Here is a 60,951-nt window from a genome sequence, read left to right on the forward strand (position 1 = left end):
GAGCCAAGTTAAATCATTACCTTGTATATGAATGCCAACAAATTATTATCGAATATATCTTTTGTATTAGGATAGAGCCTGCATTAATTATGTCTGAATGTTCATACTTTTAAAAAGTTTATGAAAGTTCATATTTGTAAAGGTTCTTTGTTGTCTTAATGTAGGGCCACCCCTTTTGTTAATATCTATGAATATTGGTTACTTTTTACTGAATATTGAATTTTAGAGGTGAATCTTAGCATGCCCGATTTGAGCCTTAAAATATTTTTGTTAGACTTTCCAATTTTAGAGTTACAGTGTTAATTAATAGGAATTAATGAAATACATCAATCATAATAACACTGGATTTCAATTTACTAAATGGCTGGTTGTACTGGTTGCATATGTCAGGAATTAAGGTTTTTATATTGCTTCATGTCGAACTTTTAGGTGGTAAAGCTTAAGTTTTAAAGTCTTTTCCATCAGGCACAAAAACTACATGCTTTTGCTGTGGTTTGACACGTGAAACAGAATGCAGTTACACACTTACATTTCCATTTGTTATTTCTGCATATTTTGATGCTGTTTTATGTGGATGGTTTTATTATTTTAGACGAAAAGGGAGATTTTAAGGAGGAGATTGGTATGCTTAATGAATTGAACGAACCTCTTGATGAAAATAAAGTAAATGAGAAGGATGTGTTACTTGTTCAAGAGTTCAACTACAATTTGCAAGGGCAGCTGGAATTTGATGGCCTTGATAAAGATGCAATTAGAATTTTGGAACAAGCACTGGAAGAACAGCTTGCCGCTCGTTCAACTCTGTATCTTGAACTTGAGAAAGAGAGAAGTGCTGCTGCTACTGCAGCAGATGAGGCCATGGCTATGATACTTCGTCTACAAGAGGAGAAGGCATCAATTGAAATGGAAGCTTGGCAATACCAGAGGATGATAGAAGAAAAATATGCTTATGATGCCGAAGAAATGAACATTCTCAAAGAGATCTTGGTAAGGAGAGAGAGGGAAAGGCATTTCTTAGAGAAAGAAGTTGAAGCTTTCAGGCAAATGTTTTTCGCAAATGAGCAGTTGGAGGCTGATATGGAGGATACAGCTTCCACACTGGAGTGCAAGGCTTCTTCCTCATTATATTTTAATGAGGATCCAGCAATGATGCTACTGAGAATTAGTAAATCCTTTGGAGAGAAGAAAAAGATTAAAGGTACAAATGATGTTCCTGAGAATGATGTTACATCTACTGAGTCACAAAATTATACTCTCCCTTTAGGGAAAGAATTACCAATTCCAGAATTGGTTGAAGATACTGACTCTTCAAAACTAGGATACATCCATGGACATCCCAGTTTTAACAAACGTTATCAGCAACCTTCAAGAAACAGTGATGAAATTTTTCAAGATTTACAAGAGAAGGGGATAATGTCCATGGACAAGAATCCAATTGATCTACAAAGAGAGGTGCAAGCTGATGACAACAGTTCATCCCAAGGTTTGACATCAAAGACAATAGAGACTTGTGGCGCAGCTAATATTGGTTCTCCATGTAGTGCTAGTAATGTGGAGAAGCATAAAAAACTTTCACAAAGCTTAGTCAAAACTGAAAGAGACCTTTGTGTTAACCATGTGCCTGTCATTGGCAATGAGCTTGTTATGTTTAATGAAACTAGGGGAAACAAAAGTGAAGACCTGTCAAATAATGTCACGGTGGATATTCCTATATCATGTGATAGTACAACTATAAATAGCTCAGAAACTGCAACTGACATTAAGAGAAGCAAATCAGACATATCTAGTAGTAGATTGCTGCATATGGGTTCCCAGCAGAGCAAAGATGTGCTTTCCAATTTGCGGAGAAATTCTATGTCTGCTTTAGATTATGAAAGGTTGAAAATTGACAATGAAGTTGGGTGGCTTACAGAAAGACTAAGGGTTGTGCAAGAGGGAAGAGAGAAGCTCAACTTCTCAATAGGACGTAGGGACAGGGAAAAAGTTCAGTTGCAGCTTCTGGAGGATATAACAAGTCAACTTCAAGAGATTCGACAGTTAACTGAACCTGGAAAGGCATTACGTGATGCCTCTTTGCCCCCATTGTCAGCTAAGGTCTGTGTTAAAGTTTCCATTTGCTAGATTCAATTGACTATATATTTGTGTAGTCTCATTTTTGTTTTCTTGACCATCAATTTCTTCTGCCAATAGTCTAGTTGTTTAGTATTTTCTTTAGCATACAGTTGTTATGCATTAAACTGAAGAAAAAACCCCTATAGTTGAGTGGTATCCTTGCTGATCCCCTGTGTAAGAGTTTTAAGAGTTGGAAGCTTTCTCCATGTTTACATTCTACCATTTTAATATTGAGGTCTACAATAGGCAATGTTGTCCCTACTAGACTTTCTTATCATATTGGGATGTCTGTACGGTATGCATAGGGGGAATCTGATAGAGATTTGTTGTGAAGGAGAAAACAATGTGAAGAAAGTAGAAACCTGCCTACTGATTCTTTAGTACGTGTGAAGCATTTTATATAATCTAGTCACAAGTTTCTACTTTTTCTTTTTGCTATATTACAAATACTCTGCTGAAGCTTGTAGTCTGTAACTCATCTCTGAACTATTGTTGCTGATTGCCAAAGCCTAATTTGTTCAGGTTATTTTAAAGAAAAAGGCCAAAAGACGCACACAAAGTGTTTCTTTAGGTGAGCAAAGGAGCGCGTGAACAAAATACAACAGGGACTGTAGGAGTTTCAGGGGAGCTACATATACTGCTTTGTACGTATACATGGAGGAATCTTTGGTTAATTAAGTCGTCACTTTTAGTTCTTTGGGTCTGGATACTTGTTTGGCCACACCAGTTCTCTTCAAACATATCACGTGATGCCTAAGTTCTGCTGAGAGCTAAACTGTGGCGTTTTGATCTCTTCTTTGGGTAGCCTCTTGATGAAAGCCTTTGAAAGCATGCAATTTTGTTTTTGCCATGGAGATTTCAAGTTTCCGGCAGCTGGAGTGTGTGCTGGAGGATGACATATGTAGGTATACTACTTTGCTTAGCAATGATAGGAATACGACTTCAACCACGTATTAGACATTTTACTCGACCAAGTTTTTGAACTATGATTGCAATAAAGATGGATTGTGTCATGATCACTTGTTTGTACTTGATAATTGTATTATTGCAATTATGTTAGTTGTTCCGGAGAATGAATAATTAAGTGTTAAATAACAGTGTTTAGTAATAGTTCTTTTGATGTACTAAATTTTGATTCTTATTATTTTATGAGTATTACCATTTAGCAGTACTTTGACCTCTGCATATTTGTACCCTTTTAGTTTGCCTTGGTCTTTCTGGGGTTGGTCAATTCTTGTTCAGATTGTTTAAGTTGGATTGGTGAAGGTATTTGGCTTGGGTCATAAGTCATAATTATTTGATGAATATGAAGTATAAAAATAACACAAGTCCCACGAACAAGATAAAGAGGAAATTTAACTAGGAATCGAAAGAGATGACAAAAAAAATATTGAAGAAATTTCAATAACTAGCCAAAAAGGAAATTTGGAGTAAAGCCTCGCGCGTTTGAGGAATTAGAATTAGTAAAATACACTCGTTGGTTATGAAAATTAGACCCTAGCCTCCATTTGTCCGATTCTGTTAATGAAGCAAAAATCACACACAAACCCCAATAGACTAGCCACCTACCGCTTCTAACGGCCACGTGGCATTGCTGGAGCCTTCCACGACCACTAGAGGCCTTGGAGGCCATCACTTGAGGCCACAAGAGGCCTTGCGACGGCCGCTAAAGGCTTGAAAGCCTTCAAGGTGATGCTGATACAGGCCAAACAAGGCCTCTCGGCAGCCGCCAAGGTTGGTCTGGCCTCGACGTCGGTGAGGCCAAATGGCATTTCTTGACAAGTGAGCGAGGACGAAGAGGGTGGGAGGGAGATAAATGGAGGAAGTAGAGGGTAAGAGGAAAAATAAAGGGGGGGTGGAATAATAAGGTTGCGATTCTCCTAAGAGCGATGGATACTTTTAAAAGTTAAAATTACAGGTTTACCAAGTAAATGTTAACAGAATAAGGGTTAGGGTCCTATTTTTAAAACTTGTAGGCGGTAACTGTAATATATGAAACACAGGGGGGTTTAGTAAAACATACCTATGTAACTTTAACTTGAAGGGGGCATTTAGTTCAGGAATATTAGATTACTGGGAATGTTGGATTACTGGAAAGATAGATTACCTTGAAAGATTACTGGGAATCTTTAAGAAAATGTGTTTGGTTAGTTGGTGGGTATGTTATATTAATATGGTTGGTTATGGGGAATAAATTGATGGGTATGTTATTTAAATTACTAAATTATCCCCTTTACAAATATTAATATAATATTATTTTTATTATTAATTTTTGAATAATTTTTTTAACCCCTAATATTTCAGATTTAGTTAAAACACCCCTGCTTATATAAAACTTTAATTTATTACGAAATCACCCTCACCTCCTGCCGCCACCGTAGACCACCTCCAGAAGTCTCCAAAAGTCCCCATCAGCAACTCACCGTGACTAAGAGGCTTTGATATGGCCATTTTCGGCCATTTTGATGGCCGAAAACGGCCATATCAGGCCAGATCTGGTCGGAAATGGCCAAATCGATTCTGGCCATTTTCGGCCAGATCTGGGCGAGATCTGGCCGTTAACGGCCATAACTATTTCAGCCGGAATAGATCTGGCCGTTAACGGCTAGATCTGGCCTGATATGGCCGTTTTCGGCCATCAATATGGCCAAAAACGGCTATATCGATGACTCCCGGAGCCTCCCACTCAAACTCGTTCTTTTTTAGGGACTCCAGCGAGTTTTCCAAGGCGGTCCGTGGTGGTTGGCCGCTGTACGCGGTGGTGGCTGGGTGGCAGTGGTAGTGGTGGCTGAGTGGCAGTGGTGGTGGTGGCTGAGTGGCAATGGTCTGTAAATTGTTTTAAATACAAGGACATTATTGTCTAAAATTTTAGTTAAACAGGGGTAAAATTGAAATAGGATATTAATGTAAATTTATTTTAAAATGAGGGCATTATTGTCCAAAATTTTCATTAATAATGGATAAAATTGTAACAAAAAAGGACAACCCTGGTAATCTCAAAATACCTAAGAAAATGAAGGTAATCAGATTACCTCCAATATTACCAATAGTAACTACTATTGGTATTTGAAGATTACCGGAATCTTATATTACTTAACAACCAAACGTGATAATCAAGTAATATCAGATGACATTACCCCAATAATCTGACATTACCGCCAACCAAACGCCCCAAAGGGTTAAGCAAGTAATAACGATTGGTTCACAATTTTGTGTTTTTGGGAAAAGTTTTTTGAAAAAAGTTAAAAAAAAAGTTGAATTGGGCGGGTATTACGATGTAGGATTTACAAATTATAAAATACCCCCTATGTTTGTTTTTTTACAAAACACCCCTTATAATAAAATATTAAAAGTTAACAAAAACACCCCNTTGGGGGTGGAATAATAAAGTTGATATTCTCCTAAGAGCAATGGATACTTTTAAAAGTTAAAATTACAAGTTTACCAAGTAAATGTTAACAGAATAAGGGTTAGGGTCCTTTTTTTAAAACTTGTAGGCGCTAACTGTAATATCTGAAACACAGGGGGGTTTATTGAAAACATACCTATGTAACTTTAACTTGAAGGGTTAAGAAGGTAATAACGATAGGATTACATGCAAATCTCTAACTAAAGCATGCACGCATTTGGTAGAATCGTTAATGAATTTTTTGTTTTCAATCCAATGTCATTTCGGTGACTTACGGCTACTGTTCGACAGTGATGATCGATCGCTGATAATTATTGGATTAATGAGAGAATTTTTGTTAATTTATAAATTTTGATTGAGAAAAGTGAAATATTTTTGTTAATTTTAAAACTTTTATTAAGAAAAATAATTTTTTATGTTTTGAGTTGAATAAAATAAAGTTAGGTTTTGATAATATTTAAACAAATACAATTATTTTTTATTTTTTATTTATTTTATAGAATACGAGGATGGGATAGTGTTTGAATAATGTTTCAAACACAGCTAATTTATTTCTAATTTTATCAGGAACTCTTAATGGACTCTTCCTCTACATCGGACTCCATGTTCTTCTTTGTCACCATCTCCACCACTGCCATAGCCTGCCGTTTTCGGTCACCACCTCCAGCTTCACCTCAGCCTTCGTTTTCAGATTAACCCAGCCTTAGCCTCCCCATATTCGGATTAACTTTTTCTTTTCCTTGCTTAACAACATAAATCCAATCAAAAAGTGAAAACTTTTAATGATAAATGTACCAGTTTTTTAATTTATCCCGTTAACTCCTCCATCTCCACCCTTTCGCGGTCATCACCTTTACAAATCATACAACAAATCTTGCCTTTTCTGCTGTGAAACAAATGTGAAGCAATTTCCTGTCATTCTTTTGGTTGATTTAGAAATGGATATGTTGTTTTTTTCCGGTCAACCCATCTCAACGATTTCCAACCTATTTTTCATTTCCTTAGCTTTTCATCGGCATTGAAGATGTCTTCGGTTTACACCAGAAAAACAATTGAAAAATATATGCTTTTATTAAGTATGGGCTAAACACCATAAAAAATGATATACTTGATGTTTACAAACAAGAGAAGGACAAGCTTCATAGATATTTACATAAACTCCCCATCTCGTTTTAATTTAATGTAACAAGTGAGAGTGATTCAGACATATAGTTCCTGACAAGCTGGTCTATCGATGATAGTTGGGAATTGAAAAAGATGATTAGTTTTCTGGGAAGGTACGACTACGAAGATATTGTCCATGTAATTGTCAAGTCTTGGCTTGTGGGTTGGAACATAGACATGGCAAGAGTTGAATCTTTTAATGCATCTGAACATGTGGAATTTATTGAGAATATTAATGAACGAATGGGGTATTTTCGGTCGGTTTCTCTTTTACTAAACAAATTTGATTATAATATATGTCTAACTGCTTTGGAAAGAAGAATTTCGCGAAATGATATTTGAAGCTTCGGGACTATCTCAGGATGTCATGATGTGAATCCAACTCCTAACCAGCCCATTAGTTCCCATCCGGCCCAAGAAGAGTCCATGGAAGGAGTCTTTTATGGTCCTAAAGTTCATTCGGCCCAGACTAATTAGAGAAGAAGAAAGAAGGTAAGCCCAAACATGATTCGGCCCAAAAGGATTTAGTGCTGCAAGGCATTTCCAACCTATCAATCAATTCCGCCCAAAGAGAATTAAGGTTGCATCAATATACATTGTAAGTAAATCGATGGGGTAAATGAAGTGGAAAATGAAAAATTTTCTCTTCGATTACTCTCATTAATCCAAGATCAGGCTCTGATATATATATATTTTACATGCTTAAATTAAAAAGAACAAATATAACATTAATCTATACAAGGATTAGAGATCTTACGCACGTTTAGAGACTCCTTCAAATGTATCCGAATCTGCTTCATTACCGATCCAAGAATATGATCGAATGAATGGTAATCCACACGATGACAATCCGAAAAACCAAAGAGAGATTTGATAGATCCTCTTTGGTTTCAAGAATCAAAACAAAATCAAAGAAAAAATCTTTGATTCAAAATGGAAGGCAAACATGAGAGGAGTAGAGAAAAGGAGCTGCCTCTTTTTTTTCTTTTTCTTTGGTTGAATAAATTATTAAATCATTCTCTAACATATAGTGCATGTGTCAAAATCCTATTCCAATGAGGAATAGGCATGACTCCAAATTTGTATCCAAACACACCCCTTGTGGTATTTTTTATTTTAAATTAATTATTATTATACTTAAAGTCAATTAATATATTTATGAAATATATTAACATTTAATTAACAATAATTCATTTAAATATATGAGTACATATATTTAAATATAATCTCATTTATTTAATTTTAACATTAAATTAAATATAGGCAACAACCTTAACAAATTTAATTGTACTGTGAGATTACCAAAATACCCTTTCGTCCTAAAAAATGATAATGCCCCTTGCACAAACTGATTCTTAAATTATATTCTATGTGTGCGATCCGTAGGCTCTTCATCATACCGGCAGTGAGTAGTATAGCGATTAACATCAATTAATCATTTCACTAAATACAGACCAAGATTGGCTCCTAGCAAGACATCATGGCCATCCGATATATTAGGATTTAGCGAAACAGCTACCTGTCAATGATATAGTTACCATGCAATCAAATTCTTTCATCATCTATTATCTCATCGAGACTGAGGTACAAAAATAGTGTCAACCTCAGTTACTCTCGACGTGTTTGTATTTAGTTACTAGACCAATGACCGGAATAATAAATTGGATTGGGCAACGACTCAATCCCATTGTGGCCACAGATTTATTGTCATTGCCATTTACTGAATTGTGCAGTGAGATAACTTTTCTCATACCCAGGAGTGATGAATCATCTATCAATCCACCATAATCTTGATACACTCCTTGATGCAGCCAATCACTACTGTATTGATAGCTCTGAATAGAACTACGTTAGGCTAGTGTCAAACTACATCAATCGGTGCACAAGACGCTCCAGTGATCTCAAGTCTAAGGATCACATGCACCACAATTCGTTAGAGGATTTATTCAATAGACACTAGGGTTACCATCTATATGGAATCCTCTAATGCTACAACAAGCACCCATGTGTTGCACTAGGTTGTCGGCAAACAACCTTGACAAATGAGATCAGTTACTGCCTTTCGACATGGTCATTCAACACTATGATAGTCTTACCGTATTATATGTGTCATTGGTCAGAATAATACTAGGGCTATAAACATTACTAGAATGGTCACCATATGTGCTCATAGGGTTCTCACTATCAAGATTTAAAATATTTGATACCCTCGTCAGGGTTCTACCATTCTAAGGACATATATCAATACATACAGATATGATTTACACGATATAGAATAAAATGTCTTTTATTGATCAATGAACATTATTACAAAGAGTCAATTTTATAATAATTAATTGGCTCTAGGACACCTACTCTAATAATATACGTCATGTCATCAAATGTAAATAAGTTTTCAACATGAGGTAGAAAAAGCTTTGTTCATGAGCAAAACATTAACTTTCAAAGTGTTCCTTCATCAAAGTGGTCCAAATCCAAAGGCGATATGCTTGAGTGGGAACTAGGATGTAAAGAAGCATTTTGTGAATTGGAGCATATAGATCCTAATTTCAAGTCTATAAATTTTATAAAAGAGGATTGGGATGAGGTAACTTTATTGTACAACAGTTGGAAAGTGTTACAAGATTTGAGAGAAGATGTTGGGAACTTGTTAGGATCTAGACAAACCACAAATGTGTATTTCCCAATGGTTTGTCACATATTTTTTAAATTGGTTTAGTTGGGAAAAAGTGAAAATCATTACCATTACCACATTGGATCATGTTTTTGAAAAGATTTTGATCAATATTAGGACAATTCTAACTTAATTTTAGTAATTAATGTAGTTTTGGATCCACGATTCAAAATGGATATTGTAAAACATCTTTAAAAAGAGATTTATGATAATCAAGTAGACACGCACTTTAAGAAAATCATTGATGATGTTACAAATATTTACAATAAATATGTAGAGGGCACTAACAATTCTAAATCATCGTCCTCTTCAAACCATGGTGTTAGTAATTCTTCTCAACATGTCAATGATATTGCTATACCAAATTAGAACTCGACCACTATTTGAGAGATTCTAATTGTCCTCCACCAGGTGAAGCGTTTGATGTATTGGAATGGTGGCATGTCAAATCTCCAACTTATCCAACACTAGCTAAGATTGTACGTGATTTCTTACCAATATCTATCCCTAATTCTCAGTTTGATTTAGATAATTCATTGTTCCATGAAATTAATGATATTAATCGTTGTAGTAGTCTTGATGATGACCTCAAACAAGCTTTGGGATGTACAAAAGTTTGGTTGAAGAACCTCGTGATTAAATAATCAAGTGTTGAAATTAGACCTGACAAACAGGCAGGCTAGGTGGTTGCGGGTAGCAGGTAAAATGGGCACGGGTAGACGGGTATATTTTTGAAATGGGCAAAAATATGCATCACCTGTATCCGCCCCTATGGGTACGGGTGGACCCGCGGATCACCCGTAAAAACCAAACAAAGTTACAAAACCCAAAAAGATAAAAGATAGAACTCTCTTGGTAACTGTGCATATTCAAATTTTTACAACTTCACTCTCTGCTCTTGGGCCCTCATTTCTAATCTTGTCTTCTTCCTCTCATTTCTTCTTATAATAAAATTCTGAATCAAATAAAGCTCATTATCGCACTCATTCTTACCCATTCTTAGTACGACTCCACCCAATGCCACTCGCTTTTTTTTTTTTTTTTTTTTTTTTTTTTTNATATATATATATATATATATATATATATATATATATATATATATATATATATATATATATATATATATATATATATATATATATATATATATATATATATATATATATATATATATATATATATATATATATATATATATATATATATATATATATATATATATATATATATATATATATATATATATATATATATATATATATATATATATATATATATATATATATATATATATATATATATATATATATATATATATATATATATATATATATATATATATATATATATATATATATATATATATATATATATATTTTTTTTTTTTATGAACTATGAATATCAAGAGTTTATATTCTTGAGAATGAATGATAAAATGAGACCCTAAATCCCTAATTCCTATTGCATTATTCGTATTTCAATTTTTTTAAATTTTGTGCAGGCAAACGTGGGTACCTGCTGATATCACCCAACCCACCTGCAAATTTTACAGGCGGGTGGGGCACAGGTAATTTTAGAACGGGTAAATATTATAGACACCCATACCCGCTCGTTTTACCCGAGTACCCATGTACCCGTAGGTACAAATTTGTCCTAATATGATAATCTCTTAAATTCTGCAGGTACAAATTTGTCCTAATATGATAATCTCTTAAATTTGGGTCAAGTAAACCATTCATTTTATCACATGCATTTCGGTTTTCACTGAACAATCAGTAGTAAATTGACTATAACTTGCTCAATAAAAATCCAATTAATTGAGGGATTAAATCTTTAGAAACTAGACAGACAGTGCTTTAATTTGATATATTATACGCTTAATTTGGATAACTGTAGCCTTACTAACGAACCATTCCTTTTATCATCACACACATTTCAGTTTCCACTGAACAGTCAGTAGTAAATTAATCATAACTTGCTCAATAAAACTCCAATTGATGAGAGGTTTGAATCTTTAGAAACTAGAGAAATATATATTTAATTTGGTATATTATACACTTAATTTGGATAAATTTAGCCCGACTTCCAAACCATTCCTTTTATCATCACACACATTTCGGTTTCCCTTGTTTCTCGATCTCCACTGAACAATCAATAGTAAACTGGTCATAACTTACTCAATAAAAATTCAATTGATGAGCGGTTTGAATATTTGGAAACTAGAAATATAGAGCTTTAATTTGATATATTATACAATTAATTTGGATAATTATAGATCTGCGGCCAAACCATTCATTTTATCATCACACACGTAAAGCCAATTCAATTTCAGTGATGACAAAGGAAAACAAATATTGATATGCATTATTAATTGTATTTGTTCTATCTCTTTTTGTTGATGTTTTTTTATATTACATACATATATCGAAAATAGGTTGTTGCTAAATATAACAAATTTTCTTTGTATCACAAATATCATCTGATGTTTGTTGCCGAACCATGTAGCTTTAGTAAACCATTTATAATATGCCGAACCATTATTATTATCCTTAAAGGAAAACAAATATTGATATGTAGTTTTAATTGTAATTGTTCTATCTCTTTTTGTTGATATCTTTTTATGTTACATACATATATCATGAAAAGAGGTTGTTGCTGAATATAACTAATTTCATTTATTTAACAAATATCAATTGATGTTTGATGCTCAACCATGTAGTTTTAGTAAACCATTCATTTTATCATCACACACATTTAGGTTTCCATTGAAAAATCAATAGTAAATTGACCATAACTTGCTCAATAAAACTCTAATTGATGAGAAGTTTGAATCTTTAGAAACTAGACAGATAGGTCTTTAATTTGATATATGATACGCTTAATTTGGATAATTGTAGCCCCATTGTCGAACAATTTCTTTTATCATCACACACATTTCGGTTTCTACTGAACAATCAATAGTAAATTGATCATAACTTTCTCAATAAAAATCTAATTGATGAAATGTTTGAATCTTTAAAAACTAGACAGATAGAGCTTTAATTTTATATTTTATATGCTTAATTTTGATAACTGTAGCCCCACTACCAAACCGTTCATTTTATCATCACACACATTTCGGTTTCCACTGAATAGTCAGTAGTAAATTGACTATAACTTGCTCAATAAAAATTAAATTGATAAAAGGTTTGAATCTTTAGAAACAAGAAAGACAGGGCTTTAATTTGATATATGATACACTTAATTTGGATAACTTTAGCCCTACTATCAAACCATTCTTTTTATTATCACACACATTTCGGTTTCTCCTGTTTCTCGATTTCCACTGAACAATCAATAGTAGATTAGCCATAACTTGCTCAATAAAAATCTAATTGATGAGTGGTTTGAATATTTGGAAACTAGAAAGACATGGCTTTAATTTGATATATTATACGATGAATTAGGATAACTATAGACCTGCTACCGAACCATTCATTTTATCATCACACACATAAAACAAATTCAATTTTAATGATGACAAAGGAAAACAAATATTGATATGTAATTTTAATTGTATTTGTTCTATATCTTTTTGTTGATTTTTGGATTGATTTTGTTGTTTGATTTGTGGGTTTTACAATTATCGTCTTTCTTTTGGATGCTATCATCAAATGTTTTTTTTGCTCTAGGTGGTGGTCAATTCTAATTACAGCAAATAGATTTGTATCACATAACTTTTATCTTCATGGCTTCTTCAGTCCTTCAATTAAGTTGCTTTTAGATTATACTATTGGAGTTGTTGTTGCTTTCTATGTGAGTTCTCTCCTCAACATTCTTAATTTTTTTTAATTTATAAAATAATAATAATAAAAATAATTCATTTTCTCTTTTCAACAATCAAAATCAGTTTTTTCCCTTGACTCTATAAGTCTCTTGCTTAAAAGTTCACATTTTTCAACAATGTTTCTGATTGATTTATAGACTTATCAATAATACCTAGTGGGTTATCTTGCAAATTTTTTTGCTTTTCTTGACAAAGTTTTAAACTTTGGTTGCGGATTTCAAATGGTGACATATTTGAGAAGAACCATGATGATATAGACTTTGAGTTCAATTTATGGATATTTTATTTATTGATTTTTTAATTATCAATTTAATATAAAATGAACTTCAATATAGAAAATATATATTTAAAACACAAAAATGTAAAAAAAAAATATAATAAACAAACCCGTGCAACGCAACGTGAAAATGAATATAAGTTATAGAAATTATGGAAGGTCAGTATAAATTTTAAGTTTAAATAGTTGATCTTGATAATATTCAGGTGATCTTAAATATTATACACGATTCACTACAAAATACTGATATCGAATATCAAACATATGTCTACAAAAATAATATCAATTGTGCAAGCTGATGACCTTGAAAATATAATTAGACCATATAATATTCAAGTGATCTTCTCAAGTTGGATGAATGATTTAATGACATCTACCTATAATTAATATTAATAATTATACAAGTACAATTATTAATTTTATCTTAACAGAAGTCTGTATATATATAAAATTTATATTTACTTTAAAATTTGTATAATTTAATAATTATTATGTCTTAATCTAATTAGTTTATTTTGTTCGAATAAATTTGTTTATAATTTATTTAAAAAACATTAAATAAACATACTCACGCAACACTCCCATGTCTAGTTAGTAAATAAATCTAAATTTTAACTAATAAAGACAAATCAATTCCACTCAAACTTTCAATTTTTAGAGCAATAATGATACACCTACAACTTTTTTATACGAATTTTCTCTCACAAATTTATGTGGTAAAAGATGATTGGGTGAAAGTTCATTTTAAATCTAAAATCACCCAATCATCTTTTATCACATAAGTTTGCGAGAGAAAGTTTGTATAAAAAAGTTTTGAATATAATATTACTCTTTTTAGAATGTATTTGAGATTGATGAAACTTTAAGTTTAATCACTTTTTCCCCAACTTTAGAAATAATCAGCTTTGAAAATAATTTATAATATGTTTGGTAAATGTTACTTTTATAATTAGATTTTGAAATTGTTGTTCTATGCATTATGACTAAAAAAGATATTTTATTTCTTAAACTATTTTTATAACTCAAAATTTGTATTTTGAAAAAGATTTAAAAATGTGTTGAAATAATTTATATTAAATAAAATTTTAATTAATTAATAATTAAAAAAATATTGATATAGCTAGCGGTGGTCAATCGTCGATCAACATCAGTCAAAACATCATTGACTGCGGTCAACGATGGCACATTGCAGTGCAGCCACAATCGATTCCATTATTAGGACTGGCAATTCCTAATCTACAAGTATCTGGTGATTTTAGAAGTAAGAGGTAGTGAAATTGTTGGAAGCATAAGGCAAAAGAGGCTAAAAAAAATATACTTAAAATAATTTGAAGATTTGAAATAGATTAAAAATTATAATTGATATGTAAAATTGGGTTTAGAATTTATGTAAGATTTGAATATGTAGGGTTAAAAAAGAAATATTGTCCTTTAAGGTGCGTTTTGTTCAAAGAATGTTAGATTATTGGAATCCTATATTACCTTGAAGATTACTGGGAATCTTTAAAAAAATGTGTTTAGTTAGTTGGAATAAATTGATAGGTATGTTATATTAATATGTTTGGTTAGGAGGAATAAATTTTTGGATATGTTATTTAAATTACTAAATTGTCATCTTTTTAAATATTAATATAATATTATTTTTATTATTAGTTTTTTAAATAATTTTTAACCCCCAATATTTCAAATTTAGCTAAAACACCCCTACTTATATAAAACTTTAATTTATAACAAACTCGCCCCGACCATCCTGTCGTTGCCTGTCGCCACCGCAAACCACCACCGGAAGTCGCCGTGAGCAGCGCACTGTGACCGGGAGGCCCTAATATGGTCGTTTCTGGCCATATTGATGGCCGAAAAGGCCATATCGGGAGCAGATCTGGCCGTTAACGACCAGATCTCGCCTAGATCTCACCCAGATCTGGCTGTTAACGACCAGACCCATCAATTTAGCCGGAAATGGCCAGAATAGATATGGCCATTTCTAGCCACATCTGCTCCCGATATGGCCTTTTCGGCCATCGATATGGCTAGAAACGGCCATATCGGGCCCTCCCGATCACAGTGGGCTGCTCACGATGACTCCAGGTGACTTCCGGCTACTTCCCGCAACGGTTGACGATGGTTTGGCTAGCGGCAACAGGTGGGTGGGGGTGGTGGCTTGGGTAAGCTGAAATTTATTTTGATTTCAAGGGTAATTATGTCCAAAAAGTTAATTAATTGGGGTGAAATGGTATAAGCAAGATTCATGTAAATAAATTTAAATATAAGGACATTATTGTCCTACAATTTTATTAATAAAGGATATAATTGTAACAAAAAAAAGATTGCCCAAGTAATCTTACAATACCTAAGAAAATAGAGGTAATCAGATTACCTCCAATATTACCAACAGTAGCCACTATTGGTATTTGAAAATTACTGGAATTTTATATTACTTGACAAACCAAATATGATAATAAAGTAATATAAGATGACTTAACCCTAGTAATCCCACATAACCCCCAACCAAATGCCTCCTTATAGTAATCTTATTAAAGTTAAAGTTGTCAAAACAAAAATAGTTAAAATAATAGGAGTTGATGAATAAAAAGATAGGGTCTAAAAAGGTAAAACCACATAGGAGTCCTGCAAATGCAAACCCATCTTGTAAAGAAAGACCTAACAATGGATAAGGGCCAAAATAATGTAAATTTTAAGCCTCCATCTTCTATCTTATATGAGGATATAATAGTGTTAATAAAAATTATCACCAATGATTTTTATTCTTATTAAAAAAAAAAAAAAAATTCTAGGAAGGATTGATTAACATGTTTATTATTTTGTTTAACATTTGAAATCTTTTAAATGTCTTATGACTCTATAAAAATACTAAAAAAACTAACATAAACATTTTATGTGATTTAAGTTTAACTTATTTCCTGGTTATAAAACTTAGAAAAGAAAATAAAGTGAATGGGTAGCTGTTGTTGTGGATTATAATAAGAGTTACATACGGTTGTGTCTCTTAGGCAGTTGTCTTTGATGGAAAGACAACTGCATTTATAAAGGAGATTTTACAGGTCCCCATTTGATGCAATTAATTTATTTTTATTCCCAAAACCGTCGCTCTAAAAGATTGTAGTCAGTGGAAGACTCTGTATTCTGAAGTGACAGAAGCAAGAAGACTAAACAACAATTGCTATGGCTGGAGATTTGTAAATTACTTCCGCAATATTCCATGAGTATTTAACATGTTTATAATTGATTATATTATGAACTTTTATGGATGTTGGAATAGAAATGTTTTACATTTGGTATCAGAGCCTTTATTTGAATCTCTGCCTAGCATGAAATTATTGGTAGCAAATTTGGAGAATATTGCATAAAATTGGGATTTTTCCAATTAAAACCCGTACTGTAAATCAAACATAACTTTTCTTATAAATAGAATCTGTTTTCAATTTTGGTGTCATTGGAATCCTTGTTGAAAAAGCTTTCCAACGATATATTATTTGTCAAAAACGGAGTTATGGTTGCAAAGTTATGCTAGTTTGAAGTTTCGGTTAAAAATTACCGTTTGGGTGTTTTCGGTAGCCATTTACGGCACCAATTTGGGTCGAAAATATCATTTAAGATGTCACCGACATAGGTCATATGTCCACATTCAAGTTTCCCCTCTAAAACGCTAGAAAAATGGCCGAAATTGGGCTGTTAAAATCTGCAAAAAAAAAAGGGGTCAAAAGTTGCAGAAAATGGGTCAAGAAAAACCGGCCCAATTGGGTAAACGGGTCAAATCGACCTGGCCAAGGATAAAACGGGTCAAACCGACCTGGTCATACCAATCCAGAAACCCGATAGGTCAACCCGACCTGGTCAACGACTCAAATTGGGTCAACAAACTGGTCAACGGGTCAAATCGGATCAAATGAGTCAAACTAGGTCAACAAACAGAGTAAAAAGGTCAACCCGACCTGGTCAAACGGGTCAAACTAACCCGAGTTGACTTATGGCGCGTGTGATCACGTGAAGGTGCACGTGCTGGCGTCAGGCGCATGGGGACGTGTGTTTAGGCGCGTGTATGCTTGTGCAGGTGCGTGGTAGAGCCATGAAGGCGTGTGCATGGATGTGTTGCCTTCTGGAGACACGTGAAGGCACATGGGGATACATGGCTGCGCGTGGTTTAGTCACAGTGGCGCGTGGGAGTCGGTGACGGCCCGTATGATGGTTTTTATGTCATGTATTACTTTGTTATGCACAAATAATGCGTTATTCTTGTATTAATTTGTATTATGTTGTATTATATGCAATAATTCATGTTATAATTATTTGATGTTTTATGATCGTATATATTTGATTAATTTAGAGTAGCCACAACATCTAAGTTATGATAATATATGCATTAAGTAATATTAATTATGATCATATTAAAGTTAATAACATCGTTTGTAGTTAATCATATTAATATAATCATTTTACCCACAGGGAATGTTATATTTTCATGATTAATTAGGGATGGAATAGAAATTATTCTTATTTCTTGATTAGCCCATCGGTATTATGAAATATTAATAATTTCTAATTTCATCATTAAAGGATAATGAATCATAATATGTAATGTCTTTACTCATAGGGAGATTTTATGTTGATTCATTTGTGATTTATTATTTGTTTTACATTGGTAAACTTATAATTGTTATTGATGGTTTGTGCCTCATAATTTATTAAGTAAGTATGTATGTTGATATACTTATAGTTGATCAAACTTTGATGATGATTGAGGATAACGTTCCTTATTTAAATGGTGATAACTACAAATCCTGGAGGGAGGCTGTCCTTCTTCATTTAGGGTGCATTGATCTTGACTATGCTCTTCGTAAGGAAGAGCCACCTATACCTACGGATACTAGTTCTCAGGCTGAGATTGCTTTGTATGAACGGTGGGAGCGATCCAACCGTTTAAGCATGATGTTTATCAAATCTCACATTACGAGTAGTATTCGTGGGTCGATACCAGAGTGTGAAAATGTCAAGGATCTGATGGATGCAATTCATGCTCAGTTTGAAACATCAGACAAGGCATTAGGTAACACCCTAGTGAGTAGATTGACATCTATGAAGCTTACAGGTATTAAAGGAGTTCGTGAGCATACTATGAAAATGAGAAACATCGCTGCTCAGTTGAGATCCGTAAAGATGGTGATTAATGGTGATTTCCTGGTGCATTATGTCCTGAACTCTCTCTCATTTCATTATACTCCTTTCAGGATATCTTATAACACACAAAAGGATAAATGGTCAATCAATGAGCTTTTAACCATGTGTGTTCAAGAGGAGGAGAGACTGCTTCAGGAAGTGAATGAAACTGCACACCTGGTGACAGGAAATGTCAAGTACACTTCAAACAAGAATAAGAAGTGGAACGGAAAAGGTAAGCTGCACGAGGTTACGAGCAAAGGAAATAAGGACAACATCAAGTGTTTCTTCTGTAAAAAGAAGGGACACGTGAAGAAGGATTGTCCTAAAGGAAAGGCCTGGCTTGACAATAAAGGTAACCTCACTTCTCTTGTGTGTTATGAATCTAATATGATCTGTGTTTCACATAATGATTGGTGGATTGATCCTGGTTCTACAATCCATGTTTTTAATACCATACAAGGTTTTCTAGATTAAAGGAAACTGTTAGGAAGTGAATGCAGCATCTATTCGGGAAACATGATGCCTTCACGTGTTGAAGCTGTTGGAACATTTAGACTTATTTTAAGCACTAATTAAATTTTGGATTTGGAATGAACCTTTTATATTCCTAGTTTTTCTAGGAATTTAATTTCAGTTTCTAAACTTGTACCTTGTGGATACTCTTTTAACTTTTATGGTAGTTCTTTTAATTTAATTAAGAACTCATCTATTGTTGGAAATGGTACTATGGTTGATTGTTTGTTTAAAATTCATTTAAGTGATGCTGTTTCCTTATAGTCTTATGACTTCACATGCTAGTACTGGTATTAAACGTACTGTTATGAATGAAAACTCTTCATTTTTGTGGCATAGGAGATTAAAACACATCTCCATTGATAGGATTAAAAGGTTGGTAAATGTTGGAGTTGTTGAAACTCTTGACTTTACTAACTTTGATACTTGTATAGACTGCATTAAGGGAAAGCAAATTAACAAATCCAAGAAGGGTGCCAGGAAGAGTTCTGAACTTTTAGAGATCATATACCAGATATTTGTTGCCTTGACATGAGCTCTAGTGGTCAGAAATATTTTATCACCTTTATTGATGATCACTCACGATATATGTATCTCTATTTGCTTTATCACATGGATGAAGCGTTGGATGCTTTCAAAATATATAAAATAAAAGTAGAGAAACAATGTGGAAAACAAATTAAGATCGTGAGATCTGATAGAGGTGGTGAATATTATGGTAGACACACTAGCACATGACAAGCACTTAGTCCATTTGCTAAATTTCTTCAAGAGCAAGGTATTGTGGCTCAATACACCTTGCCTGGCACACCATCTCAAAATGGTGTAGCAGAACAGAGAAATAGAACATTAATGGATATGATACGGAGTATGCTGAGTAACTCCAAACTTCCTCATTCTTTGTGGATTGAAGCTCTCAAAACTATAGCATATTTATTAAACCAAGTTCCAACTAAAGTGGTTCCCAAAACGCCATTCGAGTTATGGAAAGGTTGGAAACCAAGTTTAAGTCATTTACGACTCTAGGGTTGCCCAATTAAAGTTAGAGTTTATAATCCACAATTAGATCCTAGGACTATTAGTGCATATTTTATTGGATATGCGGAAAAATCCAAGGAATATAAGTTTTATTGTTCGATCCATTCCAGTAGAATTGTTGAATCAAGAAATGTCAAATTTCTTGAAAATGACGTGGTCAGTGGGAGTGATCAAATCAGAGACTTAGTCCCTGGGAAAATTGATGTTTCAGATAATGCTCCTACATCAAGTACAAGATTGGTTATTCATCCAAACAGGGTGACCAATGAGGAACCACTGAATCCAAGTCCACGTTCTGATGAGATTGTTTAGAATATCATTTTGAACAACCTCCGCTACAGGAGGAACAACCAGTTGTGCAACAGTCTCAACAAGAGACTGTTGATACAACATTAAGGATTTCTACTAGAACAAAGAAATCAGCAATTCCTACTGATTATGAAGTGTATATGCAAGAGTCTAACTGTGACATAAGTGTTGAGGATGACCTAGACACGTTTTTATAAGCTATAGACAATAGTAAATATGAGTTGTGGTATAATACCATGATTGACGAGATGGATTCTATGGCGGATAATAAAGTTTGAGACCTTGTTGAGTTGCCTACTGGAAAGAAACCTATTGGTTGTAAATGGGTATTTAAAACCAAAAGGGATTCATTAGGCAACATTGAGAGATACAAAGCTAGACTTATTGCCAAGGGGTTCATGCAAATGGAAGGGATAGATTATAAAGAAACGTTTTCTCCAGTTTCTAAAAAGGATTCCTTTCACATCGTAATGGCATTAGTTGCCCATTTCGATTTAGATTTACATCAAATGGATGTGAAAACAGCTTTCCTCAATGGAGATTTGGAGGGAGAGGTTTATATGAAACAACCTGATGGGTTCATTTCAAGTGATGGTAAGCATTTGTTTTGCAAGCTTAAGAAGTCCATTTATGGACTTAAACAAGCTTCTCGACAGTGGTATTTAAGATTTCATACTGTTATCTCTTCATTTGGTTTTGTAGAGAATGTCATGGATCAGTGTATATACCACAAGGTCAATAGGAGTAAAATCATCTTTCTTGTGTTATATGTAGATGATATTCTACTTGCAACCAATGATTTGGGTTTGCTGCATGAGGTGAAACAATCTCTCTCAACATTTTAGTATGAAGGATATGGGTGAGGCGTCTTATGTCATTGGCATTAAGATTTATAGGGATAGGTCTCAACATGTTTTGGGACTATCTCAGAAAGCCTATATTAATAAAATTCTTGAGAGATTTAGGATGAGAGATTGTTCACCTAGTGTTGCACCCATTGTTAAGGGTGACAGGTTCAATTTGAACCAATGTCCTACACTTGAGATTGAAAAAGAACAAATGAAAACTATTCCTTATGCTTCAGCTATTGGAAGCCTAATGTATGCTCAAGTCTGTACTAGACTTGACATTGTTTTTGCAGTTGGCATGTTAGGAAGATATCAAAGTAATCCAGGTTTGGATCATTGGAGAGCTGCAAAGAAGGTCATGAGGTATCTTCAAGGAACTAAAGGTTTCCTGCCTACTTATAGACGGTCTGACATTTTAGAAGTCATCGGATATTCAGACTCAGACTTCGCTCGCTATGTTGATTCTCGAAAATCAACATCCAAATATGTTTTTATGCTCGCCGAAGGTGCTATATCTTGGAGAAGTGTCAAACAATCTTTAGTTGCCACTTCTACCATGGAAGCTGAGTTTGTTTCCTGTTTTGAGGCAACTACACAGGGTATTTGGTTGAGAAGTTTCATTTCTAGGCTTGGAGTTGTTGAGTCTATCTCTAGGCCAATGAGGTTGTATTGAGACAATTCAGCTGTTGTATTTTTTGTTAAGAATAATAAGAGTGAAAGTCAAAGTAAACACATCGACTTTAAGTACTTAGCAATAAGGGAGCACATTAAAGCCAAAGAAGTGCTCATTGAACACATACATACCGAGCAGATGATTGTTGATCCTCTAACAAAAGGCATACCACCAAAGACGTTCAAGGATCATGTAGTTCAAATGGGACTACGTCCCGCTTTGTCACTATGAGAGGTAATACTTTCATTCTCTGAAACTTTGTAATTTAGTTTGTTCTCTCTTTTAAGTTGTATACATTTTGGTTAGAGACAAACAAGCATTCTTGAGGACCTGGACCAAACATTTGAGGTTTGTTCATAAAGTAATATTCCACATTTAAGCATTTATTTAGAAAGAGAAAAATTGCATACTAGTGCATGGAAGGTAATACTTGTTTAAAAGGGACTTACCGCTATGATTCATGTAATTTTTATTTTTCTGATTAAACATACAGAATATACAACTCCTATGTTATGGATTATATAATAAAAGTTTGGACCAAATAGGAGAATGTTAGACTTTTAATTACATTATGGTCCTACACTTTTAATATAAAGTGAATGGGTAACTGCTGATGTGGATTATAATAAGATGTCCCCATTTGACGCAATTAATTTATTTTTATTCCCAAAACCATCGCTCTGAAAGATTGCAGTCAGTGGAAGACTTTGTATTCTGAAGTGACAGAAGCAAGAAGACTAAACAACCATTGCTATGGCTGGAGGTTTGTAAATTACTTCTGTAATATTCCATGAGTATTTAACATGTTTATAATTTATTATATTATGAACTTTTATGAATGTTGGAATAGAAATGTTTTATAGTTTTATTACACCTAAAGTATAAAATAATTTTGATTAGACTATAGAAACAACCGTTCTCTTATGGAAAATAAATATAAAAGAATGATTGTTCGTTATAGAAGAAGAGCGGTTTCTCACCGAAGGAATTAGCATGTTGTAATGAATGACCCAACAGCAGATAAAGAGCTCAAAATAAAGTAAAATGGAAGCTCAAAGTGAACTTAACCCAGCCCAAGAACCAAGAGGTAACTAAAAAGTCCAAGCTATAGGCTTGGTAACCTAGGACCTCCGTGATGACAATTTGCCACAAACAGTAAATTGAAAATTCCAGCCACTTATACTTCTTTTTGACTTTCTTCACTATCATCTGCAAAAAAATTAAGCTCATTTGCAGGATCCATGTCAATATAATTGCAGCCTGCAGGCATAATCAAGAAAGTATTTTAACTAGCTTTAATTTAATTTTCCGGTGAACTTTTTGATTGCACTTTTAGAAAAAAAATATTTTTGCTTTGATGATGTCTTGGCCTGGTGGAACCCTTCAATCGGCCGAAGGAGCATCAACGATTTATTTCCAAACAAGTAATGGTGATGAAGTTGAAACAATTACACATCATGATCAGGTGGGTCTCTCTCTCTCTCTACTTTTAATTTGAATTTCTGAATTTAATCAGAGGAATATTTACTTCTTTGCTCCATAGAGATTAAGTAGTGTAGTAAATGCAAAAGTTCTCTATGTTTTGTACTAATCTCTGAAACAAAAGTCTGTTTTCTCTGATTATTAACGAATCCTAAGTCAATCTTTGTGTTGGGATTTCTTTTGAGATTAATGAGACTCAGAATGGGTACATGAAGTATTCAAATTCACAAAGATTGAACTTGTTTCATATAGCTCTGGAAGTGAAGTATTTCTGGATTTCCTGTATTTTTCGCTTTATTTCAAGTTTGCTGTACACCAAAACTATATATGAGATCAATTCTCTGTAAATTTAAGTGCTTCGCGTCCCGCTTTTGAATCTCAATAATCTGATCACAGTGAATACTGGTACATATTTTGACTTCTAAATTTGATAAGCCACAACACGTTTTGTCTCCAAAAATACAGAACAGAGAGACGGTAGTTTGTTCATAGAGCATATATTTATTTTCTCAACTCTGCTTTTGTCATTGAGAATTCAATACAAGCGAATGGGTCATGTCACCGTTGAAATTACCTTTATGGGGAGCTCTATACTAGCAAAGTCAAGCACAGTTAGAATTAATAACTTGTTTTTGTGATCTTGACAGGAAATCATCCAAATTAGAGAACAAAATGTTGGTTCTGAACCTACTTCAAATCATGACAATGAGATAGTGAATTTGAAGAACTTGTCACGTACTAAACGAAGAAAGTTGAATTCAAAGGTTTGGAAGGAGTTCATAAAACATAAAGAAGATGGGAAAGAATGGGTTATATGCAAACATTGTGAGAGGAAGTTTCATGGTTCAAGCCAAATAGGAACCACACATCTGAAAAATCATTTAGAAAGATGCCATCGAGGTAACAAAAATCCAGGTGAAGGTGCAGTTGTTGAAACAAATGATTTAATTGCTCCAGTTGTTATCAAAGAAAAAACTGTGACTGATCGAGAGGCACGAATGATCATTAAGTATGGATTTTCATCACTAAAGTCCATAAAGGCCAACATACTCCATGTTTACAAAGAAGAGAAGGAAAAACTTCATGGATATCTCAATCAACTGTCCTGTCATTTCCATTTGAAATTTGAGTTGTGTGATATGGAGTCCATTTTGATCGTGCTCTACTTTATTGATGATAATTGGGTATTGAAACAAAAGATTATTGATTTCGCATACGAAAGGTGTGAAAGGGAGTCCTCAGATGTTCTTAAAGGTCTACTTGTGGATCTAAATGTTGACAAGAATATATGCTCTACGGTCACAGGTATTTGTGAAAACAATTTGGATCTCTATTTCATTAACTTATGGATCGGTGAACGAGCTGTACTTCCTTTCAATGGGCATTTGTTACCCATTGATTGGCTAGTAAATAAGCTTAAACGGAACGTTCAGAATGGACCAAATTGGATGGCAGGCTTGCTTAGTGAAATAAAGAAGTTGTTTAACTACGTCCGTGAGACATTATCAAATGAAAATAATTTCCGAGTTGCGGTAAATAAAGCCAAGTCCATGGGCAAGAGAGTGACTTCTCAAGGCCTTCCTAAGAAGTCGATTTTCGATGAATTAGAGTTGCTTGAGAGTGCATTGGGGTTTAAAGAAGCATTTTGTGAGCTTGAACAGATAGATCCTGATTTCAAGTTAATAAATTTAACAGATGAGCTATGGTATAAGGCAAACGTGGCATATGAGTGTGCAAATGAGTTAAAAGATGTTGCTGATAACTTTTGGAGGAGCAAATATACTACTGCAAATGTATATTTCCCCAAGGTTTGTGACATATATATGAAGTTGCTTCAATGGGAAGGAAGTGACAATTATTATGTTTGCGAAATTGCATCATCCATCAGAGAGAAATATTTTGACAAATATTGGAGTAAATGTAACTTGGTTCTAGTAATTGCAGTGATTCTTGATCCACGATTCAAGACGGACATTGTAGTTGGTTGGTACATGGAACTCTATGGCAGGGATGCCAATACTCGTCTCAAGAAAATTATGATTGAAGTCACTAATGTTTACAATGAATACGCCAAAGTTCCAAGGATGCTAGACACCCTGGGGAGGCCTTCTCCATCTTCAAATTCAGAACTAGATCTCTACTTAAATGAGGCTAAAATTCCTGCAGTTGAAGAGTTTGATATATTAGCTTGGTGGCGCACCAACTCTCCAAAATATCCAGCACTTGCAAGAATGGCACGAGATTTCTTGGCTATTCCTATATCTACTCCTTGTTTTACTTCAAATACTTGCCATTTGGGTTCTGAGCTTTCTAATATTTCTAATTGTGATGGCCTGGATGTTGACTTGAAAAAGGCTTTGGTATGTACAAAAAGCTGGCTGTAAAGCCCTCAGAAAGTTCTCTTTAATTTTCTTGTTGATTTTTTGTCTTTCCATTTATCTCAAAAATCGCTCTTCGGCCTTATCCAAGGCAAACTTAAAGTGCTTTTAGCCTGCAAGAACTCCAGGTTGTTGACTTTTTTATAGAATAGACTCCACCCAAGCATTGCAGCTTCCTGCTAAATGCAATCTGTCCAACTCTTTCGACCATTGAATTGAAAAAAATCAAATCAAAGTTTGCAACAACTTCATATTCTTAGTTCTTAGCACCATAATAAACAGATAGTATTATCCTTTAAAATTAACAAGTTTATCTTTTGCTGAAATTTTGGCATGTGAAGGTTTTTGTTGTGTAACGGAAACATAAACTCTAACATTATCTATTAAAATATAATAATAACAATTAGCTATTAAAATATAATAATAACAATGACTAAAATAGAAATAAATGGTCAAAATAAATAATACTAGGAATTTACGAGGTTCAAGATTGTAGAAAACTTTATTATCTCTAAAGAATATTACAAACTTTTGGGTAATATTATAAATACCCAAACTATATAGGCATATAAACAATTACCCAAAACAAAGAGAATTACAACAAAACTTCTCTACTAAAGGGTCTTTAATGAAAGAATCCTATATAAGAAGGGTGTAATGGAAATACTGTTTGAGATGCATATAACCATGGCTTGGGTCCTAATATAGGCCCCAAAAGTTGCTCCACTTTTATTCCTAACCAATGTATGACTTACTAATCTTGGCTTATTTTTATAGGTCCCTAACCCTTTCTCCATTTTCATTCGTACCCGATGTGAGATTTTGATAATGAGCCATCTTTCTAACAGATCTCTACCTCGATGAATTAGAAAACCTTCAAATACGCCAAATGGCGTAGTCAAGCTCGCAAGATGTTGATCAAGTTCAATCACTTATTGAACTTGATCATGGTTGCTACTTTTGTTAACATATCTGCGAGATTCTCAGCAGTCCCAATCTTGTGTAGGCAAATTCTTCCTTCACTAAAGATTTCCTACACAAAGTAGTAACGAACATCTATATGCTTGGTGCGAACATGGAATACTGGATTCTTTGTTAAGTGAATAGCACTCTGACTATCAGAATAGATAGTGATCTTCTTCTGACTAATCTTCAATTCTTCCAATAGTCCTTGTAACCAAATAGCTTCCTTTACAACCTTTCTAGCTGCCATATATTTTGCCTCTATAGTAGACAAAACAATTATAAACTATAAAGAAGATTTCCAACTTACTGGAGTTTTAGCAAGAGTAAATATATATCCATTAATGCTGAAGGAGTCGACAACTCCAACATTCTCCCACTTGGCAAATACTTCATACAATGAAGGCCTATCTTATCAACACACCATGTAAACTTTGCTAAGCTTACAAACTTGGTAAGAAAATCTGCAGCATTAACAAATGTATCAACCTTCTCTAATAACACCAATTTTTCCTCCAACTTTTGCCTGATGAAATGGTATTGTATATCAATGTGTTTTGACCGCGAATGAAAAGCGGGATTCTTGGCTAAGTAAATAGCCCCTTGACAAGTTATTTGCAAGTGTATGAAATCGCGCAAGTAGTAAAGCTCGAGTAAACGAGTGTTGAATCCCAAGAGAACTACTTACCAAGTACCGAACTAATATATTTTATTACTATTTGATAAAACAGAATTTTAAGAATAATTTAATGAAAAATAAAACGAACTAAAAACTAAACAAAAACAGAATTTTATTAATACTCTAGTGAAAAGATCAATAAGACTAAACCCAGGGCACATATTTCACACCAATTTAATCCTATGCACTGACAATTATTGCTAACCTAATTAAGCTTATTCTAAAGGCCAAACTCCCTAATATTTTACTAACTTTCTCTCAAACAATTAGCGAATTAACCCTTAAGCAACAACCCAAAATATCTCTAAAGTGGATTTAGAAGCTAAGAGATCAATAAGTTCTATGGAATTTACCAGAGCCTCACAGATCGCAGTAACCTATCTTTAGCGTTAGCTCAATCTATGGTTTTATTACCTTAGACTAATCAGGTTTCATCTCTCGATCTCAACCTAACCCATAAAATCATTCAACTCTCGGGCCCTTAAGAATTGAAAGCATTACATACAATAATAAAACTTAGAATTAATTCTCAATTAAAATTAATAACAATAAAATTAACACATATTCATAACCTAGAAAAGAAATTTAGTTCATAATTGCAGTAATAAAAACAACCATTGTATTAACAAACATGATTTCAAGAAAGAAAAATAGAAAAACTTTTCTAATTAGTGAATGAAAACTGCAAGAATTATGATCTCCAAAATAGTAGTCGCTTTCTCTACTTCTCTAATCCCCTTAAAAACTAATTAAAGACCTTTATTTATAGTGCTAGGGTTTGGAGGTCAATGAGAAAAGAATTAAATGCCTTAAACAATTCAAATTCGCACTAGGAAAATAAAATAACCCAAACAGGCCCACAATTCATCGTTTTAACGATAGAAATGGTTGCTGTGATGATCGTTCTTTCTGTCCCACGAGTCTAGAATCTTTAGAATTTGGTGAAGTCATCAATAAGAACTTTGTAGCTCTCTGAATAATACTTCCAATGCCACAAGAATCATCAAATTTAGATTTCTACAGCTCAACTTATGATTAAAACATCGAAGCATACTCATCTTGAAGAGTTTCCAGGTTTTAAGTCTCATCTTCAACGCGTCACAGCTTTCTCGTTTCAACTCTTATTCTTGCACCGTTTGTTCCTACTCATCACAAATTCCATCGACATCATTCTTATTCATTCAAATATCATTTTTAACCTAAAAATGCTCAAAATACATCCCGTGATCCCATAAAAGGTATTTATGAAATAATTAACTCAAATTTCATAATAAAAACACATTTTTCCACAAATAGTCCAATTGAATCACTAACAAAACATGTATTTTCAAGCTCTTATCACCCCTTGATTATCACACCCTATCTTCACAGCATCAAGCTTGAAACCAAGCTCTAAACTCAATCTTCGAAGCCACATAACTTCCTTGGCAGCATGTGTCAATGCCATGTATTCTGCCTCAGTTGATGACAAAGCCACAGTAATTTGTCTTTTACTCATCCAACAAACAACACCACCAAATAAAGAGAATACATACCCACTTGTAGCACGCCTATTATAGAGATCATCTCCCTAATCAACATCCACAAAACCTATCACATCTAGCTCATCCCTAGTCACCATGCCCCCATAAGATAATGCTAAATTTGAGGGCCCACATAGATATCTAAGAACCCTCTTTACAGTACTCCAATGCTCCTTGCCAAGATTAGACATAAAGCGAATTAAAAATCCCACTGCTCGTGCAATATCAGGTCGCGTGCACTCTATGACATACATCAAACTACCCATAACACTAGCATATGGCACATGTGTCATTTCTTCAACATCGTTGCAACATTTACATATAAGATTAAAGTAACAAAGACATTTTCTAACCTTTTTACATACACACAGTGATCCACATTACTGCAACTAAAACCATGCTGAAGAACATAAGAGTCAAACTTTTGGTACCACATATGTTGACCTCTCATATGTTTTGATGTGCCAAAACTATCCAAAAAGTTGATTGAACACTAACCATAACATGGTAAGGTATGACTCAAGTCATAAGCAAACCAAAACAGGTCTAACAAGTGGTTCAATCATGCATACGAAAATTTCTGCTTAGGTACGACTGTGCGTGATCAAGGCATGATTGTTTCTTAAGAGAAAGTTGCTGTGAAATATAACATGACATCGTTCCCTTGGTTGTTAGTCACGTTGCCAATTTTTTGAAGTGGCACTCACATGACCAGACTGCACTCGCACGACTATCCTACATGACTATGCACCTAGGTTCAAAAGTCAAGATAATTCAAATCCAGAATACTTCGCGCTATTGACTTCATCTCAAAGGTCAAAGTCAAAACTCAAAGTTCAACATGGGAATGACTGTTACTTGTGGTGGAATGACTATTCGTATCTGAAGAAGTTTTGCACGACATTATTCCAAGAGATCGTTTGCTCCTTTGGAAATTTAAGAAGATTTGGAAGAACATCTAGATGTGATCATTCCGCATGGTGGAATGATTGTTCAGTAGTCTTGCACGATCATATGGTGTGGTGGAATGACCATTCCAGTTGACCTAGATCTGAAAAATATGATCGTTGTATCAAGAACTACCGTTCGCGATTATGGAACGACCGTTCCTCTAGGTTATATAGGCTTTATCAGAACTGCATTAAATGCTGCAACAGTTAATTCTTTTTTAGTTATAAAAGTTCGATGCTCCTAGGTTATTTCACAGAGAAGAGATAAGAAAAACATCCTAAGAGCATCTCCAAAGGACTCTTTATATGACCCAAACTTTTTATTATAAAGAGTTTATCCATAAAAACAAGAGTCCAATAGACTCTTTATCTTTAAAATATAAATTAAAGAGTGAGTTCGACTCTCCACATTTAGAGAGTCAAATTTCACTCTCTATCCTAATTTTAATTAATAAACTACAAGCTCCTATGCATTTTATTTATTAATTCTCTCTCCCATTAAGTCTCTTTCTTAAAAATAAAGAGCATCTTTATTAAATTTAAAGAGTCCATTGGATTTGAATAAAAATTGTGTTCTTTATATTTAAAAATTGATGAAGATGCTCTTTATTTATATGAAAGATACTCTTCAAAATAAAGAACACCATTGGAGATGCTCTAATATAATCCCTAGAGCTCAAAATCAAAATCAATACTCTCACTTGTACTCATCTTGTAAACCTTTGAGAGATCATTTGTTCTTATTGTGTGTATAAGCCTACCTAAAAGAGGCACCCAGTCACCAACAAATTTAAATCATTTCCTTGATGGCGAAATCCTGTAAAACTAGGTGCAATATTGTAAATCTATGTGTGTGAGGCGAAAATTCTTGTGAAAACTATTGTATGGGCAAAATCTGATTCTAGTGGAACTTCAAGGAGGTTGCCTTGAAGAAGTGGATGCAGGAGGCTTGTGGAAATAGCTCCGAACCACTATAAATTGTTGAGCATTTCTCTCTCTCGACTTTTTGTTATACATTGCTTATTTGTTGAGTTGAACATCATTAACTTCACATGTTCATGCATTTATAGCTCATATTTATTGTCTACATGTTTAGTGCATTTATTGCTATTTCTTGAACTCACTTAGGGTTCATAACTTCATCATCATTTGGAGCATAGTTATTAAACTTGTTAAGATACATTTATTATTTGCCTTATCTTTTATTGACAAGTTTTATTCCATGAACATTTTTATTGATTCCTATTCACCCCCCTCTATGAATATTTAGCCATATTTTGGGTTCAACAACATCCTTGGTTACTGTTTAAGCCCATACAAAGAATTCCTCAACCTACACACTAAATCTTCCTTCCCTTTGCATACAAACCCCTCAGGTTGTCTTATGTAAATTTCCTCCTCTAAGTCTCCATGTAAGAATGTAGTCTTTACATCCAGTTGCTTAATTTCAAGATTGTGCACAACAACTATAGATAGAACATACCTTATTGATGTTAACTTGGCCATAGATGATAAAATCTCACCATAACAAACACCTTTAATCTACGAGAAACCCTTTGCAATGAGCCTCGCCTTATACTGTGCAATTGTTCCATCTGCCTACAGCTTTCTTTTGAACAATCACTTGCAACTAATCGCCTTTCCATCCTTAGGCAATTTACATAGGACCCATGTACAATTCTTGTCCAGTGACTGCATTTCCTCATTTATCACAAGCTCCCACAAATTTGCATCTTCCATGGCTCTTGCTTCATTTACATTCTTAGGTTCATCACCGGTCACATCCAAAGCATGCAATCCACTCAATACATTTAGAGAGTAACAAACCGATGCCCTTCTAACCCTTGTAGATCTCCTTAAAGTTGGTGGCACCACAACTTCATCATCAGAATCATCCTTTGAACCATCTAGAGAACCCTCATCAACCACACTATCAAATTGATCTTCATGATCATATTATGTACGCTTTAAGTTATCAATCTCTACAACAACATTAGTAATTACCTCCTCCTCTTGATCTATTGTAGTCACATCAAACTGAACTCTCTTTGACTATTCAAGATCCTCAAGAGCTCCCACATGTTGTTTTACCTCTCTAAAGGTTACATCTTTGCTGTAGATACTACTTCTATTCATGAGATTCCACAACTTGTACCCTTTGATGCCATCTTTGAACCCCACAAACTTGCATTTCTCAGATTTACTATCAAGCCTGCTTCTCTTTTCCTTTGGCATATGCACATATGCATCACAACCAAAAACCCGAATAAAAGACAGATTAGGCTTCTTACCATACAGAGCTTCATACGACGTCATGTCTTTAACAGAAAAAGTAGGAGACTGGTTCTTCAAATAAAAAGCCATTGTAGTAGCTTCAGCCCAAAATTCAGACCCCAAATCCATTGTATTCAACATACACCTAGCCTTCTCTAACAGTCTTAGATTGAGACGTTCAACCACTCTATTCTGTTGAGGCATGTAAGGTGTAGTTTTTTGCCTTGCAATTCCATGTGTCACATAAAACAGCTCAAATTTACTAGAACAAAACTCAGTATTGTTATTAGTTTGCAATGCCTTAATCTTCCTGTCAAAATCCAACAGTGTCTAGATAAATCATCAATGAAAGATAGGTAATACCTGGATTTACCAACAGATTCCACTAGAGTAGGCCCGAAGACGTCATTGTGAATTAACCCCGTAATTTTTGTTGCTCTCGTGCCTGTCGACTGAAAACTGGCTCGATTCTGCTTGCCTTGTAAACACTCCTCACAGAACCTGAAACTCATTGAACAGTTAGGAATACCTTCAACCATTTTCTGAGTCACCAAAGTAGACAAAGTTGTTGTAAGAATTCATACTTAGAAAGGGTAAAATTGGTGTAAAACATGGTATAAGGTCGTATGACTTGTTATTGAAACTAAAAGGGTGAAATTCAAGATGAAGAAGAGAGAGCCGGCCATGAGAGCTCAAGAGAGAGATTTTCAATCAAAAAGAAAATTAGATAAAATTTGAGAATATCACTTATTTATATACAAGGACCATTTTGCAATAATTTGAAATTGCTCTCAAATCCTTGAATTAATATGAATCCTATATTAACACTTAATACAAATTCAATATTGTTTTCAAGTCTTTGAACTAATTTCAATTTAATATTAACTCTTAATATTAAATTGTTGTTGATCCTAAGTCCTTAAAACAATTTCAATTTAATATTAACTCCTTAATATTAAATCCTTGATTTAAAAAAATTTATAATCAAGGCCTATAAAATAATTCCATTTAATATTTGACTCATTACTAAGTCCAATTCAATAATATATTTTAGTCTATAATTGAATCTAATCCAGTAATGACCAAATTACTTTATTACCTTTGGTAAGTGCTAGCTTCCCATGAGTAATCATTTCTCACCAATACATAAATTCGGATACACAAGTTTACATCTGAATATCATTAACCTTTAACGATATGTAATAATCTCTCTTCTCATACTTGGTTTTTAGGTGTAACCACTTAGCTTCACTGTAACCTAACTTTGGGCCCAATATCGTAATCCGATATGTTTCGTCATAACTCTTTATGATCAAAACTCCCACCGATCATGGTAGACATCTAGCAATGCTCCATAACCCCTAAACCACAATCCAATGAACCTTTGTTTCCCGATCGTACGTTTTATGTAGTAAAATCCCTTTATTGTCTAATCCCCGATTAAGTATAGTTTCATAATATGTCAAAACCCTTAACTTAATCTTTATCCTAATTGTTAATCAATACAATGAAACGTGTCATCATGAAACTCATTTTCATATGACTATTTTGTACTCTGGCCATAAATTTCCTTTTTCCAATGTTTATTGACATTCGTCTGGGAACTCGGGACCAAACCATTTCGAGTCAACGGATCTTATCTTGACCATCACTTGTCCTCGCACATGAATAACATATGACCAAACCGGCTTCTTACACAAAACATGACTAGTCTTGTGTATATACACCATATGGATCATATGCATCCTATATCGAGTCCAACTGTGATGTCTCAGGTCTAAGGATTAGTGGTACACTAGTACGATCCTACGATGTATCATTGACCACATTCTAAATGTCCTTGTGATTCATCGTAATCGGTCATATTCAATAAACAGTCCACTAACTGTTTGTTCATACTAATGCCCTAGTGACATAACTCTTATAATCACCCACACTAATACCATCACATGATATTCAATAGAGGCATTCATCATGCCTATTATGCAATGTTATTGCCCAATTAACATTACTTACATAGGGAATTCTTCGATTATTTGGTCTTCTAAAGATCCGTATAATCCGGACATTTCACATGCATTATAAATAGTATAAATGAAGTAGTAAATAATATGTGAAATCATAACTCTTTCTTCTATTCTTAAAAGAGTATTGTAACGCCCACTTTGAGGTACATCTTTGATTTATGTTTATTTTGCCCTTAATGTGGTAAATTGGTGCTTGGCTAAGTTTGTATGTTGATATGGTTGTGTGAATGCCCTGAATTTGATGAAGTCTTGGCGAATTTTGGAAATGCAGACTTCGCCACGGCGAAGAAAAAGCGTCGCCGCAGTGACGTATGCTCTGGAATTTTTCGCCGGGGAGACGAGCTGCATAATTTTTCACTTGTAAGAGTGTATGTAGATGAGGGTTGTACCAAAAAGAATTTCCTACATGCACGCCACCTTAATTGAGTGGCATACGAAGAAGAAAGAATTTGTACGGTTCGCAAGAGTGCATGTAGATGAGGATTGTACTCACTCACATGACCAGGGTTTCGAATCCATACATCAACCAAGTCCGATCGGCAAAGAATAAGAAAGAATAAGAATAAGAATAAGAAACAATGAGAAGGCTTGAGCAAGCAAAGAAAAGAAAAAGAAGAAAAGAAAAGAAGAGTTTGAGCAAGCAAGAAAAGAAAGAAAAGAAAAGAAACAGAAATAGAAATAGAAAGAAGAAAGAAAATGCATGTCTATGCATTATTGCATATGCATTTCATTCATGCATATTATCATGAATTCCATCATGGTTAGAAAGAATAGAGAGAATAGAAAGAAAGAACAGTGAGAATTAGAAACAGAGAAAGAAAAGAGAAAGAACTAAGAAAGAAAGAAGAAGAGAATTAAGTAAGGAAAGAACCAAAGAAGGAGTTGCGGGGATAGAAGAGTTAACGGATTTACTTACTGGGCATTTTTGTGCTCACCCCGTTGTTTTTTCCATGTTTTGCAAGAATTAGGTGAGCAGCGGTCGGAAGGACGTTGACAAGCGGAGAGGAATGGCATTACTGTCCACCGTTGTAAAAGCTTGTATATATGTTATTTTGGCTATGTATAGAATAATATATGTTTAGTATAGAAAATGTTTGGGCCCATTTATTTTTCATTTGCTACAGATATACGGTTGGTTCCTAGGGCATGCACTAACAGTTGTCTCCCCAATGTGCCTTATTCGCTAATGCCATAGCATTGTAGAATCAATTTCTTTTTTAGCCTCCTTTTCCGAAACATAACCACCCAAAAAAGAGTCTTTAACAACTAATGCCAGCAGCCTGTATAGTGTACCATGTCGAACTCCTTGTGCAATAACCATGGATTTTTGAGTTATCTTGCAAGATGTTCTGTCACAACTAAATACTATTCTTGCATCAGCCATTGTTCCAACAGAGAACAAATTTCTACTCATCGAGGGATGTGCATCACTTTAAAGAGCGTCCTCACTGAACCATCATGCAACCTCAGCCTAATTTTCCCACGGCCAATAATCTTCACAGCAGTATCATCTCCTAACAAAACGTTTCCTCTATTGTATGTCTCATACTTGCAAAACCATTCCTTCTGAGGCGTCATATGGAATGACGCACCGGTATCAACATACCAGACTATCTGGTCTGTTCTAGCCATACACACTACAGCCACATACATGTCACCATCTTATTCTCGTTTATACGAGGTTTCAACTTCCTTCCCCTTTATCGGTTTGTTTGTACAATCTTTCTAAAAATGCCCAAATTCTTGACATCTCTAGCATTTAATCTTATATATATATATATACTTGTCTAAATTTGTACATTTTCATATTATCAATATATATTATATATAATAATAGAGAACATGTTTAGAATCTAATAATTGCTATAAATATATAACAATTAAAAATATATTTTAACTTTTGGCTTATAGATCTTAACTTATGACTTATATAATTTATGTCAGGAAATAATATGTTTTAATTTGCCATCCGAATATTCAAATATACCTTGATAATTGATTCTAATTCCATAATTACAAGATTATCTCCTTATTTTAATTTATAATGAAATTTTTTTATTAATAGATTTCAAGATCTATAATTAACTTATTTCTAAATCTTCATAATTAATTTACTTTTTTTAGACTCTCCTCATTTAAAAACTAAAAAACCTTAAAATTCATTTTTTATTCTTATCTCTTGGTCTATTGAGTAATATATTTTTTGAATTAAAATAAGAAAAAATAATTTTACTAATCATCCACAAAATTATATATACGGGGACGTGGCCATCTCTGTCCCTGAGTTTGGGAAATGCCATTGGGCTCGGGCTCGTCTTGTTACCCGATTGATTCACGGAATCTCGGCCTCGTTCAAGGCAGGTCCCTAACGGGGCAGGGAAAATGTATATCCCTATAAATTGCCCTTCTTTTTAAATATTAATGTAATATTAGTTTTATTAATATTTTTTGAATCATTTTTTTAACCCCCTACATTTGAGATTTTGCTAAAACACCCTAGCCATAATAAAAGTTTAATTTCTCACAAAATCACCCTCACCCACCCCAAGCCACTGTCGACCACCACCGTCGACCACCGCCAGCAATCGACAAAATGGCACACAACCTGATATGGCCGACTATGCACCGATCTAGTTGTTTCTGGCTAGATCAATGGCCATAAATGGCCAAATGACCGTGGATTTGGCCATATCAATGGCCGTTAATTGCCAGATTTGTGGCTGTTAACAACCATGGATCTGGCCATTAACGGCTAGATCTATGGCCAGATCAACACACGACCGACCAGATCCGGTCAATTGTGCACCATTCTAGCAACGTCAGCCGACAATGGTGGCTAGTGGCCAATGGTAGTCTTGAGTGGCCTGCAATTTGTTTTAAATGCAAGGGCATTACTATCCAAAAACTTAATTAATTAAGGGTAAAATTTTAATGGCAGTTTCATGTAAATCAATTTCAAAATAAGGGAACTATTGTCCAAAAATTTTAATAGTTAAGGGTAAAATTGTAACAAAATTAAGATTACCAAGTAATATTAAAATACCTAAGAAAAGTTAGGTATTCAGATTACTACCTATATAACCAGCAGTAATTACTATTTGTTTTAGAAGATTACTGGAATCTTATATTACTTGACAACCAAACATGATAATCTAAGAAATATAAGATGGTAAAGGTGTTCAAAAGAACCGGTTGGAACCAGAACCGGCGAGTACCCTGGGTTTGGTTCCGGTTCCTACCCAGAACCAATCGTCAATGGGTAGGTTCCGGTTCCAAATTTTTGGAACCGTTACAGTGCGGTTCCGGTTCCGATTCCTATAGTTAGGAACCGAAACCAGGAACCAGGAACCGAGACTTATATAAAATAAAATTAAAGATTAGGGGGGCTAATAAAAGCTTTTGTAGAAAAAATAATGTGAAAACATTTATATTTATATTTCATAACATTTAAAGTAAGTTGGTTTGACTTTTGAGAATCTACCTTTACAAAGTAATGGAGTTTGTAATTTTGAATTTATAATTTGTAATTTTATTTTTGTTAACAAGTGCCAGGTGGGGGGGTATTTGTAAGTTTTTAAGGGTTTTTTTTTACCATTTTAAAAACTTTTGGGGGGTCATGTAATTTTACAGGGTACCCAGAACCAGAACTGGAACCGTTGTTACAGGTTCTGGTTCTGGGTACCTAGGAACTAGAACCATCGGTTTCGGTTCTAGTTCCAAATTTCAACGAACCGTCGCTTCCGATTCTGGTTCGGGTTCCTTCAAAAAGTATAGGGTACTCAGAACCGAACACCTCTATAAGATGGCATTACCTCAATAATAAGGGATAATCCTCAATCAGATCCGGCTAGATCTACGCACGATCGACCAGATCCGGTCGGTTGTGCACCATTCCGACAACATTAGTCGGCAGTGGTGGCCGGTGGCCAATGGTCGGCGGTAATCTTGGATGGCCTATAATTTGTTTTAAATATAAGGGTGTTACTATCCAAAAACTTAATTAATTAGGGGTAAAATTTTAATGGTATGTTCATGTAAATAAATTTCAAAATAAGGGAATTATTGTCCAAAAATTTTAATAGGTAAGGGTAAAATTGTAACAAAATTAAGATTACCAAGTAATATTAAAATACCTAAGAAAAGTTAGGTATTCAGATTACCACCTATATAACCAATAGTAATTACTATTGGTTTTGGAAGATTATCAAAATCTTATATTACTTGACAAGTTGACAACCAAATGTGGTAATCTAAATAATATAAGATGACATTACCTCAATAATGAGGATAACCCCCAACCAAACGCCTTCTTAAAGTTAAATGAAATTACCCAATGCCCCAAATCCAAACCCAAGCCTAATCCTAACCCTAACCCACATCCCCAACCCCACCTTCCTTCATTCTTTCACACAGTGGGGGCATTGGTAGCTTTGAAAGGCAGTGTCGACCTAATGCTTGAAGTTGCCTTGGCCTTGCACTTGAGGTCGATGTCTCCTCAATTGAGGTCAACGCCTCTTCGATTGATTCGTTGCTACCTCGATTAAGGTTGCCTTAGACTAGTGCTTCAGACCACCATAGACTAGCATTGGAGTCTCACTTAGCCTTGATTGAGGTCGTCTTGGCCTTTACAGGTGGCGACATCGTTATATTTGTGTATAGTAATTGATTAGATGTAGGTGATAGGGTTGTGTTTGTCCGATAAGTGGGTAAGCTGTCCAGGAAAATGGGGGTAGAAGTGAAAGAAAGTGAAAGTTAATGGTTTAAGTAGAGTTGGTGGGGGTAAAAGTTGAAGAAAGTTTAAGTTTAAGGGTTCGACTTGAATTAAGATAAGTTTTATTTCAATTGAAGAGCTAAATGACAATTTTCCCGTTTAAAAACTAAAAGAAGACATTTGGGGTCCGAGTGATGTATATTTGAATAGTTGTGGGGGAAGGTTGATTAAAATGGCTATAGTCGCCATTTAGGTGATAGTTTACAGGAAAGCTTGGGAGGTTAGTAATTTTTTTCCCCTTTTGAAAATTTTATACATAAAGTTTATATTATCGTTAAATGAAACAAAGCCAAGTGTTTGATAACCCATTTGACAACATTTTTGGAGATATTCTTCGTGTGTGTTGGTACTGATATGGTTATCATTTATTTGAAACATTTTATATATTCTCTATTCCCTGTATAAACTTCCATAATAGACAAACCTTCACTCCAATATAATTTTAAAAAATATTATCACCAACCTCTTGTCTTTGTTAGCATAACATTAGCTTTATTAATTATTTATTAATGTTATCCCATCATTTTTCATTTCTAAATATATCTTATCACTGATTTTCCAAAATCAAAATCAAATAAGATATAAACCAAATCTTAAACCACAAAATCTACATGATATTGATTAAAATTATAAAGAAGATATCCCTAATATTCAATAAAACAATGGCAATGCTAAGATTTAGATCCAAGTAATTGCATAATAATGAAGACTATATTGCACTTACAACCAAATCTCACAACCCTCCGACATGGTAGTTCATTATTAGTCAACTCACAATGAGTTCTACCCAACATTGGATCCTGCCTATCCAATAATGGTAAACTCGCAATGGGTCCCGCTTGCTCAACAATGAGTCCCACCTGATTGCGAACGAACCAATTGCGAGCTGTTACGTCCAAATTTGTTAAAACCACAGTCAAACACATGAAATAAAGTAAGAATGAAAAAGTAAAAAAAATGACACTTTATTTACCCTGATTCGTTCCAATTAAGGAACTATTTCCAGTAATCAAATAGAGATTTTTTTTTATTGAATTTCATAACTCTGCAGCAATTACAAATCAATAATGACGGCAACTCACTCTTCTCTATTTTCTTGTAACCCTAGGTTTCTCACTAGTATATTATATAATAGAAAAACCCTACCCCATTTGGGCCTAGTGGCGGATCCAAGATTTTTGTTAAAAGGGGCCCTCCACGGCTCTGTCACTGTTTGCCAAACAACTAGTGAAAACTTTAAAAAATCATTATCAATAACCCGAGAGAAAAGAATGCAATAACATAATACTTTCCTACTTGAATAAATCTATGAAAAGCAAAATTTTGAGTAAATGTGTTGAATAAACCTTGAGCTAAACTTTCTTTTAATTTTTAGTTTTATTTTTGGCTTTCAAAGATTATAATATAAATTTCCATGACTTTAATCAGATTTACCTTAAGCTAAAGTTAACCAAAACTTAAATCAAGTCAACGTTATGTTGACTTTTAATATGAATTAATAAAAAAATGAGGAATTTTCTTGGTATAAACATAGAAAGCAACTCAAATTTCTTTAATAATTTTGAGCAGCTAAACAATGACGTTTGAAATATAGAAAAGTGTTGGGTGAAAGGTGATGAATAATATTCAATAGAATATAGTTAATGTTTTAATTTGGAAAAGCAGGTTCATTCTTAGACACAAAACACAAAATAAACTCACAAGATCTATGTCTTTTTCCCTCAAATTAGAATAAAAGACCTTCAAAAAAAAAAAAAAAAAAGCACGATTCAACCCTAAAATAAACTAAATTGAAATGAATAATACATATACCTAAAACTGATAAAACAGAAAACAAAGTTAATTGTGCCACCTAGAGTAGTGAAAGCTTCAACAATTTCAGTCTTCAAAAGTTTTAAGAGCAAATAGCATGAAAAAGAGAATGAGAGAATAAAGAATTTTGGGGATAAAATCATAAAAGTAGGTAGAGTTGTAGAGAAAGTTTTAAACTTTTAATATGATGTGAGCTTGAAATATATATATTAATAACAAATTTTTTGAGGATCTAGATATACCAATAATAGTTCTCATTTAAAATTTGAGGGTGAGCCTGAGTATAAATATTAATAACAATCTTTTGTGGGTCTATATATATTAATATTTTTTTTTTTTAAATATGAGGATAGGCCTAGCCTCAAAGGGGTTAGATCCGCCCCTATTTGGGCCTATTCAAATTTAACCTGAACCAAACCTAAATATTATTAAAATAATAATAAGTTTAATTACTAATTAGGCTTACCATGAAGTTGTGAGATAAAATTTATACGATTAGCTAGTGAGTTAATCTTTATTGTTATAATGAAGGGTTGGTGGTGATGATAAACGGGTAATGAAGTAATAAGAAGAAAAGGTATTAAATATACTAAAAAAAAAGGGAGTAAAGATAAAATGGTTGTGATAAATGCAATGCCTCTTGATTTAATTAATTACCAATAAATTTTTTTGCCAATACCAATAAGCTTAGCTGTTGTTACGGCACCCATATCTCTTTGTTTCTTATCCCTCTTTATTTTTGCTTTTAATTTTCAGATTTTGCCGTTTCAACCGGGAGGTCAATAGGACACGTTACATTATATTATGCTATTTTATCATTTCCCCACTTTCCATAATTATACTAAATATTTTATTTCTCATTTCTAGGCCACTCCTTGTCCTTCAAACCCATAACTACCCTTCAGTATTTTTATATTTAGAATAGTTTATGAGGGTAAAATTGTCTTTTCACTATGTGAGTATGTATCTTAGGGTTATATTTATCATCATCATCTTAAAATTAAAAATATATATTAAATAAAAATAAAAATAAAAGATATTATTGTTGTCATATTTGTTTTATTATAATAAAGGTTACTAATATTCATAGCTAATAAGCTTCATAGATTAGATTAATGTGATTTCATTTTCTCAATCCTCTTTCTCACAGTTTGGTAAGTTGCTTTTTTTTTGCTTATTTTAAANAACATAGAAAGCAACTCAAATTTCTTTAATAATTTTGAGCAGCTAAACAATGACGTTTGAAATATAGAAAAGTGTTGGGTGAAAGGTGATGAATAATATTCAATAGAATATAGTTAATGTTTTAATTTGGAAAAGCAGGTTCATTCTTAGACACAAAACACAAAATAAACTCACAAGATCTATGTCTTTTTCCCTCAAATTAGAATAAAAGACCTTCAAAAAAAAAAAAAAAAAAGCACGATTCAACCCTAAAATAAACTAAATTGAAATGAATAATACATATACCTAAAACTGATAAAACAGAAAACAAAGTTAATTGTGCCACCTAGAGTAGTGAAAGCTTCAACAATTTCAGTCTTCAAAAGTTTTAAGAGCAAATAGCATGAAAAAGAGAATGAGAGAATAAAGAATTTTGGGGATAAAATCATAAAAGTAGGTAGAGTTGTAGAGAAAGTTTTAAACTTTTAATATGATGTGAGCTTGAAATATATATATTAATAACAAATTTTTTGAGGATCTAGATATACCAATAATAGTTCTCATTTAAAATTTGAGGGTGAGCCTGAGTATAAATATTAATAACAATCTTTTGTGGGTCTATATATATTAATATTTTTTTTTTTTAAATATGAGGATAGGCCTAGCCTCAAAGGGGTTAGATCCGCCCCTATTTGGGCCTATTCAAATTTAACCTGAACCAAACCTAAATATTATTAAAATAATAATAAGTTTAATTACTAATTAGGCTTACCATGAAGTTGTGAGATAAAATTTATACGATTAGCTAGTGAGTTAATCTTTATTGTTATAATGAAGGGTTGGTGGTGATGATAAACGGGTAATGAAGTAATAAGAAGAAAAGGTATTAAATATACTAAAAAAAAAGGGAGTAAAGATAAAATGGTTGTGATAAATGCAATGCCTCTTGATTTAATTAATTACCAATAAATTTTTTTGCCAATACCAATAAGCTTAGCTGTTGTTACGGCACCCATATCTCTTTGTTTCTTATCCCTCTTTATTTTTGCTTTTAATTTTCAGATTTTGCCGTTTCAACCGGGAGGTCAATAGGACACGTTACATTATATTATGCTATTTTATCATTTCCCCACTTTCCATAATTATACTAAATATTTTATTTCTCATTTCTAGGCCACTCCTTGTCCTTCAAACCCATAACTACCCTTCAGTATTTTTATATTTAGAATAGTTTATGAGGGTATAATTGTCTTTTCACTATGTGAGTATGTATCTTAGGGTTATGTTTATCATCATCATCTTAAAATTAAAAATATATATTAAATAAAAATAAAAATAAAAGATATTATTGTTGTCATATTTGTTTTATTATAATAAAGGTTACTAATATTCATAACTCATAAGCTTCATAGATTAGATTAATGTGATTTCATTTTCTCAATCCTCTTTCTCACAGTTTGGTAAGTTACTTTTTTTGCTTATTTTAAACTCTTTCATCTGCCATTTCTGCATCTGGGTTTCTTTTTAATAATAGAAATAATAATACAAATATAATAAGAACATATAATATAGGAAAAAAAAAATGAAATGTAAAATAACTATAATCTATTCTATTGTGGGTAATTTTTATTTTTATAATATTCATTTCTATGTTTCTTCCTTGTCCACCATGGAAGAGGTGGTGGTATGGGAGAGGACAGTTGTTGATTTGAAAATACAAGGTTAATAGGGGTTGTTGTTTAAGCAAAGGTGAGTTTTGGTTGCATTTGAAAGTAAAAATCTTTTTTAATTTTTTTATTTGATTGATGGACAGTACAAGTTACCCCACAAAACCCCACATTGGTTACTTGTTCAAAATCTTTAAATCTAATGCTGAAACAGTGTCAGATAAAGGAGAAAAAAGGTTTTTGGACTTTGTTAATGGAATAGATTAATGGCTATTTATGTACATTGGATTAGTACACAATAGATAGATACCAGCATATCTCTACCATGTCAGCCTGAAGTTATAGGCCTTATAGGCCTGTAACAGTCTGCTACTTTGATACAGAGAGAAGAGAGAGTGTATGTGTGAGTATTCTGTATCTGGGTCTTTATTGCCAGAGCCTAAAAGGGTGATATCTTTATAGGCATTGAGTTTTTAAAGCCTGAGCTTTGATGGGTTTCTTCTGTTTTAATCCTTGGTACTCTGTGAAGGATGTCATGGCTATGATAGCTGTGCTATGCTATTACCTTTTGCTTCTTTTCTTGGGTTTGAATTTCTCCCTTGTTACTGGGAGTTATTACATCAAGGTGCTTTTTTTTATGGTTTTTCTTTCTGTGGTTCTCTCTTTCTCTTTTCAACTTGTGTATTTGGCATTGTTCTTGATGGTTTTCCTCCGATGATTTGCTTTTTTCACGCAGTTAGTTATTTAGTTTCAACCTGTAAATTCTTTTATTTCCTTTGTTCTTCCTTCGTTAAATCTCATTTATGTTGTCGTTTATTGTAGTGCAGTGGGGGAAAGAATGTTAAATGCTAAAGTTGGTGGTGGTTGAATAGAAGAAGTGTAGGTGGTGAAAGTATTTGGCCATGGCGTCAACTTCTTGTGCCAAACAGAGTCCACTGCCTATGAAGGAACCACGCTCTACTTATCATTCATATCCAACTCCTCGATATGAGGATATTGTGGCTAGCCCGAAGCTCTTCATGTCTACTCTTGAGAAGCTTCATGCTACTATGGGAACCAAATTTATGTATGCTTTCTATCTTCGGAGCCTTTTGTCCCCAGCTTGCTACTTTTGGTTAACACTCCTAATAATAATTTTGAAGTTCTGGTTGCTGAGGTTAAAAAATGGATTTTGTTAGTTTTATCTCGGTTTGATTCAAAACCAATAATCTATATTCAGCCTTCTATATATATGAACATATATTGTTGGGCATTTTTGTACATGTTGCTGATGAATGGATGGTATATTCTTTATAGAAGGGTGATTATTGTCAATTCAATGTGGATTACAGTAAGTTTTGTGCAGTATCTATGCTCCTCATCTGTTTCCATCTTTTCCTTTTTTGTGTTTTGTTTTATTTGCTCTCCATGGCAACTGTTACTAGTTTCCCCTTTCAAATTATTTTAGTAATGCAAGCATCTTTGCTTGCTATTCTCTTGACAAGTTTTCTCTATTTATTTATGAGTCAATGGCTTGTTGGGGTTAAATTATCAGGAACTTTGTCCAACTTATTTGGGGCCAGATAAGGGATAAACGAGGATGTTTCATTATTGATAAGATCTTGTAGCAAGATCTCCTTTGTTTTGTCTTTGAATGTGGAAAATTATATATTTGAGGCTTATTAAAAGAGTGATGTTAATTGTTCTGCATTGCTTGTTGGGTTACATGTTTATGTTGAGCTCGGTAAAGCAGTTCCTTCTTTTATCTTTCTTCTTTTACTTTAAAGACCCTTTTGCAGCCGTGTACTCACTTCTTCACTATTGCCAATTTTACAGTAGCAGATACCATTTTAATTATTATTAAATTGAAACATTTAAGTTTGTAATACCATTGGTTGAAAATTGTGACTCATCTTCCCTTGTCTTTCGGTTGAAGACAAATATTACCCCCAAGCTGTTCAAAGAGGTTTAATTTCCTTATCTTTCAAGACTTTAAATATATCTGCTTAAGGACTTATATCAAAACATATCATCTTGTCTATTTGTCTTCACTAAATGCCACCTATTTTCGATTAAATCCTGCTTACACATGCAGCTAAAAACTAAACTGAATTTAGATGTTTGACTGTGCTTTAAAAGCTACTTGACTTGAAATATGTTTATTATTTTAATTTTCTCTGTCTCATTTATGCCAAACTGGAGGTAATTTACCATGTATGATTATGTCCTGTTTTCTTTGATAAATTATTGAAGAAACCTGGTTCAGTAGAGTTATACCAACGAAACATTTATATTTATGTACATGTATTTGCTGATAATAATTTGAAATAGGTGATATTACTGTAATAATTGTGGCGAGGTCGACTTCTATATCTGTGTAATTAGGTTCTGGTGTATCAAATCTAGGATTTAATTGTTTTATTAAAGCAGGCCATATGTTACCTTTTCTATTATAACATGTATTTAAGTTTTTTCCTGAACCTGGATTTAATTTTGGGAAATTACTGCCCTCTATTGATAATTTGTTGTCAATCTATACTCTGATTGTAGGATCCCCATTATTGGAGGAAAGGAGTTAGATTTGCATCGGCTCTTTGTGGAGGTTACTTCTCGTGGTGGTATTGAGAAGGTAAGTTAAAGCTTTTATTTTGTTTTATTGTTCTTATGCAATCTGTTGTCTGATGTTTGTTCTTTGTTAATTTTGTTGTACACCTTGCTTTGGTTAATGAATTGTCCTGATTCAAAAGACATGGTCTTTTTTCCCAAAAGAAAAAAAAAATGTTTTTATTGTGCTAGAAAATTTCCCTTAAAAACAGAGTGGTAAACTTTTTATTCAAAATTGATTTATAGATTCCTGACTTTCTATGCTCTTGTAGAGTTGATTTAAAACGTAATGCAAGATAATTTCCAAAGATGATGCTATTTTTTATTTCAAGCACAGGCTTCTTGCAGTGAGACGACCAAAATGATGCATCTTTTCACCTGTGTTTTTCATTTGATTAGCTTGATAATCTAGAGACCTGGCATATTTCATTGAATGCATAGCTGCTAATGAAGTGATCTTTGTTTGAAAGTAAATGGTAAGAAAGTACTCATATTTTGGGGCTCAGACAAGGTGCTTGCTTCTTTGATTTAAAAACTTGAAGTTTTTATTCATTTAATTTCACTTTGCTTTTTGGTATCATTCGTGACAGGGACTGCCGCAAAAATTTGTTAGGGGGCATAGGATAAGCACCAGATATCCCCTACCTTTTAATTGGACATTAGTTGGTTCCAAAGATGAAACAAACAAATTGTTGTTTTTTTCATTTCTTTTTATTATTATTATTATTCTTTCAAAAAAAAATTTGTAGTGGTGCATTTCAGAGTTTGAATATCATATGGTAGGTTTTACACTAAGAGTAATGTAAACAAAGCAAGTTGGAGTATGGACAATTTCAACCACTTCATTTGTGCATTTTGTTGGTCAATTTTATAACGGCCTGGTCTATAAGCTTAAGATTTTAGTCAAACAATTATTTAACATGGTACCAAAGTCAAGTTGACCACATGGCCTTGCACTTAATTGCCTGTTGTAATAATTAAATATAATAAATTGTGCTTATATTTTGTTCTAATGTGCAATTATACGTGAGGGAATATGTTAGAGCTTAAATATTATTATTGGATCCTGACCTTTTAGTTTAAATTGCAGGTCAAGGGGTTACCGATAAATATAGAATCTTTTGGGTTGTTGTAAAAGAAATATTTTTTTACATCTTTTTCTCTCTCAATTGTGTTGTCTATTATAGCATATACCATTTATTCAAATTTCACTCATACAGATGATCTATACCTTACTTTGTAAGTGTTCATTGTGTTCCTATTGTCAAATATCTAGTTTTATTTTGCTTCTCTTGGGCTTTAGTTTCAAAGGAGTTTCCAGACTCCTCTTTTTTCTTTATTCTTCCAACTGGGAAGGGGTTTTGGGCTAATTTTGTATGTTTGGTTTCCTTGGGTTCAGGGAAAGGAACTATTTTTGGCAGAGTTTTTGTCACTATCTTGTATAGATTTGTTAGCCCTTCTCTTGTGCTTCCTCATTTTGTGGATACCTAGTCCACTGACGTACCTATTCATAGTTTTATATAGTTTAGCAGTTTCTTATTAAAAAAAAGGGTTGTAGTTTTAGTTTAAGGATTATTTCTGGATTTAGAAGTCATTAGAAAACAAGAACAGAGTTTATGTTTCTTCTTGTCAACAAGGTATACTTGTTTCTTAAATTATAAGATTTTCTGATGCAATTCTAGTTAGCTTAAGAAGTTTATTGCTTTTATTGTTATCTTTTTGATATCAACACTTGAAACAAAAGTAAATGACTGTCTAGATTATCAAAAATGATTTAAATCATTTTGTATCTATCGGTTGGTGATGCAAAAATTCTTGCAGACATTGCAGATTAATCACGCATTATAGAACTGAAGTTTGTGAGTGAAGAATCCCATATGTTTTACTCATTTGAAGAAGTATTTTCTCCATTGCTCATCTGTTATATGATATTTTGGCTTCAAAATGTAGTTGCAAGTTGTAGTTGAATCAGCTTCTAAGCAATGCTTGGTTGAATAAAGCAGATCGCTTGCTATCATGCTTTTTGGCTGCTTGTTTACTGCTTTTATGTTTTAGGCTTTTGGCTGTACCCAAATTGCCATCCAATTCTGTAAAAGTCTAATCTATAAATTTGGCATATCATACTCCAGATATAAGGTCTAAAATTTACAACTAATCATTTGCTTTATCAATTCAATTTCATTTTTATTTTTATATTCTCATTGCAACCAAATGGAGTCTTATATTTATTTTTTGATGTTGTATCAACAAATTTTCGTTTATGTTTTACTAGGTAATGCCTTGTATTGCATATTTTATCAATCTAAGAACTACATGGTTAATTGTTGTGGTTAAATCTCTTAATGCTAATCAAAGGTGAATTGTTTAGTCCTGCTGTGACTAATACTTTCAAAATGCAATTCCCAGATTATTAAGGAGAAAAGATGGAAAGAAGTTACAGCTATTTTCAACTTTCCTTCCACAGCTACGAATGCGTCGTTTGTGCTGCGCAAATACTATGTTTCATTGCTTCATGATTATGAACAAAATTACTATTTTAGATCCCAGGGTTAGACTCTAATCTCGGTTTTGTGTACATGACGCATTTTATTGTCTGAAATTAAACTTTCGTTGTTAATTCCAAACAATCTTTTGCAGATTCTCGGCAGAGCCCATCAACAGCCCCAATACCAGCTCAAGGGACAGTGCAGCCATCATCAGATGTTCAAACCCCTGTTATCCAACAACCGAAGATTAATTCTGCTGTGTTGCCTACAGGTTCTCATCGCTTACTTAAATCCTTGTACTTTTTTCATTTGTTAAAACCTGTTGTATTTTCTTTTCTTGGCATATGCCTTCCCTTCGTGTGCACCCTCCCACCCCCTCCTCTCCTTGAAATAGTTAAGAATCTACAGTTCCTATTCTGTGCACAAAAAACCCGAACAGAAACTGTCATTGCATCTACTGAGACTTCTCATAGTTCCCCCAATTTAATTCTCTGCAAATTGTACAAATATATGACAACTTTTGTCGTCTAGTTGCGGGATCCCTTGGGGCTCATGAAACCTAGTTATTCATGAATGATATTTTAGTTGGAGAGTGGAATCATGACAAGTTTTTGTTTTAATCAAGGGTGAGTCTACTATCATATATTTACTAAAATTATGATTGATGGTATGAGTTCCACTACACACTTTTTTTTACCGTCTTCTGTGTATATATAACAAACCAATTGGAATTTTCAAAATCTTATGCATTTCCACTTTTGCATGTTGGTTCTTAGAATGGATGTTTTATTTGATTAGAACCTTCTGTTTTCCTTAAGTTAATTTGTCACATGCTGTTTCCTATTTATTTTATTTTTTGTATGCTTTACTTTATTCCTGTTAATCCAATTTGCAACTTTTATATATGTTGTGATCCAAGTAAAATCCTCTTTTCTTTTATTGTTGCAGCAAGACCAGCATCAACTTCAGGATATCCGGTGATAGGGGTCATTGATGGAAAATTTGAAAGTGGGTATCTTGTTACCGTCACTATAGGCTCGGAGAAGCTAAAAGGTGTTCTCTATCAGTCTCCACAGGACCCTGTACAGCAAATGCAACATTCTCATAATGTAAACACCAACAATTCTGCCAATGCTCATGCTGTCTCTGGAATACAACGTCGCCGTCGCAGGAAGAAATCAGAGATTAAGAAGAGAGATCCTGCTCATCCAAAACCTAACAGAAGTGGGTATAATTTCTTCTTTGCTGAGCAACATGCAAGACTGAAGCCACTTCACCCAGGGAAGGACAGGGATATCAGTAGAATGATTGGTGAATTGTGGAATGCAATTAACGACTCAGAAAAGGCTGTAAGAATCGTATCATCTCATACTTCTATCTATGAATTAAACTCTATACTTTCCTCGTGCTTATCTTTTTAAGTCGTGTTTCTCTAAACATTTCTAGCATATACTTGGGCATATGTGATCTTTAGGTTTATAAGGAGAAAGCTCTTAAAGATAAAGAAAGATACAGAATAGAGATGGAGGATTATCGGGAGCGATTGAGGACAGGTCAAGTCGTCAGTGATGCTATACCGCTACAACAGCGTCTTCCTGGAAAAGAGGTATATGTGGTTGAAGCAGAAAGAAAGCTTGACAAAACTGGAGAAGATTCTCCTCAAACTCCAGAAAATGATAGTAGCTCTGGTGAAAGTGATTTTGAAGATGATAAGACTGCAGAAAAGGATTTGATTATTGAGGCATCTAAAGTAGTGGGAGTAGGTGCTGAATCTGGGAATGTTGGTGTCGAGGATTCAGCTGAGGAGCCCCCTTTCAAGCAGGCTAAGGTTGACGATAATGTTGGACATAAAAGCATTGATAGAGTTGGTGATGATATTTTGAGAGACGATGATGATGTTTTGAGAGACGATCTTGTCGAAAAAGCTGGTAATGAAGTTGGAGAAAGCTTAGCGTTTAGCTGATACATGGGGCGAGACATCAGCTAATGATGCATGGCTCATTGTAGTTTAGATTCACTTTGCCTGCTAATTGTAGCTTGCTTAGCGTAGTTCCTATTTTAGATAAAAGAAGACAGTTTTATCTCTTTGAATTTAAGTTTCTATAGTAGTAGTTGTTTCAATTGTAGAGACTGCATTGCTGTGAGGAATAGTGTTATTTATTAAGAAGGGAGCAAGGTGAGATGTTTAGCCGATTCGAGGCAGTTTTGTAGTTAGAAATGATATGATGTGGTTGTTGAATTAAGATTATGGATCAGACAGACAGCTTTGCAGTTATTAAAATCAGTGAATATTAGCGGTGTGTCATACTACTTTTAACTATTTTGATTTAGTATGAATTATACTTATGAGTTCTTGATTATTTGCACTCTCTGTTTTTCTCAGAAGAAGGAATAGTGTAATTCAAGCTCCAAATGATGATTGGACCAAAGTTACCACTGCCTCGATATGAGGATATTGTAGCTAGTCCGAAGCTCTCATGTCTACTCTTGAGAAGCTTCATGCTACTATGGGAACCAAAATATGTATGCTTTCTATCTTCGGAGCCTTTTGTCCCCAGCTTGGTACTTTGGCTAACAATCCAATAATAATTTTGAAGTTCTGGTGCTGAGGTTAAAAAATGGATTTTGTTAGTTTATCTCGGTTGATTCAAAACCAATAATCTTATCAGCCTTCATATATATGAACATATATTGTTGGGCATTTTGTACGTTGCTGATGAATGGATGGTATATCTTTATAGAAGGGTGATTATTGTCAATTCAATGTGGGATTACCGTAAGTTGTGCAGTATCTATGCTCCTCATCTGGTTCATCTTTTCTTTTTTGGTTTTGTTATTTGCTTCCATGGCAACTGTTACTAGTTTCCTTTCAAATTATTTAGTAATGCAAGCATCTTTGCTTGCTATTCTCTTGACGAGTTTTCTCTATTTATTTATGAGTCAATGGCTTGTTGGGGTTAAATTATCAGGAACTTTGTCCAACTTATTGGGGCCAGATAAGGGATAAACGAGGATGTTTCATTATTGATAAGATCTTGTAGCAAGATCTCTTTGTTTTGTCTTTGAATGTGGAAAATTATATATTTGAGGCTTATTAAAAGAGTGATGTAATTGTTCTGCATTGCTTGTTGGGTTACATGTTATTGAGCTCGGTAAAGCAGTTCCTTCTTATCTTTCTCTTTTACTTTAAAGACCCTTTTGCAGCCGTGTACTCACTTCTTCACTATGCCAATTTTACAGTAGCAGATACCATTTTAATTATTATTAAATTGAAACATTTAAGTTGTAATACCATTGGTTGAAAATGTGACTCATCTTCCCTTGTCTTCGGTTGAAGACAAATATTACCCCCAAGCTGTTCAAAGAGGTTAATTTCCTTATCTTTCAAGACTTTAAATATATCTGCTTAAGGACTTATATCAAAACATATCATCTTGTCTATTTGTCTTCACTAAATGCCTCCTATTTTCGATTTAATCCTGCTTACACATGCAGCTAAAAACTATACTGAATTTAGAGTTTGACTGTGCTTTAAAAGCTACTTGACTTGAAATATGTTTATTATTTAATTTCTCTGTCTCATTTGTGCCAAACTGGAGGTAATTTACCATGTATGATTATGTCCTGTTTCTTTGATAAATTATTGAAGAAACCTGGTTCAGTAGAGTTATACCAACGAAACAATTTATATTTATGTACATGTATTTGCTGATAATAATTGAAATAGGTGATATTACTGTAATAATTGTGGCGGGTCGACTTCTATATCTGTGTAATTAGGGTCTGGTGTATCAAATCTAGGATTTAATTGTTTATTAAAGCAGGCCATATGTTACCTTTCTATTATAACATGTATTTAAGTTTTTTCCTGAACCTGGATTTAATTTGGGAGAATTACTGCCCTCTATTGATAATTTGTTGTCAATCTATACTCTGATTGTAGGATCCCCATTAGGAGGAAAGGAGTTAGATTTGCATCGGCTCTTTGTGGAGGTTACTTCTCGTGGTGGTATTGAGAAGGTAAGTTAAAGCTTTTATTTTGTTTTATGTTTTATGCAATCGTTGTCTGATGTTTGTTCTTTGTTATTTTTGTTGTACACCTGCTTTGGTTAATGAATTGTCCTGATTCAAAAGACATGGTTTTTTCCCAAAAGAAAAAAAAAAATGTTTTATTGTGCTAGAAAATTTCCCTTAAAAACAGAGTGGTAAACTTTTTATTCAAAATTGATTTATAGATTCCTGACTTCTATGCTCTTGTAGAGTTGATTTAAAACGTAATGCAAGATAATTTCCAAAGATGATGCTATTTTTATTTCAAGCACAGGCTTCTTGCAGTGAGAGAACCAAAATGATGCATCTTTTACCTGTGTTTTTCATTGATTAGCTTGATAATCTAAGGACCTGGCATATTTCATTGAATGCATAGCTGCTAATGAAGTGATCTTTGTTTGAAAGTAAATGGTAAGAAAGTACTCATATTTTTGGGGCTCAGACAAGGGGCTTGCTTCTTTGATTTAAAAACTTGAAGTTTATTCATTTAATTTCACTTTGCTTTTTGGTACATTCGTGACAGGGACTGCGCAAAAATTTGTTAGGGGGCATAGGATAAGCACCAGATATCCCTACCTTTAATTGGACATTAGTTGGTTCAAAGATGAAACAAACAAATTGTTGTTTTTATTTCTTTTTATTATTTATTATCTTTCAAAAAAATTTGTAGTGGTGCATTTCGGAGGTTGAATATCATATGGTAGGTTTTACACTAAGAGTAAGTAAACAAAGCAAGTTGGAGTATGGACAATTTCAACACTTCATTTGTGCATTTTGTTGGTCAATTTTATAACGGCCTGGTCTATAAGCTTAAGATTTTAGGTCAAACATATTTTAACATGGTACCAAAGTCAAGTTGACCACATGGCCTTGCGCTAATTGCCTGTTGTAATAATTAAATATAATCAATCGTGCTTATATTTTGTTCTAATGTGCAATTATACGTGAGGGAATATGTTAGAGCTTAAATATTATTATTGGATCCTGACCTTTTAGTTTAAATTGCAGGTCAAGGGGTTACCGATAAATATAGAATCTTTGGGTTGTTGTAAAAGAAATATTTTTTACATCTTTTTCTCTCTCATGTGTGTGTCTATATAGCATATACCATTTATCAAATTTCACTCATACAGATGATCTATACCTTACTTTGTAAGTGTTCATTGTGTTCCTATGTCAAATACTAGTTTTATTTTGCTCTCTGGGCTTTAGTTTCAAAGGAGTTTCCAGACTCCTCTTTTTTCTTATTCTTCAACTGGAAGGGGTTTGGGCTAATTGTATGTTTGGTTTCCTTGGGTTCAGGGAAAGGAACTATTTTGGCAGAGTTTTGTCACTATTTGTATAGATTTGTTAGCCCTCTCTTGTTCTTCTCATTTTGGGTACCTAGTCCACTGACGTACATTCATAGTTTTATATAGTTTAGCAGTTTCTATTAAAAAAAAGGGTTGTAGTTTTAGTTTAAGGATTATTTTGGATTTAGAAGTCATTAGAAACAAGAACAGAGTTTATGTTTCTTCTTGTCAACAAGGTATACTTGTTTCTAAATTATAAGATTTTCTGATGCAATTCTAGTTAGCTTAAGAAGTTTTTGCTTTTATTGTTATCTTTTTGATTCAACACTTGAAACAAAAGTAAATGACTGTCTAGATTATCAAAAATGTTTAAATCATTTGTATATCGGTTGGTGATGCAAAAATTCTTGCAGACATTGCAGATTAATCAGTATTATAGAACTGAAGTTTGTGAGTGAAGAATCCCATATGTTTTACTCATTGAAGAGTGTTTTCTCCATTGCCTATCTGTTATATGATATTTGGCTTCAAAATGTAGTTGCAAGTTGTAGTTGAATCAGCTTCTAAGCAATGCTTGGTTGAATAAAGCAGATTGCTGCTATCATGCTTTTTGGTGCTTGTTTACTGCTTTTATGTTTTAGGTTTTGGCTGTACCCAAATTGCCATCCAATTCTGTAAAAGTCTAATCTATAAATTTGGCATATCATACTCCAGATATAAGGTCTAAAATTACAAATAATCATTTGCTTTATCAATTCAATTTCCTTTTCATTTTTTATTCTCATTGCAACCAAATGGAGTCTTATATTATTTTTTGATGTTGTATCAACAAATTTCGTTTATGTTTTACTAGGTAATGCCTGTATTGCATTTTATCAATCTAAGAACTACATGGTTAATGTTGTGGTTAAATCTCTAATGCTAATCAAAGGTGAATTGTTTAGTCCTGCTGTGACTAATACTTTCAAAATGCAATTCCAGATTATTAAGGAGAAAAGAGTGGGTGAAGGGTGAAGAATAATGTCCATTAGAATATAATTAATATTTTAATTTGGAAAAACATGTTCATTCTTAGACACAAAACACAAAATAAACTCACAAGATCTATGTCTTTTTCCCTCAAATTAGAATAAAAAAACCTCCAAAAAAATAAGCATGATTCAATCCTAAAATAAATTAAATTGAAATGAACAATACATATACCTAAAACTGATAAAACAGAAAACGAAGTTAATTATGACACCTTGAGTAGTGAAAAGCTTCAATAATTTTAGTCTTCAAAAGTTTTAAGAGCAAATAGCATAAAAAAGAGAATGAGAGAATAAATAATTTTGGGGATAAAATCATAAAAGTAAGTGGAGTTGTGGAGAAAGTTTTAAACTTTTAATATGATGTGAGCTTGAAATATATATATTAATAAAAAGTTTTTTGAGGATCTAGATATACGTATAATAGTTCTTATTTAAAATTTGAGGGTGAGCGTGGGTATAAATATTAATAATAATTTTTTGTGGGTCTATATATATTAATAATTTTTTTTTTTTTAAATATAAGGGTAGGCCTAGCCTTAAAGTGGCTGGATCCACCCCTCTTTGGGCCAACTTGAATCAAACCTAAATATTATTAAAATAATAACAAGTCTAATTACTAGACTTATCATAAAATTATAGGATAAAGTTTATAAGATTAAGTTGTGAATTAATCTTTATTGTTAGAATGAAGGGTTGGTGGTGATGTTAGATGGGTAATGAAGTAATAAGAAGAAAAGGGATGGTTGTGATAAATGCAATGCCTCTTGATTTAATTAATTACCAATAAATTTTTTTGCCAATACCAATAAGCTTAGCTGTTGTTACGGCACCCATATCTCTTTGTTTCTTATCCCTCTTTATTTTTGCTTTTAATTTTCAGATTTTGCCGTTTCAACCGGGAGGTCAATAGGACACGTTACATTATATTATGCTATTTTATCATTTCCCCACTTTCCATAATTATACTAAATATTTTATTTCTCATTTCTAGGCCACTCCTTGTCCTTCAAACCCATAACTACCCTTCAGTATTTTTATATTTAGAATAGTTTATGAGGGTAAAATTGTCTTTTCACTATGTGAGTATGTATCTTAGGGTTATATTTATCATCATCATCTTAAAATTAAAAATATATATTAAATAAAAATAAAAATAAAAGATATTATTGTTGTCATATTTGTTTTATTATAATAAAGGTTACTAATATTCATAGCTAATAAGCTTCATAGATTAGATTAATGTGATTTCATTTTCTCAATCCTCTTTCTCACAGTTTGGTAAGTTGCTTTTTTTTTGCTTATTTTAAACTCTTTCATCTGCCATTTCTGCATCTGGGTTTCTTTTTAATAATAGAAATAATAATACAAATATAATAAGAACATATAATATAGGAAAAAAAAAATGAAATGTAAAATAACTATAATCTATTCTATTGTGGGTAATTTTTATTTTTATAATATTCATTTCTATGTTTCTTCCTTGTCCACCATGGAAGAGGTGGTGGGATGGGAGAGGAAAGTTGTTGATTTGAAAATACAAGGTTAATAGGGGTTGTTGTTTAAGCAAAGGTGAGTTTTGGTTGCATTTGAAAGTAAAAATCTTTTTTTTTTTTTTTATTTGATTGATGGACAGTACAAGTTACCCCACAAAACCCCACATTGGTTACTTGTTCAAAATCTTTAAATCTACTGCTGAAACAGTGTCAGATAAAGGAGAAAAAAGGTTTTTGGACTTTGTTAATGGATTAGATTAATGGTTATTTATGTACATTCGATTAGTACACAATAGATAGATACCAGCATATCTCTACCATGTCAGCCTCCAGTTATAGGCCTTATAGGCCTGTAACAGTCTGCTACTTTGATACAGAGAGAAGAGAGAGTGTATGTGTGAGTATTCTGTATCTGGGTCTTTATTGCCAGAGCCTAAAAGGGTGATATCTTTATAGGCATTGAGTTTTTAAAGCCTGAGCTTTGATGGGTTTCTTCTGTTTTAATCCTTGGTACTCTGTGAAGGATGTCATGGCTATGATAGCTGTGCTATGCTATTACCTTTTGCTTCTTTTCTTGGGTTTGAATTTCTCCCTTGTTACTGGGAGTTATTACATCAAGGTGCTTTTTTTTATGGTTTTTCTTTCTGTGGTTCTCTCTTTCTCTTTTCAACTTGTGTATTTGGCATTGTTCTTGATGGTTTTCCTCCGATGATTTGCTTTTTTCACGCAGTTAGTTATTTAGTTTCAACCTGTAAATTCTTTTATTTCCTTTGTTCTTCCTTCGTTAAATCTCATTTATGTTGTCGTTTATTGTAGTGCAGTGGGGGAAAGAATGTTAAATGCTAAAGTTGGTGGTGGTTGAATAGAAGAAGTGTAGGTGGTGAAAGTATTTGGCCATGGCGTCAACTTCTTGTGCCAAACAGAGTCCACTGCCTATGAAGGAACCACGCTCTACTTATCATTCATATCCAACTCCTCGATATGAGGATATTGTGGCTAGCCCGAAGCTCTTCATGTCTACTCTTGAGAAGCTTCATGCTACTATGGGAACCAAATTTATGTATGCTTTCTATCTTCGGAGCCTTTTGTCCCCAGCTTGCTACTTTTGGTTAACACTCCTAATAATAATTTTGAAGTTCTGGTTGCTGAGGTTAAAAAATGGATTTTGTTAGTTTTATCTCGGTTTGATTCAAAACCAATAATCTATATTCAGCCTTCTATATATATGAACATATATTGTTGGGCATTTTTGTACATGTTGCTGATGAATGGATGGTATATTCTTTATAGAAGGGTGATTATTGTCAATTCAATGTGGATTACAGTAAGTTTTGTGCAGTATCTATGCTCCTCATCTGTTTCCATCTTTTCCTTTTTTGTGTTTTGTTTTATTTGCTCTCCATGGCAACTGTTACTAGTTTCCCCTTTCAAATTATTTTAGTAATGCAAGCATCTTTGCTTGCTATTCTCTTGACAAGTTTTCTCTATTTATTTATGAGTCAATGGCTTGTTGGGGTTAAATTATCAGGAACTTTGTCTAACTTATTTGGGGCCAGATAAGGGATAAACGAGGATGTTTCATTATTGATAAGATCTTGTAGCAAGATCTCCTTTGTTTTGTCTTTGAATGTGGAAAAATATATATTTGAGGCTTATTAAAAGAGTGATGCTAATTGTTCTGCATTGCTTGTTGGGTTACATGTTTATGTTGAGGTCGGTAAAGCAGTTCCTTCTTTTAACTTTCTTCTTTTACTTTAAAGACCCTTTTGCAGCCGTGTACTCACTTCTTCACTATTGCCAATTTTACAGTAGCAGATACCATTTTAATTATTATTAAATTGAAACATTTAAGTTTGTAATACCATTGTTGAAAATTGTGACTCATCTTCCATTGTCTTTTGGTTGAAGACAAATATTACCCCCAAGCTGTTCAAAGAGGTTTAGTTTCCTTATCTTTCAAGACTTTAAATATATCTGCTTAAGGACTTATATCAAAATATATCATCTTGTCTATTTGTCTTCACTAAATGCCTCCTATTTTCGATTAAATCCTGCTTACACATGCAGCTAAAAACTATACTGAATTTAGATGTTTGACTGTGCTTTAAAAGCTACTTGACTTGAAATATGTTTATTATTTTAATTTTCTCTGTCTCATTTGTGCCAAACTGGAGGTAATTTACCATGTATGATTATGTCCTGTTTTCTTTGATAAATTATTGAAGAAACCTGGTTCAGTAGAGTTATACCAACGAAACATTTATATTTATGTACATGTATTTGCTGATAATAATTTGAAATAGGTGATATTACTGTAATAATTGTGGCGAGGTCGACTTCTATATCTGTGTAATTAGGTTCTGGTGTATCAAATCTAGGATTTAATTGTTTTATTAAAGCAGGCCATATGTTACCTTTTCTATTATAACATGTATTTAAGTTTTTTCCTGAACCTGGATTTAATTTTGGGAAATTACTGCCCTCTATTGATAATTTGTTGTCAATCTATACTCTGATTGTAGGATCCCCATTATTGGAGGAAAGGAGTTAGATTTGCATCGGCTCTTTGTGGAGGTTACTTCTCGTGGTGGTATTGAGAAGGTAAGTTAAAGCTTTTATTTTGTTTTATTGTTCTTATGCAATCTGTTGTCTGATGTTTGTTCTTTGTTAATTTTGTTGTACACCTTGCTTTGGTTAATGAATTGTCCTGATTCAAAAGACATGGTCTTTTTTCCCAAAAGAAAAAAAAAATGTTTTTATTGTGCTAGAAAATTTCCCTTAAAAACAGAGTGGTAAACTTTTTATTCAAAATTGATTTATAGATTCCTGACTTTCTATGCTCTTGTAGAGTTGATTTAAAACGTAATGCAAGATAATTTCCAAAGATGATGCTATTTTTTATTTCAAGCACAGGCTTCTTGCAGTGAGACGACCAAAATGATGCATCTTTTCACCTGTGTTTTTCATTTGATTAGCTTGATAATCTAGAGACCTGGCATATTTCATTGAATGCATAGCTGCTAATGAAGTGATCTTTGTTTGAAAGTAAATGGTAAGAAAGTACTCATATTTTGGGGCTCAGACAAGGTGCTTGCTTCTTTGATTTAAAAACTTGAAGTTTTTATTCATTTAATTTCACTTTGCTTTTTGGTATCATTCGTGACAGGGACTGCCGCAAAAATTTGTTAGGGGGCATAGGATAAGCACCAGATATCCCCTACCTTTTAATTGGACATTAGTTGGTTCCAAAGATGAAACAAACAAATTGTTGTTTTTTTCATTTCTTTTTATTATTATTATTATTCTTTCAAAAAAAAATTTGTAGTGGTGCATTTCAGAGTTTGAATATCATATGGTAGGTTTTACACTAAGAGTAATGTAAACAAAGCAAGTTGGAGTATGGACAATTTCAACCACTTCATTTGTGCATTTTGTTGGTCAATTTTATAACGGCCTGGTCTATAAGCTTAAGATTTTAGTCAAACAATTATTTAACATGGTACCAAAGTCAAGTTGACCACATGGCCTTGCACTTAATTGCCTGTTGTAATAATTAAATATAATAAATTGTGCTTATATTTTGTTCTAATGTGCAATTATACGTGAGGGAATATGTTAGACCTTAAATATTATTATTGGATCCTGACCTTTTAGTTTAAATTGCAGGTCAAGGGGTTACCGATAAATATAGAATCTTTTGGGTTGTTGTAAAAGAAATATTTTTTTACATCTTTTTCTCTCTCAATTGTGTTGTCTATTATAGCATATACCATTTATTCAAATTTCACTCATACAGATGATCTATACCTTACTTTGTAAGTGTTCATTGTGTTCCTATTGTCAAATATCTAGTTTTATTTTGCTTCTCTTGGGCTTTAGTTTCAAAGGAGTTTCCAGACTCCTCTTTTTTCTTTATTCTTCCAACTGGGAAGGGGTTTTGGGCTAATTTTGTATGTTTGGTTTCCTTGGGTTCAGGGAAAGGAACTATTTTTGGCAGAGTTTTTGTCACTATCTTGTATAGATTTGTTAGCCCTTCTCTTGTGCTTCCTCATTTTGTGGATACCTAGTCCACTGACGTACCTATTCATAGTTTTATATAGTTTAGCAGTTTCTTATTAAAAAAAGGGTTGTAGTTTTAGTTTAAGGATTATTTATGGATTTAGAAGTCATTAGAAAACAAGAACAGAGTTTATGTTTCTTCTTGTCAACAAGGTATACTTGTTTCTTAAATTATAAGATTTTCTGATGCAATTCTAGTTAGCTTAAGAAGTTTATTGCTTTTATTGTTATCTTTTTGATATCAAC

The 60,951-nt window shown here is 33.3% G+C and overlaps 4 protein-coding genes and 1 long non-coding RNA gene across 6 annotated transcripts in view; 4 read left to right on the forward strand and 1 right to left on the reverse strand.

The window, feature by feature from the left end:
- Window positions 1–3,283, forward strand: part of LOC116122188 — a 4,394-nt gene extending 1,111 nt beyond the window's left edge. Inside the window, exons 2-3 of the mRNA XM_031408092.1 lie at window positions 499–2,094; window positions 2,635–3,283. Coding sequence (XP_031263952.1) covers window positions 499–2,094; window positions 2,635–2,703 — 1,665 coding nt within the window. The 3' untranslated portion in view covers window positions 2,704–3,283. The remainder of the gene's footprint in view (window positions 1–498; window positions 2,095–2,634) is intronic.
- Window positions 3,284–24,501: 21,218 nt separating this feature from the next.
- LOC116122189 (zinc finger BED domain-containing protein RICESLEEPER 1-like) lies at window positions 24,502–25,887 on the forward strand. Its single transcript, XM_031408094.1, has one exon. The coding sequence runs from the start codon at window positions 24,502–24,504 to the stop codon at window positions 25,885–25,887; it is 1,386 nt and encodes a 461-aa protein (XP_031263954.1).
- Window positions 25,888–28,850: 2,963 nt separating this feature from the next.
- LOC116122190 (secreted RxLR effector protein 161-like) lies at window positions 28,851–29,339 on the reverse strand. The gene is made up of 2 exons (XM_031408095.1): window positions 29,142–29,339; window positions 28,851–29,093 (listed from the first exon to the last, which is right to left on the reverse strand). Exons 1-2 carry the CDS (start codon window positions 29,337–29,339, stop codon window positions 28,851–28,853), a joined length of 441 nt encoding a protein of 146 aa, XP_031263955.1.
- Window positions 29,340–44,007: 14,668 nt separating this feature from the next.
- Window positions 44,008–51,072, forward strand: LOC116122157 (high mobility group B protein 15-like). The gene is made up of 7 exons (XM_031408065.1): window positions 44,008–44,336; window positions 44,534–44,777; window positions 46,241–46,319; window positions 48,701–48,842; window positions 48,932–49,051; window positions 49,729–50,129; window positions 50,255–51,072. Exons 2-7 carry the CDS (start codon window positions 44,614–44,616, stop codon window positions 50,741–50,743), a joined length of 1,395 nt encoding a protein of 464 aa, XP_031263925.1. The 5' UTR covers window positions 44,008–44,336; window positions 44,534–44,613; the 3' UTR covers window positions 50,744–51,072.
- A 5,281-nt stretch (window positions 51,073–56,353) lies between these two features.
- On the forward strand, window positions 56,354–59,380 carry LOC116122133. 2 transcript variants are annotated; one of them, XR_004126846.1, is made up of 3 exons: window positions 56,354–56,431; window positions 57,468–57,706; window positions 59,169–59,380. It is a non-coding gene; the product is annotated as an uncharacterized LOC116122133 (long non-coding RNA). The 2 variants fall into 2 exon arrangements; XR_004126845.1 differs by lacking the exon at window positions 56,354–56,431 and adding an exon at window positions 56,997–57,265 and having other exon boundaries at window positions 59,169–59,379.
- Window positions 59,381–60,951: the final 1,571 nt, after the last annotated feature.

Source organism: Pistacia vera, unplaced genomic scaffold, assembly GCF_008641045.1.
Source record: "Pistacia vera cultivar Batoury unplaced genomic scaffold, PisVer_v2 Contig132, whole genome shotgun sequence".
Taxonomy (NCBI): domain Eukaryota; kingdom Viridiplantae; phylum Streptophyta; class Magnoliopsida; order Sapindales; family Anacardiaceae; genus Pistacia; species Pistacia vera.

Coding starts and splice junctions, on each gene's coding strand:
- LOC116122189 (XM_031408094.1), top strand. CDS start 24,502: ATGATCATTAAGTATGGATTTTCATCACTAAAGTCCATAAAGGCCAAC.
- LOC116122190 (XM_031408095.1), bottom strand. CDS start 29,339: ATGACACATGTGCCATATGCTAGTGTTATGGGTAGTTTGATGTATGTC. Junction 29,094..29,141: donor CATTATCTTATGGGGGCATG/GTGACTAGGGAT, acceptor GATGTTGATTAG/GGAGATGATCTCTATAATAG.
- LOC116122157 (XM_031408065.1), top strand. CDS start 44,614: ATGGCGTCAACTTCTTGTGCCAAACAGAGTCCACTGCCTATGAAGGAA. Junction 46,320..48,700: donor CTCGTGGTGGTATTGAGAAG/GTAAGTTAAAGC, acceptor TGCAATTCCCAG/ATTATTAAGGAGAAAAGATG. Junction 48,843..48,931: donor TTACTATTTTAGATCCCAGG/GTTAGACTCTAA, acceptor AATCTTTTGCAG/ATTCTCGGCAGAGCCCATCA.